This window comes from Mesoplodon bidens (genome assembly GCF_964165515.1).
Source record: "Mesoplodon bidens genome assembly, chromosome: 10".
Taxonomy (NCBI): domain Eukaryota; kingdom Metazoa; phylum Chordata; class Mammalia; order Artiodactyla; family Ziphiidae; genus Mesoplodon; species Mesoplodon bidens.
In genome coordinates, this window is record NC_138172.1 from 44044352 (window position 1) to 44114894 (window position 70543).

The following is a 70543-nucleotide window of genomic DNA, read 5'->3' on the forward strand; positions in this document are numbered from 1 at the left end:
TGTTTGGAACAGCTTGGAATTTGTCCGAAGGATGAAGGGGAAGCGGGGGAACCAATGAGAAACAAGCCCTAGGTGTTTGGATAGGCACATGTCACTCTAATTTCCAATTAGGAAGATGAATTGACCAAAGGCTCAGCTTGCCCTTGGAATCAGATTAAGGCTTGCAGCAATCTTGCTGTTTTGGGACCAGTTCCTACAAAAGCAAGTTAAAAAATGGAGATCAGGGGTACTGCAATTCACAAACCTGCAGGGTTGTAAATGATACCTATCGTCGAAAAATGTCTTGAAGAAAGTCATCGAAAAGGGCTTGAAAACAAGGCAGAATTGAAGGAAAGGGATTTCAAGAGGTTGATTCGAGTCACCATTGAAGCACATGAAAAGCGGCTGAACTTCGCCATTGCTGCAGTTGGCCAAAAAGGGCATGTGCGTCTTTCCTGAATGTAAGAGAATGATCATGTTTTAAATGTTGAGTCTTCCTTTCGCTTTATCTCTATTGCAGAAGGAAGGAGGGAGGAAAAGGAAAAGAATCAAAAGCAAATATGGGGCTTCCCTGGTGGCGCAGTGCTTGAGAGTCCGCCTGCCGATGCAGGGGACACGGGTTCATGCCCCGGTCCGGGAAGATCCCACATGCCGCGGAGCAGCTGGGCCTGTGAGCCATGGCTGCTGAGCCTGCATGTCCGGAGCCTGTGCTCTGCAACAGGAGAGGCCACAACAGTGAGAGGCCCGCGTACCACAAAAAAAAAAGCATGGCAGTATGCTAGCAGTTGCTAATTCTGAGGGGTAGAACTATAGGTATTTAAGTTTTCTTTGCAAATTTTGGCTTTTCTTATCCCATACAACCCCTCTGTATTAGTCAGCCCAGGCAGTTTTCAGCTTTTAAAAAGTGCTAATAGGCTTTACTTCTTTGAGAAGTTTTAAGTTTACAGAAAATTTGAAAATTTGGGTAGAAAAGGCAGAGAGGTCCCATGTAGCCCCTGTATTAGTCTGTTTAAGCTGCCATCACAAAATGTCACAGGCTGTGTGGCTTAAATGACAGGAATTTATTTTCTCACAGTTCTGGAGGCTAGAAGTCCAAGAGCAAGGTGCTGACAAATTGGATTTCTGGTGAGAGCCTCTTGGGCTGCCTTCACACTTTGTCCTCATCTTACAAGGACACCAGTCCGATTGGATTAGGGCCCCATCTGATGATCTCATTTAACCTAAATTACCTCCTTAATGGCCTGTCTCCAAATATAGTGACATTGGGAGTGTCTTGGTCAGTTTGGGCTCCTATAATAGAATACCATAGACTGGGTGGCTGACAAGCAACGAATTTATTTCTCACAGTTCTAGAGTCTGGGAAGTCCAAGATCAAGGTACCAGCACAGTCAGGTTCTGGTGAGAGCCCTCTTCCAGATTGCAAACTGCCAAATTCCCATTGTATCCTCACAAGCCCTAGAGCAGAGAGAGGAAGCAAGCTCTCCTGTGATTCTTATAAGGGCAGTCATCCCATTCATGAGGGCTCCACCCTTATGACCTCACCTAATCCAATCACTTTGCAAAGGCTCCACCTCCTAATACCATCACAATGGGGGTAGGGTTTCAACATACAAATTTTGGAAGGACACAGTTAGACCATAACAGGGCTTTAGAGCTTCAACACATGAACTTGGGAGGGGCGGGAGGCACAATTCAATCCACACTTTTAAATAAAAATATTGTTAAATGAATCTCTCTTAGGTGCCTCTGTGGCCAAGTCTTCCTGCCTTGATGGATTATACACTTGAGCCCAATGTGACAATAACTGACTACTACTATCCTGATATCATCTCAAGCCCCTGTGATGGGGAACTTATCCAAAGAGATAGCAAGTTGCTTCTTGCCATTTTTTACTGCCTCCTGTTTGTATTTGGTCTTCTGGGAAACAGCCTGGTCATCCTGGTCCTTGTCACCTGCAAGAAGCTGACGAGCATCACAGACATATACCTCTTGAACCTGGCCCTGTCTGACTTGCTTGTTGTCTTCTCCTTCCCCTTTCAGACCCACTATCAGCTGGACCAGTGGGTGTTTGGGACTGTAATGTGCAAGGTGGTCTCTGGCTTTTATTACATTGGCTTCTTTAGCAGCATGTTCTTTATCACCCTCATGAGCGTGGACAGGTACCTGGCAGTTGTCCGTGCTGTATACGCCATGAAAGTGAGGACGACCAGAATGGGCACAGCCCTGAGCCTGGTGGTGTGGCTGATTGCCCTCGTGGCCACCAGCCCGTTACTAGTATTTTACCAAGAGACCTCTGAAGATGGTGTTCTACAGTGTTATTTGTATTACAATCAAGAGACGCTGAAGTGGAACATGTTCATCCACTTTGAAATTAATATCTTAGGCCTGTTGATCCCATTCACCATCCTTATGTTCTGCTACATTAGCATCCTGCACCAGCTGAAGAGTTGCCAGAACCACAACAAGACCAAGGCCATCAAGCTCGTGCTCGTTGTGGTGGTTGTCTCTTTACTCTTCTGGGTCCCGTTCAATGTAGTACTCTTCCTTACTTCCCTGCACAACATGCACATCTTGGATGGATGCGTCATGAGCCAGCGGTTGATCTATGCCACCCATGTCACAGAAACCATTTCCTTCACCCACTGCTGTGTGAACCCTGTTATCTATGCGTTCATGGGCGAGAAGTTCAAGAAACACCTCTCAGAAATATTTCAGAAAAGTTGCAGCCACATCTGCCTCTACATAGGAAGACAAATCTCTAGGGAAGCCTGGGAAAGGTCATCCTCCTATCAGCACTCCTCCCATTCCTCCAGTATAGACTACATTTTGTGAGGCAGGTGCCTTAGAGCAGCCCTCTGCTTCCATCACCCATCTTCTTTCAGGAGACAAAAATGATTCACACTGGAGTCTGAGACTACGTGAAGGGAGACTTAGAAATTTGGATACAGACACAAGACTTATTTCATGATATTCAAGGAATTACTACTATTGCAAATTAATCTTCTCAACTTTCAAAAACTTTGTTACTATTTTCTGAAAAGAGTCTATATATTTCACTATGAATTGTAATGTTAGCTCTAGGGATATTTTTTTCCTTAGTTTTTGGAGTATCTTTATCAAATACCAACTTAAATTTTATCAAATGCTTTTTCCTTATCTATTGAAGTGATCATGTAGTTTTTCTCCATTATTCTGTTAATTTGGTGAACTATGTTTATTGATTTTCTTATTTTAAGTCAACATGTATTTTCCCTGGAAAAAATGACCTCATGGTTATGATCATTTTAATAAATAATTGGATTCTCTTGGGATTTTTGTATCTGTGTTCATGAGAGATCTTGTCCTGTAATTTTTCTTTCTTATAATGTCCTGGCCAGATTTGGCCCCCAAAACAAAGGGTGGATTGTATTATACGTCAATTATAACATAATAAAAAAATGCAAGTCCCCCTCCCCCACACACAACAAAACCAACCAACCAACCTGACAACTCTTCAACAGGGCCTGTAATACCCCGCAAAGACTGTCTCCCTTTTCTCTTTACTTGTGCTGGTCCAGCCACTCTGGCCTCCCTTCAATCCTGGGAGATTGATCTCCACGATTTATTCAAATGGTTCTTCAATTTGTGTGTGTGTCTTTTTCTCCCTGAATTCTAGTTAACTGAGTGTTAATACTTATCTATATCTTGTAGCTCTATTTTATATTTTCTGTTTTTTAAAGAGTTCTTTAATTTGCTCTTCCAATTTTCTAATTCATGTTTTAGCTATATTCCATCTATTATGCTCTCATTTCAGCTATTATATATATATGTGTGTAGATATATATATATGTATATAATGTGCTCCTTATTTCAACTATTATATTTTTCATGCTGGCACAGTGATGGCCTTGATACTTGCTGGGTTGAAATGATGAGGTCAGATAGAATCATGCTGTGTGTCGCCTTTTTTTAAAAAAAATTTTATTGGAGTATAGTTGATTTACAATGTTGTGTTAGTTTCAGGTGTACTCCCCTCTGTTTCTTTTTCTTAATTAATTAATTAATTTATTATTTATTTTTGGCTGTTTTGGGTCTTCGTTGCTGCACGCAGGCTTTCTCTAGTTGGCGGCGAGCGGGGGCTACTCTTTCTTGCGGTGCGCAGGCTTCTCATTGCGGTGGCTTCTCTTGTTGCAGAGCACAGGCTCTAGGTGAGCGGGCTCAGTAGTTGTGGCTTGCGGGCTCTAGAGCACAGGCTCAGTAGTTGTAGTGCATGGGCTTTGTTGCTCCGCGGCATGTGGAATCTTCCCGAACCAGGGCTCAAACCCATGTCTCCTGCATTGGCAGGTAGATTCTTAACCTCTGTGCCACCAGGGAAGTGCCCTGTCTGTTTCTTAAAAGGAATTCCTGACACCAAAGTCAGTCTGGTGGCTTTGTGTGTTCCTTGCTAAGGCAAGCCTCTACTCTTTGCCATTAGCTGTATGCAAAAGGATTTATATATTTGAAACAAATAATCAGCTGACTACTGGGCTATGTTGAGTCAGATTTAGATGACTCTGCTCAAGCCACATGCATAATGGCAGCTATCCTGTCCATGTAATAGATACCAAGATCAAGCCACAGCAAGTTCATTTAAGAGCGTGAACCAATTTTTAAGTATTTTGACAGATATACTTGCGGGTGAGATGATATAGGAGAAAATAATTATAATACGTGAAAAACATGTTTTGAATTTTATAAAAGACATTATAATTGGCCCTCGTGTAGCTCTGCTAATGGAGGAAACGTATATAAATAATCTTAAACGGCAAAAGCAAAATGCCATTAAACCCTAGGTCTGAAGTGCGTTGGAATTTACTTTCTCAAAGCAATAGCAAATTACCTTTCTAATAATAGATGGTTTTATTAAATATTAAAAGTGGCTAGTGTTTACTTGAGTTCATCCTGACTTGTCCTGATACATTCTGAGTGGCAGGGGAGTCAACCTGAAATGGAACATTTGCTAGAAATAATCCATCAAACAAAGAATAATCCATATGTGTTTCATCTAGAGATGACTATAAAAGAAAAAAGAAATGATGAGGTCAGGAGGGATATGGGGAAGGGAACAGAGGGACATTCACATTTTTGGGCACCTATACTCTGAGCTGGGCACTTAACTGGCATTTTCTCATTAATCTTCAAAGAGCCCTTCAGAATGATTATTGTTAACCTAAGAGGCTGCCAAATCAGAATCCCAGAGCATGATGTGTCCAAAGCCACGGAGTTCCCCACTACCTCCTGCAAGTGCACTGTCTTCTTACACGTGCCCTGTGCTCCTCAGCTGGGCTGCCCCGCTGCCTGGCCTGGAATAGGCTGAGTTCTTCAGGACACGACTCTGAGTTCAGCCAGCCCCTCGGAGGGGCCTCCACCTAGGGCACCACCAGACTGGACCAGCTCGATGGTCGGGGTGTGAATTGGGGAGGGGTCTACTCTACGTGCTACTGGACTGCTGCCTGCCAGGGTTTTTCTCTCTCCAACCCAGCAAAGACCATTTGGAGCGGCCAACACTTGTGAAGTGGGATGTATCTCTGGATATTGAACCATGCTGGCCTTTCCTGATAGGACATTGCAGGAGATGCCTCAGAATTCCTGTCCTGGACCCTGCTCCTCACTTACAAGCCAGCCTAAAGTAACCTCTCTGCGTGTCAAGGCAGTCATGTATAAGATGAGGTTGAAGATGGTGATGATGATGCTTTCTGTCTTGCCTTCTCCATAGGACTGCCTGATGTCCCACCTGTAACCTGTAAACATCTTTGTACACATAAAAGGTTAATTATTATTACTATAATAAAAATACACAGCACATAGCCTTCTACTAGCTGTGCAACTTTGGACAGCTTACTTTAACTGTTCTGTGCTTCAGTTTCCCTACATGTAAAATGCAGATAGTAATAATGCATACCTCTGATTTCTGTGAAATGGTTGGTTATACAGGGTTATGCGCTGTGTCTAACGCCACCTACCGTTCGTTCACTAGCTGGCAGTAACAAGAGTCTCCTACAGCAAGACTGAAAGAATGGGAGATCATTCCTGTGTGTATCTGGTATATGTGCTTGGTATGTTAAGAATGTATCTGTCAAGGAAAGGCTGAAAAACTGTTCCAGTTTAAAGAAATACATGATCTTAAATTGGATTCTGGATCGAGGGGGAAATGCTCTGAAGGATGGTTTAGGAACAATTGGTGAAATTTTAATTTGGACTATTTATGAGATAGCATAAGTATTAAAAGCAATAAAACAGGGCTTCCCTGGTGGCACAGTGGTTAAGAATCTGCCTGCCAATGCAGGGGACACGGGTTCAAGCCCTGGTCTGGGAAGATCCCACATGCCACAGAGCAACTAAGCCCATGCGCCACAGCTACTGAGCCTTTGTGCCTAGAGCCCGTGCTTCGCGACAAGAGAAGCCACCGCAATGAGAAGCCCACCCACCACAACGAAGAGTAGCCCCCACTCTCCGCAACTGGAGAAAGCCCATACACAGCAACAAAGATCCAACGCAGCCAAAAATAAAATAAATTTTAAAAAATGTTTAAATGTGATAGAACAGAGAAACAGAACAGTGCCTGGGTACAGAAAGCACAACAATTAATGTTACTTGTTATTACCAACTAGGATGTAAGCCCCATGAGGTCATTGACTTTATCTGTTTTATTCACTGCTGCATCTCCAAAGTCTGGAACAGTCCCTGGCCCACAATATGTGCTTAATTAATATTTGTTGGATGAAGAAATGAACTGGTTCCTGAAACAAGACACAGTTAAGAACTGGGGTGAGGTATCAGGGCCATCTGTCCTCACACGCAGAGACTGAGGTTATCCACTCTGGTTCCTGGTCATTGTTTGTGACCCTGGTGACCCTGGCTTGCAAAACATTCTGAGATTGATTCAGTTGTTCCAGGCACATGGTTCACACAAACAAAAATTCATCTGGCAGCTCCCGAAATCAAATGCATTTGTAACTTACTAACCTGTGATTGCCTAATGTCCCTTCTAGTTCTGCTCACCACTGCTTTGCCTGGCAATGGGAGAGGGACTTGGGATGCCCTGGCTGCCATTCTCTCTCTGCCCCTCAGGGGACCAACACAGGCTCTGATTGGCTGAGTCTGAGCCTCAGGCCAGTGCTCATGTACCAGGAGGAAGGCTTGCCTTTGTAAGGAGGTTCAGTTGACACATCTCAGCTGGACATCATGCTGCAGAGAGGTCTCAGGTGGCTGGTGAGGCACTGAAATGCAGCACCCCTTCTCCCAGCCCTGGCTGGCCAGCCCCGGATGCTCAAGTCAGACTGGATGCCAGCCCCACCCATCACCGTGTGTACCCACATCATGTACAGATGCGAGCAGCTGTGAGTGTGGTCAGAGAGTCCCAGATTGAGGGAGGTGGAAGGAACCCTAGACTCCATCGACAGATGAGAAATCTGAGGCCTGGAGATACAAGATGGCCTGCCCAAGGCCACAGCAGAGCCTTAGAGCCAGGACTCCTGATTCTTAGAAGATGCTCATTCCACTTGGCCATTTCGTCCTATATTGAGGGGTGGACCCTCAAACTGGGAACTTAGAGACAACATCTGGAGGCTCTTCCAGTCTTACCGACCCTGCTGAACATTCCCATATGGGAAAGTTGGGTTGGTGATTCCCCAGAGCAAGCAGAATTAGGGAAAGAGAATCTGATTAGTGGCAACTCAAGGGAGAGCAGTGATGACAGTTTAATGTAGCATTTTCCGGACCAAAAAAAAAAAAAAAAAGCATAATTAAAAGTGAATTGTGGCAAGAGGGAGGAGATTTGGGGGTATATGTATATGTATAGCTGATTCACTTTGTTATAAAGCAGAAACTAACACACAATTGTAAAGCATTTATAGTCCAATAAAGATGTAAAAAAATATACAGTTTTAGGGCTTCCCTGGTGGCGCAGTGGTTGAGAGTCCGCCTGCCGATGCAGGGGACACGGGTTCGTGCCCCGGTCCGGGAAGATCCCACATGCCGCGAAGCTGCTGGGCCCGTGAGCCATGGCCGCTGAGCCTGCGCGTCCGGAGCCTGTGCTCCGCAACGGGAAAGGCCACGGCAGTGAGAGGCCCGCGTACCGCAAAAAAAAATAATAATAAAAAAAAAAAAAAAAAAAATACAGTTTTAAAAAGCACAAGCTTTGGAACCAAATAATATTCACTTTTTAAGTCTTCAGTTCAAAAGGAGATCACAGGAAGTTACAAAATACTCAGATCGTGGGTATATCTTAACGGTGCTGAATGGAAAAAGTAATAAATACAATGAAGACCTTAAATTTAAAAAAAGGTGAATTGTGGAGCAGAGTCAAGATGGTGGAGTAAGAGGACATGGAGTTCGTGTCTCCTCACAACTAGGGCACCTACTAGGCGCTGGTAGTGGTCCTCGGACACCTAAGGGGATGGGAGGAATCCCTGCATGACCAGGTAGGATGTGGGAGGGAAGGAAAGAGGAAAGAAAGGTGGAGGTGTGATGGTACCCTGTGGGGGGCTGGGGAAGGGGAGAGGTTCCCACACTCGGAGGGGCCCACTCACGGCAAAGGGATCAGCGGGGATAGAGAGGGACCTTAGGGGGATCAGGGGATTGGAGGGGAATGTGGCCAGCCTCTCCCCCACCCACTCAGGCCCTGGCAAGCCTGCTAGGGTCCCAGGCCTGAATCCCCACCCACTGGGGCCTCCTCCAGCTGGGCAGGTCCTGAGCCTGACCCTCTTGCCCCCCCAGCCCCCCCACCCCTGCCAACACCTCTTCCAGCTGTGCCGGCCCCAGCGGGGGCACCCCTGACAGGGCTTCCTCTGGCCATGCATATACAGGTAGGTCAAGTGCCGCCTCCTCCAAGGCCTTCTCCGGCTGTGCCAGCCCCTGCGGGTGAGCCTGTGGAGGCCTGTGCCCCAACTGACCTGCATGGGCATGTGTGCTCTGGGCCAGCTCCAGGAACAGACGCTGGTGAGAGGAACACATGCAGAGCTGGGGCTGGCACAGTGGGTCCAGATATCTACCTAGAGGTCTTGGCAGCCTATTGGGGAGGCGGGGGAGGCTGTAGCTCACTGTGGGGGCAAGTACACTGATAGAGAAGGCACCAGGGAATTTTCTAATTAAAAATTTTTTTCATTTTCTTTATTTTCTTTTTTCTTTTTTTCTTTTTTCTTTCTGCTGTTCTGGTTCTGTTTTGTTGTTTCATTTTTATTTTTTTTCTAATATATTTTTTATTTTTCTAATTTTATTTAATTTTTTATTCTTTGTTACTGTTCTGCTCTTTTCTGTTTGTTTTATGTTTTTTGTTTTTGTTTTTTTTGGCCGTGCCACATGGCTTGTGGGGTCTTGGATCCCAGGCCAGGGCTTGGGCCTGAGCTCCTGTGGTGGGAGTGCTGAGTCCAAGCTGCTGGACTAACAGAGAACTTCAGGTCCCAGGGAATATTAATCAGTGTGAGGTCTCCCAGAGATCCTCATCTTGGCACCAAGACTCAGCTCCACCCAGCTGCCTGCAAACTCCAGTGCTGGACGCTTCAGGCCAAACAATCAGCAAGACAGGAACACAGCCCAACCCATCAAAAAAAGTGAGATGACAAAAACAATATGTTACAGATGAAGGAGCAAGGTAAACACCTACAAGACCAAATAAATGAAGAGGAAATAGGCAACCTACCTGAAAAAGAATTCAGAGTAATGATAGTAAAGATGATCCAGAATATCAGAAATAGAATGGAGACATGGATCGAGAAAATAAAAGAAATGTTTAACAAAGACGTAGAAGAACTAAAGAACAAACAAACAGAGATGAACAACACAACAACTGAAATGAAAAATACTCTAGAAGGAATCAATAGCACAATAACTGAGGCAGAGAAATGAATAAGTGAGCTGGAAGATAGAATGGTGGAAATAACTGCTGAGGAGCAGAAAAAAGAAAAAAGAATGAAAAGAATTGAGGACAGTTTCAGAGACCTCTGGGACAACATTAAATGCACCAACATTTGAATTATAGGGAGATAAGAAGAAGAGAAAGAGAGAGGGTCTGAGAAAATATTTGAAGAGATTATAGTTGAAAACTTCCCTAACATGGGAAAGGAAATAGCCACCCACGTCCAGGAAGCGCAGAGACTCCCACACAGGATAAAAGCAAGGAGCAACACTCTGAGACACATATTAATCAAACTAACAAAAATTAAATTCAAAGAAAAAATATTAAAAGGAGCAAGGGAAAAGCAAAAAATAACATACAAAGGAATCCCCATAAGGTTATCAGCTGATTTTTCAGCAGAAACTCTGCAGGCCAGAAGGGAGTGGCAGGATATATTTAAAGTGATGAAAGGGAAAAACCTACAACCAAGATTACTCTACCCAGCAAGGATCTCATTCAGATTCAACAGAGAAATCAAAAGCTTTATAGCAAGCAAAAGCTAAGAGGATTCAGCACCACCAAACCAGCTTTACAACAAATGTTAAAGGAACTTCTCTAGGCAGGAAACACAGAGAGGAAGAAGAAAAAGACCTACAAAAACAAACCCAAAACAATAAAGAAAATGGGAATAGGAACATACATATCAATAATTACCTTAAATGTAAGTGTATTAAATGCTTCAACCAAAAGACACAGACTGGCTGAATGCATACAAAAACAGACCCATATATATACTGTCTACAAGAGACCCACTTCAGACCTAGGGACACATACAGACTGAAAGTGAGGGGATGGAAAAAGATATTCCATACAAATGGAAATCAAAAGAAAGCTGTAGTAGCAATACTCATGTCAGATAAAATAGACTTTAAAATAAAGACTGTTACAAGAGACAAGGAAGGACACTACATAATAATCAAGGGATCAATCCAAGAAGATATAACAATTATAAATATTTATGCACCCAACATAGGAGCACCTCAATACATAAGGCAAGTGCTAACAGCTATAAAAGGGGAAATCGACAGTAACACAAAAATGGTGGGGGCTTTAACACCCCACTTACACCAATGGACAGATCATCAGGACAGAAAATTAATAAGGAAACAGAAGCTTTAAATGACACAATAGACCAGATAGATTTAATTGATATTTATAGGGCATACCATCTGAAAGCAGCAGAATGCACTTTCTTCTCAAGTGCACACAGAACATTCTCCAGGATAGATCGCATCTTGGGTCAAAAATCAAGCCTTCTTAAATTTAAGAAAATTGAAATTGTATCAAGCCTCTTTTCTGACCACAATGCTATGAGTTTAGAAGTCAATTACAGGGGAAAAAAACTGTAAAAAACACAAACACATGGAGGCTAAACAATACACTACTAAATAACCAAAAGATCATTGAAAAAATAAAAGAGGAAATCAAAAAATACATAGAAACAAATGACACTGAAAACACGAAGACCCAAAACCTATGGGATGAAGCAAAAGCAGTCCTATGGGGGAAGTTTTTAGCAATTCAATCCTACCTCAAGAAACAAGAAAAATCTCAAAAAAACAACCTAACCTTACACCTAAAGCAACTAGAGAAAAAAGAACAAACAAAACCCAAAGTTAGTAGAAGGAAAGAAATCATAAAGATCAGAGCAAAAATAAATGAAACAGAAAAGAAGAAAACAACAGCAAAAAAATCATTGAAACTAAAAGCTGGTTCTTCGAGAAGATAAACAAAATTGGTAAACCTTTAGCCAGGCTCATCAAGAAAAAAAGGGAGAGGATTCAAAACAATAAAATTAGAAATGAAAAAGGAGAAATTACAACTGACACCGCAGAAACACCAAGGATCCTAAGAGACTACTACAAGCAACTCTATGCCAATAAAATGGACAACCTGGAAGAAATGGACAAATTTTTAGAAATGTACAACCTTCCAAGACTGAACCAGGAAGAAATAGAAAATATAAACAGACCAAGCATAAGTAATGAAATTGAAACTGCAATTAAAAATCTTCCAACAAACAAAAGTCCAGGACCAGATGGCTTCAGAGGTGCATTCTATCAAATATTTAGAGAAGAGCTAACACCCATCCTTCTCAAACTTCCAAAAAATTGCATAGGAAGGAACACTCCCAAGCTCATTCTACAAGGCCACCATTACCCTGATACCTAAACCAGACAAAGATGTCACAAAGAAAGAAAACTACAGACCAATATCACTGATGAACATAGATGCAAAAATCTTCAACAAAATACAAGCAAACAGGGCCTCCCTGGTGGCGCAGTGGTTGAGAGTCCGCCTGCCGATGCAGGGGATACGGGTTCGTGCCCCGGTCCGGGAGGATCCCATATGCCGCGGAGCGGCTGGGCCCGTGAGCCATGGCCGCTGAGCCTGCGCATCCGGAACCTGTGCTCCGCAACGGGAGAGGCCACAACAGTGAGAGGCCCGCATACCGCAAAAAAAAAAAAAAAAAAAAAAAAAAAAAAAAATACAAGCAAACAGAATTCAACAACACATTAAAAGGATCATACATCATTATCAATTGGGATTTATCCCAGGGATGCAAGGATTCTTCAGTATACGCAAATCAATCAGTGTGATACACCATATTAACAAATTGAAAAATAAAAACCATATGATCATCTCAATAGATGCAGAAAAAGCTTTTGACAAAATTCAACACCCAATTATGATAAAAAAAAAAACTCTTCAGAAATTGGGCATAGAGTGAACCTACCTTGACATAATAAAGGCCATATATGACAAACCCACAGCAAACATCATTCTCAATGGTGAAAAACTGAAAGCATTTCCTCTAAAATCAGGAACAGGACAAGGATGTCCACTCTTGCCACTCTCATTCAACAGAGTTTTGGAAGTCCTAGCCACGGCAGTCAGAGAAGAAAAAGAAATAAAATGAACCCAAATTGGAAAAGAAGAAGTAAAATTGTCACTGTTTGTAGATGACATGATACTACATGTGGAAAATTCTAAAGTAGCCACCAGAAAACTACTAGAGCTAATCAATGAATTTGGTAAGGTTGCAGGATACAAAATTAATGCACAGAAATCTCTTGCATTCCTATACACTAACAATGAAAGATCAGAAAGGGAAATTAAGGAAACAACCCCATTTACCATTACAATATAAAGAATAAAATACCTAGGAATAAACCTACCTAAGGAGGCAAAAGACCTGTACTCAGAAAACTATAAGACACTGATGAAAGAAATCAAAGATGACAGAAAGAGATGGAGAGATATGCCATGTTCTTGGATTGGAAGAATCAATATTGTGAAAATGACTATACTACCCAAAGCAATCTACAGATACAATGTAATCCCTATCAAATTTTCAGCGGCATTTTTCACAGAATTAGAACAAAAAATTTTACAATTTGTATGGAAACACAAAAGACCCTGAACAGCTAAAGCAACCTTGAGAAAGAAAAACGGAGCTGTAGGAATCAGACTCCCTGACTTGAGACTATACTACAAAGCTACAGTAATCAAGACAGTATGGTACTGGCACAAAAATAGAAATATAGATCAATGGAACAGAACAGAAAGCCCAGAGATGAACCCACACACCTAAGGTCATCTAATCTATGACAAAGGAGCCAAGAATATACAATGGAGAAAAGACAGTCTCTTCAGTAAGTGGTGCTGGGAAAACTGGAGAGCTACATGTAAAAGAATGAAATTAGAACACTCCTTAACACCATACACAAAAATAAACTCAAAATGGATTAAAGACCTAAATGTAAGACTGGACACTACAAAACTCTTAGAGGAAAAAATAGGAAAAACACTCTTTGCCATAAATCACCATAAGGTCTTTTTTGACCCACCTCCTAGCATAATGAAAATAAAAACAAAAATAAACAAATGGGACCCAATGAAACTTAAAAGCTTTTGCACAGCAAAGAAAACCATAAACGAGATGAAAAGACAACCCTCAGAATGGGAGAAAATATTTGCAAACAAAGCAACTGACTAGGGATTAATCTCCAAAATATACAAACAGCTCATGCAGCTCAATATCAAAAAAACAAACAACCCAATCAAACAATAGGCAGAAGACCTAAATAGACATTTCTCCAAAGAAGACATACAGATGGCCAAGAGGCACATGAAAAGATGCTCAACATCACTAATTATTAGAGAAATGCAGATCAAAACTGCAATGAGGTATCACCTCACACTGGTCAGAATGGCCATCATCAGAAAACTACAAACAATAAATGCTGGAGAGGGTGTGGAGAAAATGAAACCCTCTTGTACTGTTGGTGGGAATGTAAACTTTTTTTAATTTATTTTTTTTCAAGCCACTGAATAAACTTTTTATTTTATATTGGAGTATAGCCAATTAACAATGTTGTGATAGTTTCAGGTGCACAGCAAAGTGACTCAGCCATACATATACATGTATCCATTCTCCCCCAAACTCCCCTCCCATCCAGGCTGCCCATAACATTGTGCAGAGTTCCCTGTGCTATACAGTAGATCCTTGTTGGTTATCCATTTTAAATATGGTAGCGTGTACATGTCGACACCAAACTCCATAACTATCCCTTCCTCTCACTCTTCCCCCCTGGTAGCCATAAGTTTGTTCTCTAAGAATGTAAATTGATACAGCCACTATGGAGAACAGTATGGAGGTTCCTTAAAAAACTAAAAATAGAGCTACCATATGATCCAGCAATCCCATTCCTGGGCATACACCCTAAGTAAACCATAATTCAAAAAGACACATGCACCTCAATATTCACTGTAGCACTATTTACGATAGCCAGGACATGGAAGCAACCTAAATGTCCATTGATAGATGAATGGATAAAGAAGATGTGGTACTTATACACAATGGAATATTACTCAGCCCAAAGAAAGGAACGAAATTGGGTCATTTGTAGAGACATAGATGGACCTAGAGTCTGTCATACAGAGTGAAGTAAGTCAGACAGAGAAACAGAAATATCGTATATTAACGCATATATGTGGAATCTAGAAAAATGGTACAGATGAACCTATTTGCAGGGCAAGAATAGAGACGCAGACATAGAGAACGGATGTGTGGACATGGGGCAGGGAAGGGGGGATGAATTGGGAGATTGGGACTGATGTATGTGCATTGCCATGTGTAAAACAGATAGCTAGTGGGAACTTTGTATAGCACAGGGAGCTCAGCTTGGTCTCTGTGGTGACCTAGATGGGTGGGATGAAGTGGTGGGTAGGAGGGAGTTCCAAGAGGGAGGGGATATATATATAAATATAGTTGATTCACTTCGTTGTACAGCAGAAAGTAACACAACATTGTAAAGCAGCTATACCCCAATAAAAAAAGTGAATTGTGTGCAAATTAAGTGCTCAAAAATAGCATCAATTGGATGTCACTCCTTTCATCATTTCATAAGATGAGTAAACTCATTCCAAAATATTTTGAGTTCAGGTTTGGTTTCATATGATCAGTACTAGGAAAGAATTCTTTGGAATCAAACAAGAGAAGGAGAGGCTTTTCCTGTTGGATTCAGATGAAACTAACATCTTGCTCTGGGCCAGGTACTGAGCCAGGTACATTCCAATATCATGATCGCGTTCAGTCCTCACAGCAACCTACAGGGCAGGTGGTGTTATTCTCATTTTACAGATTTAACAACTGATGCTCAAAGCAGTTAAAGGACAAGTACCATTCAGTGCAGTGTATTAACGGGAAGAAGTTAGGGAGACAGAATTCAAATGCCACTCTACCCTCTACTAGCTGGCAAAAAGCTCCCTGCAAGAGGGCAGTAAGGATCGGGGACCATTCCTAGGTGTTAGGCTTTTCCCCCCCTTAAAAGCCTGTCTGTCTATAAATAATATAAGAATCTGTATTTTCTCAATCTGTGTAGGTAAGGAAGAGAGTATACAGGGAACTGTGAGTAAGCCAGTAACTAAGCCAGAAAAAAAGTAGAAACTGTACAAGAGCAAGAAGGACTGATTGGCACTGATGATATGAACAGTAGCCAGGTGGAAGGTACAAGAAAATGTTGCCATATGATGGATTTTCCAAAACCCGGGGAGGAGGGCTGGCCACCTAAACCTGGTCCTCCTCTCCTCTGTCTGCCGGAAAAGGGAGTCTCTGGTCGAGCCCCCAGCTGTAATGGGACAGTAAAGAGGCCTAATAAACCAGAGAGTCAACCAAAGTGAACTGTGTTGGGAGAAGAGCCTGGAGGACGTGGGGGAGCAGGAGAGGGAAACGGCCGGGAAAAGACCGTGTCTTTAAATTGTTTATCAACCAGGCTCCCAATGTCATTGAGGCTTGACCAGACTACAGGTTCCCATGTGCAAGTAGGAATCCTTCTAACAAGGAAATCTGACCATTTCATTCTCCTGCTTATAGCTCTTCTGTATAAAGCCCAGATTCCTTAACATGGCAGCTTGGGCCCTAGTTTTTCTCTCTGACATCCTCCCTTGCCCCCGTTCCCTACCACTAGACCTTTCCACTTGTATAGTTCTGAGAACATGCTCTCTCTCATCTCTGGGCATTTATTTGTATAGGCTCTGCCTGGTGAAAACTGCATCTATTAAATACATGCATAAATGAATGAATCAAGTTGGAATTGGATCAGGCATAGTCAGCTACCTCTTTTGGATTTTCCAGGTCTCAATTAGCCACCTCCATTCCAATACAAAGGATTATTCCCTACCCAACGCCATCTGGAGCCCCATCATGGTGAGGCTGTACAATGAACACATGGAGAAGATGGTGGATGGGACGGGGACAAGACTTCCAGGTTATCTGTGCTCTTTGCAGTTCCTTAAAGAGGCAGACTTAGCTAGGATCACTAAAGCTGTCCCTGGTAAGTTCACATCCCTATATCAGGAGCACTTAACCTCGGCTGGAGCGGGTCTCTGGATAGTGCAGGACTGTTGGCAAATCTTTGCTTATGTGTGTGCATTTTCCTCGAGGAGCTCTGTGCCCCAGCCCAGTTCCCACACCTCCTGTGTGGGCTGCATTAGCCTGAGAGTCAGGTGCAAGGCAGTCTGGGCATGGTGATCCTAGACTCACACAATATTAGGCCAGAAAAGGAACGTGGAGGCCACTTTGTTCAACCTGCTTATTTTACAAGAGAGGAAACTGAAGCCTAGATAGGTGATGAAGTGAGTTTTTGGCAGAGCCTGGACTAGAATCAGGAATTCCTGACTCCTGGGGCAGTGCTCTCTCCACCCGTGTCTGCAGTCACCCCGGCATCTCCTTATACCTGCCAGCCCCACTCTCTCTTGTAGACCAGACAGGTGCAGTCTCAGTGAGGAATTGGGAAGAGGCAGTGCCTGGGATTAAGGATCAGTGTCTGTACCCTGGTACACACAGGGTCGGAAGCTCACTGATGCAGCCAGGGGGCAGTATCTTACTGACCCCTGAGGCCGGAGGCCAGAACCTGTTATGGACAGGACTCATGCTCCCTCTAGTGGTCAGTTTGAGCTGAGCTCTTGAACCAGTGAAGGACATCAGATGGAAAACAAAGACTGGATCCCGCGTTGCAGAGACAGGAGCCAGCCGAAGTCTTCTAATTTTATATACCTAAGCTGTCATTTGAAATTCTGCTTTGAGATTCTTGGTAAAAATGCAGGTGTTTGATAAGTCTTGGATTTTATATATTGGAGGCTTTACCTCTAATTAAGTCCTCTACATTATCCCCAATTCAAGTCACACTGTATAGACAAATTTCTCTGAAATCTCAGACCTGTGGCAGTGAGAGGGGACATATATACTTAATTTACAGAAAGGACTTTTGCCTGCCTATTCCTTGATCTGCCATAATGAATGCATTCAGACTAGTATTTATTATTCAGTTGATAGGAACACCAGTGTCCCAAATTCACAGGCAGTTCACCCCTCACTGTCCCTCACACTGCTGATCTCATCCCTTCCTTAGAAGCTGCTCGTCTCCTTCAGAGGTTTATGGGGCCATCCCGGGGGTGCAGATGGGAAGCTGAGGGCAGTGGGTTTCCTGAGGACCTCCTCCTGTTGGATGCTTTCTGCCCTGGAGACCGCACCGTCCCAAGGGTCAGACTCCAGCCCGACGTCTTTCTCACCGACTCAACTCTACTCTCCAGTCCAAATGGTAGAAGACACCCGCCACTTCTGGATCACAGAGATGAAGAAACTCGGCTTTGAGTGCCTCGGAGAAGAAGTGCATCTCCTTGTTCCAGCCTGAGCCCCTCCTGGAGGGGCTGCCTGGGTGAGGCACAGAGAGCCATCCCAGCCAGTAGCTCAAATGGGCTTTTTCTTGGTCAAAGAGCAGGGAGGGGTGGGGGTGAGAGGACAGTTGGTGGGTTCATGGCTGCCTTCAGCAGGTTCTTGGTTACTGCAGCTTTATTCTACTGACTCCCTGGGTAGGGAGGCTCCGCCAGCCCCTCGGTCACCCACCCGAGGTGTGGCCTCTCCCTATTAGGGACTTCCTGAACCTCCTAAATGGCAGTGGAGTAAGCAGTGGACATTGGAAATAAGAAGGGGGAAAAACTATTCTTGTTCAGTGGCCAGTATATGCCAGACCCTTCACATGGAGATTTGGCTGTCTTAATTTAATGCCCACAAAAATTCTTAGGAGATATTCCTATCTTATGGATGAAGAAACAGATGGCCCAAGTGGTTCTCTGACTGAGGTCACATGGCTAGAAATGTGAGATTTAGAGTTAGGTCTCTTCCTGCAAAGCCCATGCTGTTTTCACTGCACCTTTCTAGTTCCCCCTGAGACCAACCCAAGAGGGAACACAAGATTCATCAGATTTTGTAGTTGGAGCTGGTGGTGGGGTGGGGAGTTTCTTCTGCTTTTAGTTTATTCTCTTCTAAGCAGGTGTAACTTGCTTCAGACAGCCTTGTTTGCTTCCCCTGCATTTCTTTGCTCTCACGTCTCTGCTCTACCCTGAGCGATGCAAGAATCTTGTTCTGGATTGCAGGGAACCCTTCAGCATGGCACCTCACTGGAACCTCGCCGTGCGGAGTGGAGTCCTGGGTGACTCTTTCTTTCCCTTTCTCCCCTCGTCTGCCCCTGCAGGGTTACCCATGGGGGCGCACTGGGGACCATGATAGACACGTTTTTCATGACGTTGTACAACAGTGCCAATGCAGTCTTTACAGGAACCATGACCATCACCTTCAAGAGGTCTGTTTCCTTGCCTGGGTTCAAGTTAGGAGTAAGCTGGCATGGGGTTATTCCATGTGTTGCAATGGAAGATGAGGGCTCATGTAGCAATCCTGAGTGCAAAGAGGAGTTTCTACTTTTGCTTTTCTCATGGACCAATCTAAACTTGTTAGATGTTCCTTTTTCATCCAAGGACAAGGTGATAAGCTTGAAGATGGGTTATGTGTTCCAACATAAAGATATTCTACATAGGATGATGATGAACTACTTTTGGCTGCCTCCGATTTAGAGAAAGCCAGCCCATGTGCCTGTAAATATTTACTTCACTCCACAAATAATTATTGGGCCCCTACTGAAATGATAATTCCTGATATTTGATTAGTCTCTTGCGAAACACGCACACATTATTTTGTTCGATCTTTACTATAATCCTGGGAGGTCGGTACCATTATCTCCAACTTCACAGATGAAGAAGCTGAGGTGAATACACAGCTAGCAGGTGACAAATGCAAGGGCCCCTGATACCTTAGAGTAGAACCCCAGGACCTCCACTCTGGCAGCCTCATCCTCCCACAGGGTCATCCCTCCCTTTCTCAGGAGACCAGCCCACCAGCCGCTCTCCCCCATTGCTCTCTCCTAGACCGAGTGGTGAGGCTGGAGGCAAAGGTCACTGGCATGGAAGGAAGAAAGGTGTTTCTCTCTTGTGAAGCCCAAAGCAGTGACAGGACCGTCCTCTTCGCCAAAGCTTCTGGTAAGGCCATTAGAATTCTTTTTTCCTCCTGTTTGTGCCCATCCTTGTGGATGGGCACAGAGGGTGACTTTCCACACTGCTGAGGGCACTGCCTACCCTGGGAGACTCTTAAGGCTGCGTGTTTTGGGTTGGAGGGGATGCTCTCATGGAGAGGAGAGTCTATAAGTTATAGGATAGAGGGCATCATAACACACCCATTCACCTCTCTGGGAGGCCAGTGTTGTCCAGTAGAAAAGTAGTTCGAGCCACAGGTGCAATTTTTAAAAATTTTATTGAAGTATAGTTGATTTACAATGTGTTAATTTCTGCTGTACAGCAAAGTGACTCAGTTTTACATACATATGTTCTTTTTCATATTCTTTTCCATTATGGTTTATCACAGGATAACAAGTGTAATCTTGTGTTCTAGTAGTCATATGAAAAAAGCAAAGAGATAAAATTAATTTTAATAATTATTTCACCTAATTCAATACACCCAAAATATCATTTCAACATGTAATAATGTAAAGATTATTCATGAGATTATTTTATCTTATTGTCATGTCTTAGAAATCCAGCGTGTGGATAACTTACAGCACATTTCTGGCACGAAATGAAAGCGTTAAAAGGGAAATGTGGATCTGCCAAGACAATAAAGTTGGAAAAATATTCCACACTGCTTCGGGTTTTAATACAAATTAATTATAATTAAATCAAGTTTAAAATTCTGGTCTTCAGTCACACTAGCCACACTTCACGTGCTTGATAGCCACAGATGGCTACTGGCTACCGCATTGGGCAGAGCGAGTCTGGACTGTAACTACCTTCAGACGTGGCGCCCAGAACCATACCTCCCTGCAGACGCACGATGCAGCTCCGGGCGCAGAGAAGCCCCGATCCTGCAGTTCCGGAGGTCTCCACGAGGTAGCACTAAGGAGCACACCCTCGCCAGCGCGCGACCCGCGTCCAACCCCGGAAGCTAAATTCCGCCGTTATATCTAGTTCCTCCGGCTTTCTCCACTCCCGGATGCACTCTGCCTAATACTCTCAAGTCCTGAAGACGGCGACGGGACAGGATGGGAAGGGCAGCAGAGCCTCGCAGTCCGCTGAGCTAGTGAAGAGCGGCGCCTGGAGCCACTCACGTGCGGTGGGCGCGCAGGTCCCGACCCCCGACCAGCGCAGACTGCAGAGAAGCCCCGCGGTAGAACGCGTCGCCCGGCTACCGCCATCGCGTCGTCTTCTCTAGAATCGTCAGGGCCGGGCCTGAGCTCCCACCGACGGCACCCCGGGCCCAGTGCAGTCGCAAGCCTCCCCTCCAATGATTCAGAAGTCACGCCCGGCGCTGCTGCAGCCTCAAGATGTCGGAGACAGGGTGGAAACGCTTATGGTAACCTGCGGGGAAGGGAAGGCAGGGGTTCCGGCATTGCCGGCTCGGGGAGGGAAATTCGGAAGGTTGCCGAGGGTCAGCGGCCCTCGGGGAACCTTTTCTGCCTCCGGGATGCGCGCATAACCGGTTGGGGACGTGGCGGCAGAGATGGAGTTTGACTAAGGGATTAAAAGAGGGGAGGGAGGGAGGAAGGAGAGAAGTTGCAGTCCAGTCCTTGGGACAGGCTAGCAAAGGTCTCGCTCCTGTATTGGTAATCTGGGTAGAGGTAGGCGGAATTGCCGGGGCTTTGGCCGGTGTCGGGGGGGAATGTGCCCGCGTGCTCCAGAGCGAGGTGCGAGCGCTACGGGACGTTGCTTTGAGTTGGATGCCTAGAATGACAGGTGGGAGGACACCTGGGTAGATATTTGGACCATTGCAAAGCCCGGCAATAACGCTAAGCCTGAGAAGCGGCCGTTGCTCGAACGAGGTGGGTTATGGCTGCACAGCGCCCGCGGGCTGGGCCAGGTGGACTCTCCCGGGAACCGGTGCGGTTTGCCAGCGCCACGAGGCCACGCCCCTCCCGCGCCTGGATTGGCTGCCGTGTTCGTGCCGCGGGGCTGCCATTGGTGGAGGCGGAGGCTGGGCTGGGCCGGCGAGGATGGTGTGGCTGAGTTGCTGCTAGCGGTGGGTGGAGGCGGGGATGCGGCTTCGCTTTAGGCCGGGAATGCGGCAGCGGCTACTTTTCTCCCTGAGGTCGAGGTCACGGGCCACCTGCGCTGGGGGCAGGGCAGGGGTGTGGGGTTTTTTGTTTTGTTTTGTTTTTTATCTTTAACAAAGGTGGAGGCGGGGACCGCTCTATGTTTACATCTTATAACATGTGCTTAAGTATTTCTTTTTGGGTCCTCCAGCTCTGGCCTGGAGATCTGAATTGGATTTAGGATATAGTTTTTTTGAAGGGGAGTAGGAGTTGCTTGTGGAATCTGTTTGCTAACTATTCAAGTGCTGCTTATTGCCTTTATGTATCTATGTATCATTGTTTGGTTGTTTTTGCCCTACCCCCCCCTCAAAAAACAAAAAAAACAAATAAAAAAGCCCGCTGTATTACTCGTTTTATTTACCTTGAATAAATTTGGGCTGTTTAGGGAAAAAAAAATCAAGCATGCCTTAAAGGGTATGCCATCCACCACTGACAATATCTTAAAAATGAAAAGTGTAAATTCTATCTTTTTAATACAATTATGTTACCTGTATTTTGTGTGTGTGTGTGTGTTACGCAGGCCTCACTGTTGTGGCCTCTCCCGTTGCGGAGCACAGGCTCCGGACGCGCAGGCTTAATGGCCATGGCTCACGGGCCTAGCCGCTCCACGGCATGTGGGATCTTCCCGGACCCGGGCATGAACCCGTGTCCCCTGCATCGGCAGGCGGACTCTCAAGCACTGCGCCACCAGGGAAGCCCATGTTACCTGTTTTGTTTTGTTTTGTTTTTTAACTATCAGAGGTTAATCTATACTGCTGGTGTATCTTTTGCATCTGTTCTATGCTAATGGACCTGGAAGATTACAAAGTTAAAAAAGTTATGGGCTCTATGCATGCATGTATCCACAAATATTTATTTAGCCAATAAAATGTTCAAACAATGTGCTGTAAAAATAAAAACATTAAGAAAATAGTTCTGCAATGGAGGACAGTGTGTTGGGCGTTGGGGAGCAGTATACAGTAGTTCCGTACACAACCTGTGAGAGCATTAGAGAGGCAGCTCCAAAGAGAACTGCTTAGAAGCTGTAACTGCAGGCCATTCCTACAGCCTTACTGGAGCAAAGGGCTGGAGGGAGCCAGGGGAGAGTCCCCTGTCCAGGGATGTGGCCTGCAGGGCCCTTTAAGCTTTATCCTGTGGAATTGTGCTCAAGGGAGAGCCATGTGCAGATTTCCTGTTAGATGAAGTGATTCGTTCGTTCATTTTTTTTTTAATTTATTTTTGGCTGCATTGGGTCTTCGTTGCCGTGCGAGGGCTTTCTCTAGTTGCGGTGAGCGGGGGCTACTCTTTGTTGTAATGAGCGGGCTTCTGACTGTGGTGGCTTCTCTTGTTGCAGAGCAGGGGCTCTACGCGTGCGGGCTTCAGTAGTTGTGGCTCGCGGGCTCTAGAGCACAGGCTCAGTAGTTGTGGCGCAAGGGCTTAGCTGCTCCATGGCATGTGGGATCTTCCCGGACCAGGGCTCGAACCCGTGTCCCCTGCATTGGCAGGCGGATTCTTAACCACTGCGCCACCAGGGAAGTCCCTGATTCATTCATTCTTGATTGTTGAGCACCTGCTGTGGACCAGGCTCCGTGGTCAGTGCTGGAGGAACCACCATGAACAGGACAGTCCAGGCCTCCTCTGTCCTTGACCCTCAGTCATAAGGCAGGTGGGCTCCAGCGCCGTGGAAGCACTGAAGAGGAGCACTGAACGCGAGTGTGGGGTTAGGGTAGATCAATGGCAGGGTGTTCACTGGGATGGAGCGCCCTGGACAAGAGGCACATGGTGGGTGAGGAAGAAAGATGAGTTCAGGTTTGGAAATGTCAACACGCGGTGCCTGTGGGACATCGGATTAAGTAGATATGGGAGTCTGCAGAAGACAGGTTGCAAGTGTGGACCGAAGGGTGGAAAAGAAGAGGCCCTGCATGTGAAAGCGGAGAGGCCTGGGAAGTGGGAGGAAGATCAGGACAGTGTTAATCCCAGAAGCCGGAGGCAGAGCACATTTCCAGAAGGAGCTGGTGGTGGTCAACAAGCAACAGCAGAATGCTGCTGAGCTGCCTGGGAAGTGCCCTGGACTGTCACTTAGACTGGGAGGGATGGTGAAAAAAGCATGAACTTTGAGTCCTAGCCAATGGCTTCAAACCCTGTGACTTAGGATACGTTGTCATCCTTGTGAGCTCCAGTTTCATCTGGAAAATGGGTTTGAACATCTAGCTCTTATGAGCATTGTGAGATTTCGAGGTGCTGTATATGGATGCCTCACCCCAGGCTGCTCTGGTAGCGGGGGTTGGCACTGCTGAGGCTGGAGACCCCCAAGGAGATCACTAGGATGGATCAGTGCGGGGCAGGCTCTAGGAGGAATGAGGGGTCATAAGTAGGAGTTGGTCATGAAACAGTAGGTAGACCAAGGAGTCTTATTTGTCTCCCAAATGTCCTGCTGGGACATGAAGGAGAGGCAAGCGTGTGGAGAACCGTGGACAGAGTTTCCATTAGGGGATGTTGAGTTTGAGATGCCTATAGGCCATTCGAGGGGAGGTGGGGGAAGCATGGGGACAGTGGACTCGGGAGAGAGGCTGAAGTGGGCTGGAGGTGTGGGCGTTGCCAGCATGTGTGCGTCGAGCATGGTGTGGTGTGGAGGTGAGGGTGCCCTGAGAGGCCGCAGCTACGGGGAGATAAGAGGAACAGCAACATCTGTGTCTGGGGAAAGGAGGCTTAGAAGGGCAGCCAGAAACCAAAAAGAGAGGAGCGGCGATCAGCTGTTTCAAATGCACCAGAGAGGCCAAGTAAGAGAAGGCCACAGATGGGAAAGGGGTTCTGGGATATGGCAGGTCCTTGGTGAGGCAGCTTTAGTGGAGGGGCTTTATCTGGATGGCAGACTGGGGAACCTGAAGGGTGACTAGTGAAGAGGGAGTGGAGATGATGTGGCATCAGGCTGGAAAGATGGGGGGCTTTCAAGCTTGTTCCAGACACAGGAGAAGATGTCAGTGGAAGTAAGAGGCTGAGTATGCAGGGAAGAGAGGCTCACTGATGCCATAAAGGTTCGGATGAGGCTGAGAAACAAAATTCGTGGGAATATGGGTTAGCAAAAGGAGCAGGACACACATTTGATGAAGTTGTTCCCATCTGGCTTGGTTGTACTTGTGGTCTTACCTTTGATGCTTGGAAGGCTATTTGAACGTGGTTATAAGCTCCAGTATTTATTATCTGAACTTATTAAGTCCTTTTAAGGAATTCCAGTTATAAATTGAGACTTGCTTTTTTGGTGAAACGTGAAATAATCTTTCTTCTCTGTGAAACAAATACCACAGATTACAAACATTTTGGTTCCGGGTAGGTAGTTTTTTTTGACGTGTGTAACAGGCAACTTCATCTTAATAGCATTTTAGGACTATAGTATGCCATTTATTAAAAAGTAATAGTGCAAATGACATTTAATGAGAAGACAGAAGATCTTTGGATGGAGTTTGCCAAGTGTCTCCTTTGGAAAAGAGGACATTTGTTTCCTGCTTGGATTTTTAAAAGTGTGTTTTCACAACCATTTGATTGCGTCTGGATTCCGGGGCGTGCCGTGGGGCCTCTGGAGTGTGCTTGGGGGGAACACAGTCAGTCTGCGAGGCAGTCCTGCCCTTCTGGGTGCCGCCTCTCGATTAGACAGTGTGTGTGACTCTCCCGGCTTAGAGGACAGCCAGCAAACCCAGGAGTGGTTGCTGGCCTGTGGCGCCCCTGTGATCTGTTTAGGTCCCAGTGAGACGAATGGGTATATGACAGGGGGAATGTTTTACATTAAGGAAATGCATGGGTTTTACAGGAAGTGGACCAGACGTTTCACATTCTACCTGCTCACTTATGGTTTCACTTCCTTTGTCTTACTCCTGTAAATAGCCTGCAGGCCCTACAACCAAAGGAACCTGAAACCAGCAGTTCAGAGTTAAAACACTGTTCAGTTGATTTTTGCTTTTGTGACAAGAAGGAGTTGGCCTTTAACTTACCGTCAAGACAAGTAGGGAGGTGTGGTCAGTGGCATAATTCACAGACGGAAATTACCGTGTTGCTCAGTAGGAGCAAAGTTATCCATAAGTTTTTAATTATCAGTAATTACTAAAGTTGTTATCGGTAAGACCAGAAAGCTACCTCTTGGAGTATACTGTGTTCTCAGCAACATTCCAACACTGTTCATTCCTGGCTATGCTTTTCCCTTCTGTGAAGTCTGACGCTAATACAGGGCGCCACCAGGTGAGTTTCTAAGAGATCCTTACAGAGAACTGACTGGTCCAGGTGTGGTGAAGGCTGAGACAAAGCTGCTGACACAGTGTTCTCTTGCCCTGCAGTTGCAGCCCGTGATCAAAGCTTTCCTGTGTGGCTCCATCAGTGGGACCTGCTCTACCCTCCTTTTCCAACCCCTGGATCTCCTCAAAACGCGCCTGCAGACCCTCCAGCCCTCAGCCCGTGGGTAAGGCCTGCTGCCCCCTCCCCCCCTTTTCACCAAGGACCTGGTTTCAACGACTTCTCTCAGACACTGGCGCATCTTTACTGTGTTCAGTCAACTTCCATTCTGTTGGATGAGCAAAGAGAAACACAGGCCAGGCCGAGCTTTCATGTGTTCTATATATACTCTGTTATATGTGACATTTCTCTTAATTAAGTGGGGTCCTTCCCTGAGTAGCTTCCTGGGATCTGCCTTGGTGACGTTTGCATTTTACTGTGCCAGCCTGTAATGTCATAACTGTGCTGCCTGGCACAAGTAGTGGGTGGTTTTCTGGAAATAAGGTAGGTATTGAGTGTATCTTGTGTGCCCCCTGTTGGGCTCAGCCCTGTGGGAAGTACACAGAGTGTATGTAAAATGAGAGGTTATCCCATTGCTTGCAGTGTGAATGGACAAAGAATCATGCGCCTGCCACATCATGAACGCATAGGAACTCAGAGTAACTCCAAGGCGCCTTTTAGAGATTCTTAAGTGTTCTAGAAAAGAGTCCATACAGAGAAGTCTGTGAGTGGGGAGTTCTTTCACAAGGATGTGGTCTAAGTGATTTCTCCTTCCTTGCCTCCATTTTGTCTGCCTTCAGATCCAGACGTGTTGGGATGTTGGCTCTGCTCTTGAATGTGGTTCGCACGGAGAGTCTTTTGGGCCTCTGGAAAGGGATGTCCCCTGTAAGCTGCCTTTTGGGTCTTGTCTTGCACCCCCTCCTTTAATAACTAGCCATCTCTCATCCACCTCACACCTCCTCTCTTTTAAGGGTACATGAGGTTGGAGGTGGTGGGAGGGCCTTTCTGGTCTTCCTGCCCGTCCCTCTCACTGTCGCTGGCTTCCATTTGAGGGCCCTGGGAATAGCACACCTGTGCGCCCTGGGCACGACTTCTTAGTGCAGCATGAAGTCCTAGAGCAGAGGCAGCTGGCGCCCCACCTGTCAACAGGCCTTGCCCTCACCCCTCCAGTGCCTCCACACCTGCATTTCTTCGCCTAGACAGCTTTTTCTGTCCTTAGGAACTCACTTTGCTGGAAATGGCAGGGAATTCACACTCACCCCAACCCCGCAGCAGCCCTTAACCAATGAAAGACGAGAGCTGATGTTTAAAACTTCCCTTCCCTCCTCGGGTGGCAGGGTAACCGAGGCGTGGACACTGATTCCCAGAGTTCCCCAGAGGGATTCCGTTGCCCATGGCAATAGCTGATGAGATGACACAGTCTTTGTTGGCTGCCTTCTCTCCCATCTCATTTCCCTACTCTCCCATTGGTGTTCCCTCCACACCTTAAATCGACTCCTTGCATGCGAATCCTGGGTCTTCTTTGGGGAAATCCAGCTCAGACAGGATCTTACGTGTTGGTGTTTGATTCCGTTCCTCCCTCCGACTTGTTCTGCAGTCCATCGTGAGGTGCGTCCCTGGCATTGGAATCTACTTTGGCACTCTCTACTCTTTAAAGCAGTACTTCCTGCGAGGCCATCCCCCCACCGCCCTGGAGTCAGTCATACTGGGGGTGGGCTCCCGCTCTGTTGCGGGGGTCTGCATGTCACCCATCACTGTGATCAAGACACGGTACGAGGTGAGTGGGCAAACAGAGACACTGGGCTCTTGAGTCTAGTGGCGACTGATGCCGCCTCCTAATTTATAACCTAACACAGGGTTGATGTGGTCGGAGAACTCATCTGTGTAGTCAGGCCAAGCACATGCAAACTAGAGCCGCCAGGGCTCCGGTAATGCACCCTGAGGATGTCTTCGTTCAGTACGCAAACCCAGGGCCACTGTGCCAGCCGTTGGTTCTGTGCTTCCTTTGCAGAGCGGGCGGTACGGCTATGAGAGCATCTACGCGGCCCTGAGGAGCATCTATCACAGCGAGGGGTACCGGGGTCTCTTCAGTGGCCTGACAGCAACACTCCTTCGTGATGCCCCCTTTTCTGGAATCTACTTGATGTTTTACAACCAGACCAAAAACATTGTGCTTCGTGGTACGGGTAAAGGAAGGTGTGGTGGGAAGAGATATCCCTCGAGAGATCACATCCTCACCACTTTCTCTGAGATAGGAGACTATTCGTTGTTCTTAGCAGCTCCAGATTCTTCTCCTAGTTTTAGAAACCGAGCCATATCTGCATTGTGTCAGGCATGGGACCCGGTGCTGGGATGCAAGGGCGGCCATGAAGACATGGTCCCTGCCCTTCTGAGTTTATAGCTTCCTAAGGCAGACTACTGTTAGTATGTAATTCTTGAGTCGGGGAGGGGGTAGGATAAAGCTCATTTTGCATACGTTTTGCAGCAATGCTTCCCACATTTGCCTGATCTTAAGAATTCTGGGTCCTACCCAAGGCATCCTAAATCAGAAGCTTTGGGGTAAGACCTGAGAGACTGTATTTTTCAAGAAGTACTTGTTGTGATTCTTATCAGACAAGTTTGGGAAATCCAATGGGTCAGGAGCTAGAAGAAAAATATTTTCATGTCCCTTGCTGTGCTCCTGGTTAACGTTGTTTTGAGCCCTCCTTTTGGATGGAGAGAAAGATGCCAAACCCCTAGCATTCTGGCAGGCCCACCCTCCCAGTAAGCTCGTGTTGTCAAGACATGGGCAAAATCGACAGGCAGTAAACATCCACCCAGGCAGAGCCAGGCATTGATAGAAACACATCCTATAAAGTGAACCTGCATTCAGTAAGGTGTCTATGGATAACATGAGCAAGGAATTGCAACCAAAGTCGTTTAATTGGGAAAGCCAGAATGCCACCCCCATGACAGTGGTGTCAGTTGGGGTGCTTTGGGAGATTTGCTGCTTCTCCCCAGGCGCCAGGAGGTGTGACACTACAGGTCACAGCCTTACCTTACAGGAGAAAGTTAAGGCAATAAGGGAGCTTGGATATACATTTTTAACTTCTTCATCCATCCTAAAATTTTTTTTAATTTGGGATTTAGAAATCATTTTATGCTTACCAAAAAAGCCACAAGAATAGTACCTATAACTCCATAGCTCTTCATTATTCTCTTTCTATGTGTATAATTGTTTTCCTCAAACCATTTAAGAATAAGTTGCGGACATGATGCCTCTTCACCCTCAAATACATCAGTGTGTACTTCCTAAGAACAAATGCATTCTTGTATAACCATCGATAGTTCTTTCATCTATAGTCTTGATTTCTCCAATTTTCCCAATAATGTATTTTGTAGCAATTTTTATTTTTTATTTTCAAGAGTATAAGCCAGTTATATAACCTCAGCATGGGTTTCCCTGATGTTTCCTTTCAACTAGATTCATTTATACCTTTTTAGCAAGAGGAGCACCTAACTGAGGTTGTGTCTTCAGTGCCTTATATCAGGAAGCTCATGACATCCGTTTGACGCACTGTGGGTGATGTTAACTTTTTATCACTATAAAAATAGTGTCTCCACTGAAAACTCAATTGTTTGTTCTTTTGTAATTTCTAAGTATCTCTGTGGGGAGATACTTTGAATCTATATAAATCTATATAACACCTCCTGTCCTTTCATCCATATATTTTAGCATCAGTGAATGACTTGCCTGAATCAATTATGCTGATGGTTGTAAAAAGGTGAACTTTTAGTTCCATTATCCTACTTACACTGATTAGTTTAGATTTTGAATTCTTAGCCTTGTTTGAACCCAGACCCTTCTGGCTTTCAGGAAGAATTAGTGGGCAACTTGGCATGGATGTTTATCTGATGAATGTGGGATTTATTTATAACCGAATGTTGCCTTTGTCCTGTTTCAGACCAGTTGGATGCAGTCCTTGTTCCCGTTGTAAATTTCAGTTGTGGGATATTTGCTGGGATTCTGGCCTCACTGGTAACTCAACCTGCAGATGTTATCAAAACTCACATGCAGCTCTCCCCAATGAAATTTCGGTGGATTGGCCAGGCAGTGACACTCATTTTCAAAGTAAGGCTTTAGAATAAATATTGGTTCATATTGTGGTTAAGGCTTTCTCTCTAAGGCAGTAGCTCTTATCCTTCACATGGTAGAATCACCTGGGAAGCTTTTAAAACAATCCCGATTCCCAGCTCATAACCTGGGCTTATCATATTAGAATCTCTGGGGGAGATGAAACCCTGGCATCAGTATTTTAAGTTCCCTGGTGATTCCAATGTGTTGCCAAGGTTGAGAATCACTGCTAAAAATCTATGGTTGTGGGGGTTTTTGTTGTTTTGGTTTTGTTTGTTTAGGGAGGGAGCCTGACAGTAGGACAACATGTGATATTTGTTAAACATGCATATTGTTGGGCTCTATCCCAGACCTACCTAGTCAGGAGATCTGGGAGGACTCCTTAATCTAATCAAGGATCTAGGAGAAAATGTAGTCAGAAGAAAATCACAGGCACATTGTTTTGTTTCCAGGAGTTTGCGCTAATGCAAATGGACAGATGGTATTGAAGATAAAAAGTACAGTAATTATAAAGTACGCTAAAATGCTATTTAAAAGACACTGAGTAAGCCCTTTGGAAACATGTACTGTTATCAGATATTCTTTTTGAGAGTAAATTTGTCACTTAGATCTTTAGATGTTTCTGTACTTCTCAATTTTTGTATGTAGCACAGGAAACATGTAAGCATCTGCAGCAAATATCTGCCTTATCCTAGATATAAGCAAGTATTTGTGACTCTGATCATATTCATCACACTGCTTAGGTTGCCTGCTTTCTTATTCTTTATACCTAAAATCATGAAGTTTGAAAATAGAGTCTTCAGTAAATGTGAAAATGGTAAGATTTTCAGCGAAGAAATAAATTCCCCTGGATGGAGCAAGCCTAAAAAAGATAAAACTTAGCAACTACTCCCAAAAAAAATTTTTTTAGTTAATTGCCTCCTTGGACCCAGTATTCGTAGTTTTAACATTATTTATAAAAGTCTAAAAAGTAAGACTTAACAATGGGGTAATGCAGAGAGAGATCCTCACTCTCGTGCCAGGTATATAAGTGTATTGCTGCTTTAGTCCCAGAGTTTTGGCCTCCATTTTCCTCCTAGGACTATGGGCTGCGTGGCTTCTTCCAAGGCGGTGTCCCCCGGGCCCTCCGCAGAACTCTGATGGCAGCCATGGCGTGGACAGTCTACGAAGAGATGATGGCCAGGATGGGCCTGCAGTCCTGACCGAGCCAGGACCAGGCAGAGATGGGATCTGTTGCCCTGCCTGGTTTCTGCCAAGGACCTCTTCAGCTCACTACCCTGGACCCGGACGAAGTCCTATCTGGAGAGGCAGGCAAACACGTCATCTTCAATTACCCAGCTCAAGAAGAGAATAGGTGGGCCCGACTCAAGCCTTCCAGACCTCCCAGAAGAGGAGTCACTGACATGGACATCATATTGGGGAGTTAGGAGAAGGGTCTGCATACCCTGCAAGGCTACTTGAAAAGGCATTTCCAGAGGGTGCTCTGTCCGGTGGCTCTGCTCAGCCACCCACTATGCCACAGTGCCTCTTTGGATCTGCTCTTGGGCAATGCAGCGCCAGGGATGCTGTGGGCCGCCTGCAGTGGCGGAGGAGTTCCAGCAGCCAGGCTGGATCTGCTGAGAGAGGAGTCACTGTCACCAGGCTGAAGTCTGCCTCTGAGGTGATGTTAGGATGAGGAAGAACAGATGTCATGACTTCATTGGTTCCTCATCGACTTCTCAGAGGCTCCGGAGAAGGGGGGCAGTGGCTTCCTAGCCCCTAAGTGTCCAAATAATATTGTTTGATCTTGGCTCCTGCACTGTTTCAACTCCAAGTCGCTCTGGCATTTTTCTGCAGCTAAAGCTGGATAAATAAAGTGAAGCACTTTATCATCGAAAAACCTCAAGTGCCACGACTCCGCTCTAAAATAACAAAATAGTCTAACGTGGCTGACTCTTGAACTGTATAGGTCCTCAAACCTAAAATTTTTTAAAATAGCTTTATTTTATATATCATACAATTCATCCATTCCAAATAGACAATTCTGTGATTTTTTTTAGTAACTTTACTGACTGGTGCAGCCATCACCATAAATCAGTTTCAGAACACAGTCACTCCCCCGCCCCCAATAAGATCTCTTATTTACAATTAACCCTCGATCCCAGCCCCAGCACAGCCTAGGCAGCCACTGAACTGCTTTCTGTCTATAAATTTGCCTTTTCTGTGCAAATAGTGTCATACACTACGTAGTCTGTTGTATCTGGCTTCTTTCACTTAGCATAACGTTTTGGAGGTTCATCCATGATGTGGCATGTTCAACACTTTATCCTTTTTTTATGGCCAAATAATATTCTATTGTGTGCCTATTTATCCATTCATCAGTTGATGAATGTGTGAATTGTTAGCACTTTTTGGCACTTAACGAATATTGTCACTATGAACATTCACGTATGAATCATTTGTGTGGACATATATTTTCATTTCCCTTGTGTACATGCCTAGGAGTGGAATTACTGGATCATGTGGTAACTATGTTTAATCATTTGAGAAACTACCAGACTGTTTCCAAAGTGGCAGCACCATTTAACATCACCACCAGAAGTTTATGAGGGTTCTGGTTTCTGCACACCCTCCTCAACACTTGTTATTGTCTGTTTTATTTATTGTACCCATTCTAGTGGGTTCTGTCAACTTTCAAGCTTAGGAAGCGGCTGTTGTTTTATCCAAAGAGCAGAAGGGGGAAGTTTGATCTCCTGGTTAAGAACATGGGCTGTGATCCAGGCGGCCCAGGTTAAAAGGCTGGCTCTCCACCTACTTAGACACATTTGAAATTGTCCCGAGGGGATGGGGATAGTAATATTTCCTACCTCCCGGGGTGGTGGCAAGGGTTAAATGAGCATATGTTTCTGGTGCATTACATTAGTTTCCTAGGGCTGTCACAGCAAACCACCACAAATTGGGTGGCTTCTAACAAATTTATTATCTCAGTTTGGAGCCTACAAGTCTGAAATCAAGATGTTTGCAGGACCATACTCTCCGAAGGCTCTAGGGGAAGATGGTTCCTTGTCTCTTCCAGTTAATCCCATGGTGGCTGGCAATTCTTGGCGTTCATCAATCCAATCTGTCTCTGTCTTCACAATGCTTTCTCCCCCGTGTGTCTCTCTGTCCAAATTTGCATCTATTTTTAAGGACACCAGTCATTGGATTAGGGCCCACCCTACTCCAGAATGACATCTTGATTACATTGCAAAGACCGTATTTCCAAATATGGTCATGTTCATAGGAACTGGGGGTTAGGACTCCAACATCTTTTTGGGGGACACAAGTCAACTCATACATATTAAGTTTAATGATTTATAAGTTTAAGTTTTAGGTTAGAATGCCGTACTCAAAATTATAATATGGAGAGGAGTATGGGAGAAGACAAACCAGGATCCTAATCTCCTAGTGGTACCCAAGCCACCAGTGCTTGGTGACCTATGTGTGTGAGGCTGTGTGCTGGGGAAAGCAGGGGAGCACCTAGGGCTGGAAATGGTGTGCTTGGGGCAGGAATGCAGGGCAGGCAGCTTAACACGGATGATGGATGGAGTGCCTGCCGCCTAAGGACATAGCCTCTGAGGCAGGATGTTCAGGTTTCTTGGCCTCTTCAGTCTCCCTGAACCTCATCTTGGGCTCTGGGAGCCTAATGCCAGTGGGGCCCAGCCAGGGGCTCCTGGGAGTGGAGGGGCAGAGATAAGCCCCAGAGGTGCAGGCTTCATCCCAGTGCAGATTTGCTCTCCTTATACACAGCTGGTGAATTTCAGCCACCAGAGTCCCCTCCCTGCTCTTCATTTGTTCTTTTGGGGGCAAATCATCTTAAAATTTGGAGAAATCGTCTCATTTTCTCTAAATATGGAGTAAAACTGAAATTTGCCATTATGAACTCTGATTCCAGAGGCAAGCGGCCCTGGGGTCTACATATCCCAGGCCCCCAGAATTTGTTTTTTCCTCTCCTGCAGTCTCCCACAAGTATTAAAGTTCAGAAAGGAAGTGGCTAGTGAGCTTCAGAGGGCTTTGGAAACACTGCCCAGTGGCCCCCGCCTTTTTTAAATTGATTCGTTCTTGGCTGCCTTAGACCTAAAGCAAATTATTTAGGGGCGGAGCTTTGTGGGAGTAAACAGTCATCTGGCGCTAGAGATAAGGCCTAGTAAGGCAGGAGGCAAAAAGGGCAGAAGCAAAGCTTTCAAGCTGCTATACTCAATTTCCAAGAATATGTTATGAAATATCTCAATCACAAGAGTAGAATAGATGGTACATTGCCCCTTCACTCACATCACTCAAATGGAACAATTATCAGGATTTAGCCACTTGTCTTTCCCCTCTCCCCCACCTCCTTTTTTCTTTCCTTAACTGAAGCTTTTAAAAGCAGATCCCAGACATCATACCATTTCACCCTTCCACATTTCAATATGCATCTCTAAAAATTATGGACATTTTTCTTAGGTAACTACGTTATTATGCTACTTGAAAAAAGTTAACATTTTTTTTTTTGTTTATCATCCAATACCCAGCCCATATTCATGTTTCCCTGATTCTCTCAAAAATTATTTACAGTTGGTTTATTTGAATCAGGATTCAAACAAGTCCTAAGATTCTTTCACCAGCTGTTAGAAAGTTGAAGTAATTTTGAGGCAAACCACGGTTAAAAAAATGAGTCATCACTTCCTGAGGGCCCAATCAAGTCAGGGAGCCTAGCAATAGGACTCCGGGGGGGGGGGGGTTGCAAAGCTGAGATCTGCTCTCCAAGGCAGTGCTCCTACGCCTCCAGGCTGAGCAGTGTGCACTGCCAACTTCTTGCTGCCTTCAAATTCTCAAATATCAGCTTTTGTCACCACGTCCTCTCTAAAAAAAAAACTGGCTCAATGCCATAATCTGTAAGTGTTCTTTCACCTTCCAAGTTCTTCCCTGCTCCTTGGAAACTACTGGCTTAGGTAGCTGCTAAGCGCTATAATGTCAGTGGTTCTCAAACTTGGCTGCACACTGGAATCATCAGGGAGCTTTAAAAACCACTGATGCCTTGGTCGGCCACCCAGACGTTCTAATGTAATCAGCTCAGGTTGTGGCCTGGGCATGAGTAGTTTCAAAAGTCCTCCTGGTGATCCTAACGCGTGCCAAGGCAGAGCACCTCGGAGTAGCCCTGCAGGGCGGGCACCACTCGGCTTTGCTAACCCAGGCTCCAAGGGTTAAAGAAGGAGCTCTTGTGGGCGGAGCGGGGCCTCCAGGGTGCGGGGCGTGGCTCTGGGGCGGGGGCGGAGCTCGGGCCCGAGAGGACGGAAGGCGGGAGCTTGCAGGCAGCCGGCGTCCAAATCTCCGGGCTTCAGAGGACGAGCGGAAACGCCTCCAGTTTTCAAAACAAAGAGGAGAAGCGGGAGGCGTGTGAGGCGCGCAGGGCTCAGATTGGTCCCTCCCGCCCGGTCGCTTCAGCATCATTGGGTGACAATGGAGGGGAGCCCGGGAATCGGCTGGCGCTCGGGGTCCGACGGTTCGCGGGCGCCTCCGAAGATCCCGCCGGCCATGGAGGAGCTGCAGAGCCGCTTGCAGGAGACCCTGGACCTTCTGTCCTCGCAGGAGCTGCGCAGCTTCCGAGACCACCTCAAGAAGGTGGAGCCGCGCGTGAGCCAGGTGAAGCTGGAGCTGGAGGGCCGCAGCCCGTCGGAGCTGGCCAGGCTCCTCGCCAAGCAGTACTACCCGCCGGCCGCCGCCAAGCGCGTCCTCGTCCAGGTGCTGGAGCAGCTGCCCCGCGCCGACCTGCTGCCGCGCTGGCAGAGCGCCGCCGCCGACGGCCCGGGTGAGCGCGCGGAGATTCCTGGGGTTGGGGGGACCGGAGGGGTTGCTTGGTGACCGCGGGGTTTGGCCCTACCGCCCGGGGATTCCCGGATTGGCGGAGGGAGGACGGACCGGGATTCCCGGGCAGGGGGAGGGGGGACTGACTGGAGGGAAGGGGGACTGGCGGGGAGGGGGGTGTCCTAGGTGAGCGCCGGGTTAGGCCTGGGGCACAGGTGAGCGGCGGTGGACCGAGCTTCAGTAGGGTTGGGTGGGGGAAGTGGAGCAAGGAGGATGTGGGCGTTAAGGGACCAGTGAACGCGCGGCGGAAGTGGGAACCGGGGGATAAGCGGGCAGGAGAGAGACAGTTCCCAGGCACAGAATCCAAGTGACCAGTCCAAGAGTAGCCATCAGGGTCTACCAGTTCATTCTGGGGTTGAGAAATCAGATTGACTCAGCAGGCCTGAGATGCATTTTTAACAATTACCTCCAAGTGATTGTGATGGGGGAGGTTTTTAGATGATGCAGTGAGAAACCCCGTGTTGGAATCCACCATTAGAACATTTGCCATAAATCTGGGAAGATGTGGCTTAAGATCAAGAAATGTAACAAGCTGGGGGCGGTTAGGGTTTCCCCTTGTAAGTTTAATAAATGTATGTGTGTATAATATGTGAGTGAGTTTGTGTACATAGAGAAAGAGAGAACGAGAAAGAAAGAGAACACTTCTACTGGGCACACTGAGGTAGACACTAAAACATACTGTTGCTGGTCTCTGCCATCTCATGCTTATGATATGGTTGAGTTTTTTTTTCCTTTTTAATTATTTTATTAAATCAAAAGTACAACCGCTACTTAACTCTACACACACATTTAACATTTTAAGGAATAACGTTATGTGTCATTACACCAAATTCCTGGCTAATAGCTCTCGAAAATTTTGAGAAAAATCACGCGGAGGGGAAGGGTAAGCTGGGACGAAGTGAGAGAGAGTAGCATTGACACGTATACACTACCAAATGTAAAATAGATAGCTAGTGGGAAGCAGCTGCATCGCACAGGGAGATCAGCTTGGTGCTTTGTGGCCACCTAGAGGGGTGGGATAGGGAGGGTGGGAGGGAGACACAAGAGGGAGGGGATATATGTATGCATATAGCTGATTCACTTTGTTATACAGCAGAAACTAACACAACATTATAAAGCAATTATATGCCAATAAAGATCTGGTTGAGTTTTGAGGCATGTTGCTTTGCTGACTTTTAGATTCCTAATGGGTGACGACTGTAAACGACCTCAAAACATGGCCTGTAGGCAGAATACTGGCCCCACGAAGCCTTTGATTCTCCCTTGACTGCATCTGCACAGCACTTATCATAATGTCTCTCCAGGCTTAGTGGTTAATGTATCACACTTTTGTTATCACCCCTTTAAACTGTGAGTCTCTTGCAGTTGGTAAACTGGGTTTTTTTGTTTTTCAGAATCAACCAAACTACCCGGTATCATGACTACACACTGTAGGCACTCCAAAAATATTTGAATTGAATGCTAAGAGTTTGTTTAATTAAAAAATTAAATAGGGTCTAGTTCCTTTAACTTCATTTTTCTCTTCATTGATGTCTTGGTCTCCTTTTCTGGAGGTGCATGTTCACTAATGTTCATTGGTGCTTCTCCTTTTCATCTCTGGCCTGGCTCTCCCTGCCCCTGATTCTGACTGGGGCCTAAGGGAGTTCTGTTAAGTTTTCATCCTTATGAGTTTGGGAGAGGGTTTTCAGAATCCTAGAAACCTGTTTTAAAACATAAGAGGCAACTGATTTCCTTGGGAGGTTCTTCCTGTTAACAGGAATGACAGCAGATCATGATTAAGAAGAGAAAAAAGAAAAAAAATATGTTCTTTTCTGTTTTGTCTTTTCATGAAAATTCATTCAGTGATTCCACGAAAGATTCCAAAGAGAAGCTATGACTGTGTGGAAGGTGAATTGGTAAATATCTGGACTCTTAAAGATAGTATTTAGTCACCATTTGAACATTTTTTTGTGCTGCTTCTGTTGGATTGGAGGTGGGTATCTGTGTCATTGTCTCAAGTGGTCAGATCTCCCTGCTTTCCGTTATAAATAGGAAAAACAAAACATTAGCCAGATAAAACCACTTTGCACGCATTAACCAAATGAGGTAAGCACTGTTAGTATCTGCATTTTACAGACGAAGGCATTGCAGGCTGTGTGGCCTCTCGAAACTACATAAATTGCTGGCTTCCAGCCTTTTTTTGCTTGTTTTATTATGGACATTTAAAACATAAGCTAAAGTAGAGAGAAGAGAAAAATGAATCTCCAGACTCCAGCCCAACCTACTCTTTGCCCTGCTTCAACAATTAGCAACGTGGCCAATCTTGTTTCATCTGCTCCTCTCCCCGCCCCCCCCATTATTTTGAAGCAAATTCCCCAGCTACCATATCACTTTCATACATACAATACTTGAGTATGTATTTCTGAGAAAGACTTTTTCCAAACATAGCCATGATACCATTATCATACCTAGAAACAAATTCCTTATTGGCAGTCAGCCTTCAGATGTCCCTGACTGGCTCTTATGCCTTTTACAGTTGGATTGAGTCAGGGTCCGACTCACACAAGGTCTACACAGTTACACTTGATGGTTTGTCTCTTAAGACGCTTAATTTATGATACCTCTCCCTTTGACCTCTTTTCATGTTTGTTGACGAAACCAGGTTATTTGTCCTGTAGAATGTCCCACATTCTGGATTTTGATAACTGCAGCCCTGTGTTGTCATTTACCATTTTCCTTAAATGGGCAGTTATGGCTATGTATAGGAATTTAAAAATAAGATTAGCCTATTCGTCCTAGTTTGAGAAAGGTATTTGAAAAAATTATAAATGAAGTCATGATGAGAGGGGAAATCAGTGTTGTGCCCCTGCTCTGAGCTGGGAAACGTTATCATTAACTCCAGAAGAAACTCATTTCACATATAAGGCGTATTTGGATTTGGTTTGGTTTAAATATTGTTTCTTGGCTTTCCTTGAAAACAGGACCGTTATGACCTGAGTGGCAGGCGGAAGGCCTTCCTCATGTGTGTGACGAGGAACAGGCCGGGCGCTCACCAGGATGTCCTACTGATGGAAGACTGGCTTGGCCAGTGCCAGTTCGAAAATACGTTGTGCATCGATCCCGACAAAATGGTACCAAGTTAAAAACAAAAATGAAAATTTGTGGCTCGGGACTTCCCTGGCGGTCCAGTGATTAAGACTCCGTGCCTCCACTGAAGGGGCGCAGGTTTGATCTCTGGTTGGGAAACAGAGATCCCACATGACTTGTGGCACAGCCAAAAAAAAAAGAAGAAGAAAAATTGTAGCTTGGATATTATAATTTTCCTTCCTTTTTAAAAAAATTGGGTTTTATTACCTGGTTAGAACCAGGGCCTGCTGAGCAATGGATGTGTATGTCCTGATGAAATTCTTACCCAGCTTACCTGTTGGATGCGGATGCTTTTGTCATGTTAAGTGTGTGATGATACTCCAGCTTCCCTTCTAGTCAAGCAGGGACCTCTTGGGTCCCTGCATTTGAAGAGGGAAGGGAATCCAAGAAGGTGTAAAAGTGAGTTGGGCAAGGAGGCCCAAGGACAAGCTGTGAGTCCAGAGTAGGCAAGGTCCAGAGCATTTGGGAACAGGAAGACCAAGGGGACAGCTTTGAGAGGTCATCAAGCAGCCAGGCCAGAGGAATCCCAGCAGCATTGGAGCCCAGGGGCTTTGAAAGATCCTGGTGGGACTTGCTTAGAACCATGGGAGGGGTGGGGAGAGGAGTTGCTGAGAGCCCTGGGCAGAATTGCCTTGTGATTTAACTAGAGGACACAAGAAAATGAGGTGGAAGAGCGGTGGTGGTGGGTGGGAACTGCATTTTGACCTCTCTTACCCCAGCTGAGTCCTGGCCTAGCCCTGCCCATGTTTTGGGATAATAATAACTGAGGAAAGTCCTTCATAGACCCCAGGAGGCACCGCTAGTGAATATCAAGGAACAGCATAGCAGAAGGGCTAGGAAAGCAGCACACACTGACTGGTGGAATCTTGTCTCTTACTAGTTGTTACCTTAAATCTTGTTCTCAACTGAGGGTGATTTTTGTCCCCCCAGAGGACATTTGACAATGTCTGGAAACATTTTTGGTTGTCACATCTGGAGGGTGCTATTGGCATCTTGTGTAGTTGCCGAGGTAGAGCCAGGGTGCTACTGAACACCCTATGGTGCACAGGATGGCCCCCAAGGCAAAGATTACCTGCCACAAAATAATAGTGCAAGAGTTCTAGAAATTCTGTCTTAAATTAATTGACTACTTTCTTATCTCTAAAATGGGGGGGGGTGATAGTAATTTATCTTGTAGGGCTATGGTGAGGATGAAATGAACTGTGTTATGTAAAAGTTCTCAGAATAGTAGCTGGCTTATAGTAAGTGCTCAATAAATTTTGATTTTATTATTTCAAAGCTAAAAACAGACTCCTTCATGTTTCCCAAGGATTGTACCAGAATCTCTTCCAATATTACGTGATTTTTTTAATCCTGTCCTTTCCATTCAGATTACAGGTAATTGCCAATGTTCTTCTGGTTTATTCTCCCAAAGGTCCAGAAGTGGCCTCTTTCTCTACATCCTGTCAACATTTATTTGCAAATATTTAGCAACTTTACTGGTAAAATTATTTCACTGTTTCATTTTCCTGATTATTAGTTTGGTTGAACATCTTCTGGCCATTTTTTTCCTTCTGTGAATTATTTGAATTACCTGTTTGCCCTTTCTCTTACTGGATTTTCTTTTTCCTTTTTGTTTTCACTGCGCCATGTGGCTTGATCTTAGTTCCCCGATCAACTGTCGAACCTGGGCCCTGCATTGAGGGCACGTAGTCCTAACCACTGGACCACCCTGGATTTTATTTTTCTTACTCTGTAGTTCTTTTTCCTGAATTTTAGACAAAATAGAATGCAAATATTTTTCTCCTGCCTTGTTACTTGCCTTTTGACTTTTTGTTATCTTAAGTCAAATGGAAGTCTTCTTTCTTTCTTTCTTTCTTTCTTTCTTTATTTAATTTTTATATTTTTAGCTGTGTTGGGTCCTCGTTGCTGCGCACGGGCTTTCTCTAGTTGTGGCGAGTTGGGGCTACTCTTCGTTGCAGTGCGCGTGCTTCTTATCGCGGTGGCTTCTCTTGTTGCAAAGCACAGGCCCTAGAGCACGTAGGCTTCAGTAGTTGTGGCACGTGGGCTCAGTAGTTGTGGCACGGGCTTAGTTGCTCCGTGGCATTGGAAGTCTTATTTATTTATTTATTAAATTATTTATTTTGGCCGCACCATGCGGCTTGTGGGATCTCAGTTCCCTGACCAGGGATGGAACCCAGGCCACAGCAATGAAAGCGCCAAATCCTAACCACTAGACCACCAGGGAACTCCCCTGGAAGTCTTAGTTTTTGTGAGTAAACTTGTCAGTCTTTCTGTTTGTTGGCTTCTTGGTTTTTACGTCTTGATTAAACCCCATGATTTCCCAACTTAAAATTTTTTTTAATTATTTTTCTGTAACATTTTTATAGTTTAAGGTTAGCCTTCTACTCACTGGAATTATATTCTTTGGAACAGTGAGGTGGGAGGTCTAACTTTATTTCCAAGCCAGTCATCTCATTTTGTTGATCATACATTCTTTCCCCACATATTTGAATTCCATTCTTATCATAAACTAAATCCCTATATATATATTTGGATCAATTTCTGTATTCTAAAATATTCTATTCATACATTTGTTTATTCTTAAGCTGGTATATCAGTGTTTTGTTCACCATGATTTTATAGTACCTTTGGATGTCTGATAGGACCTATCCCCCATTCATTGTTTTTTATGTTTTTTTTTAAACTTCTGAATGTTCTTTGCTATTCTTGAGCACTTTGCTGTTCCTGAGCATCTGTTCTCTGTGACCTTGAGAACCATCTGGTTAAGTTTCACAGAAATCCTTTGAGATTTTAATTGACATGACGTTGAGTTGAGATTAATTTAGAGTTAATTGGCAAATTAATAGTATTGAGTCATCTCAGAAACATCGGTATGTCATAGTTTATGTTGCCTCTTCACTAAAGTTTTTTTTTAATAATTTTCTTCACTTAGGTAACGTGCGTTTCTTGTTAGGTTTATTCCTAAATATTGTTCTACTTTTGTTATGACCATGAATGGATCCCTTTTCCATTATGTGGTTTAAGTTATTATTCCTGGGTAATTGGGGAGCTATAGATCTTGGTAAATTAACTTTGTATCTGGTCAACTTGCTGATCTCTAGTTCTAGTAGTTTTTAGTTGATTATATTTCCAGATAGTCATATTATCTGTAAGTTGATTATATTTCTAGATAGTCATGTTATCTGTAAGTAATGAGTTTGTTTCCAATATTTAAACTTCATCTAATTTTTTACTTTACTTTATTGAAATGGCTAGGATCTTTGTTATAACACGTATGAGGCTAGTGAGAACAGCCATTCCTGTCTTCTCTTTTTAGTGGGATTGATTCTGATGATGTCTCCTGACAGATTCTGGCAAGTAGATATGATTGGGTAGACTCCTCCATTCCCTTCCATTTCTAGCTTATTGAGGGTATTAATTTTATAAGATAATTTTATATATTAAAGTAAGTTAATAATATAGCATTGAAATACATTAACCCTTTGGGGAGCTATAATTCTGTTGTATTTTGTGGTAGAGAATCAGAAATACCCTAATTTTGTCAAACAAGAACCACCAGTGGTACAAGAAGAAATCATATGAATTCCGAAAGCAACCAAAAGGGAGGTGACAAGTTATACTGACTCTATTAGAGATGCAGGTATTTTCATATTTGTCGTCTCATTGGATCACCTTGTAAAGGAGCCATCTCTTGGATTTCTGGGTTTTCCTACTTGCAGTTCTTTTTAATATGTTTTCCTGTTTTACAGGAGTTACTTGGAAAAATAACATCATTTCGAGATGGACTAAATGAAATTAACGATGACATTGGCTGTTGCCTTGTTGCTCTTATGTCCCACGGAGAAGAAGGCTTTATCAAAATGAAAGATGGTGAAAAAGTCAGCCTGGAAGGCATTTTTGAAATGTTTAACAATAAAAATTGTCCAGCACTTCGAGAGAAACCAAAAATCTTTATAATCCAGGCCTGCAGAGGAGGTAAGTGGAGACCTCTTTGCAATAGTTCTGTTTCTAGGAAATTCTCATATTGATGATTGAGGAAAGAAAACTGAGTTTTAAAAAATTATTTTACATTAGCGGACGCTTAGCTGATGTAACTTTAGTTACGTAGTATAGTAGCGACTTTGAGCTGGGAGGAAAGGATGAAGGGAAAGCTTTCCTGGGATAGGATAGTTAATTTAGGCTGAGGAAGTGTCTAAGTCTTCAAATTCATGAGGTGGGTTGGGGAACCTCAAATTCTGGGAGAGAGGTGGGCAATTTCCAGGGGATGTCCCACCGTTCATGTGATTCCAGGTGGCTTGTGGGACTAATATCTGATTCATGTTAACTTTGGTGGATATTTCTCTCTCTTATGGAGATACAAGCTTGTTGTGACTTTTATTAAAGGTTATTGGTGTCAGTGGTGTATTATCGTAGTTTGCATTTTCATTCCTCAAAAAATAGAGAGAAGAGACAGTGGTGTTGAAACGGATGATGAACCCATGGACTCGGATGAAGGATCAGAGAAGAGGAGGCTGCCTACATTCAGTGATTATTTCATCATCTATCCCACCCAGGCAGGTAAGACAGTGAGGCTTGATGACAGTGAGATACACATTCGTCCAGAGGGTTTAGCTTCTTCCTAATGATTTTGAAAATCTTTTAATTTTTTTTTAGCTGTGCCACGTGGCTCATGGGATCTTAGTTCCCTGACCAGGGATTGAACCCAGGTCCTCGGCAGTGAGAGTGCTGAGTCCTAACCACTGGACTGCCAGGGAATTACTGAAAATCTTTTTAAAAAATATTATCTGTGCTTTACAGATTGATGTACATAAGGAGAAATTTTCATTAACCTATCCATTTTCAACTGTTCCACTTTCAGAGATGGCAGGTTTGCATCTGACTGTTCATGTCTTCCAGGAAGACGCCATCCTTTTAGCAAACTATCACATAGTAAATAAGATCATCGGCTCTCATATGAAAAAGATCTTCGTCCAAAGCCAGCTCTGCCACTTGCTGTCTTTGTTTTTTTTTTTTTTTTTTTTTAAATTAATTTATTTATTTTTGGCTGTGTTGGGTCTTCGTTTCTGTGCAAGGGCTTTCTCTAATTGTGGCAAGCGGGGGCCACTCTTCATTGCAGTGCGCGGGCCTCTCACTATCGCAGCCTCTGTTGTTGCGGAGCACAGGCTCCAGACGCGCAGGCTCAGTAGTTGTGGCTCACGGGCCTAGTTGCTCCGCGGCATGTGGGATCTTCCCAGACCAGGGCTCGAACCCGTGTCCCCTGCATTAGCAGGCATATTCTCAACCACTGCGCCACCAGGGAAGCCCCACTTACTGTCTTTGAGACCTTCAATATTTCTTAGCCTCTAGATATGTCAGTTTCTTTATGCAAAAGAAGAATGATAAAATATACTTGTGTCATTGGGATGTTATATAAATTAAATTATGTAGTGCAGGTATTGTGCTTATCATAATAACTGGCATAATAAGGTGAAAAAGAAATCAATATTATTACTAATATATTATGCTGATTACGTTATTATCCTTATTATTACTATACTATTAATACTAATAAGTTAAAATCCAAAAGAATCTTGTGTGCTGAAGGGGTGAACTTGATTCATTTGTGAAAGGGAAACAGGAAAATGTAGAGAAGATAGAAATAAATGGTCAAGGGCATTTATTTAGCTGTTTTTATCTTGACTTTCTTCAAAAAGGATTAAAATAGCTTATGTGTGTACACACACACACACACACACACATATGCAATTCAAGATAAAATGTTAGTGAAGAAATGGAAGCAAAGGAAAATAAGGACAATAATATAAAATGAAAATGCCCCATTGAAGTTAGATGTAACTTTATTCATCCAAGAGAGATGAAAGCATATGTCCTGGGACTTCCCTGGTGGTCCAGCAGTTAAGACTCCATGCTCCCAATGCAGGGGGCCCGAGTTTGATCCCTAGTCGGGGAACAAATCCTGTGTGCATGCTGCAGCTAAGAAGCCTGCATGCTGCAACAAAGATCCTGAGTGCCAAAACTGAGACCTGACACAGCCAAAAATAAATAAATAGATAATAAATAAATAAGTATTAAAAAAAAAAAAAAGAAAGAAAGCATATGTCCTGATAGACACTTGTATGTAGCAAGTGCAAGCAGGTTTATTTGAAATAGTCAAAGACTGGAAACAACCCAAATGATCAACAGGTGAAAGAATAAACAAATCGTGGTATATCATACATGGAATACTACTCAGCAATAGAAGAAATGAGCTCCTGATGCATGCTACAGCATAGATGAAGCTCAGAATAATCCTGCTGACTGAAAGAAGTCAGACAGAATAAAGCAGATACTGTGTGGTTCCATGCATACAAAATTCTAGAAAATGCAAACCAGTCTATAAGAGAGCAAATCAGTTGTGTTTGGAGGTAGGAGTGGAGAGGGAAGGAAGGATTACAGAAGGGCATGAGGACATTGGAGGGGGCTGATTAGATTCATTATCTTGTTTGTGATGGTTTCACGGAAGTATATATATGTCAAAACTTATTAAATTGTTTGCTTAAAATATGTGCAGGACTTCCTTGGTGGTCCAGTGGTTAAGAATCCATGCTTCCAATGCAGGGGTCATGGGTTCAATCCCTGGTCAGGGAACTGAGATCCCACATGTCACGTGGTGCCACCAAAAATATATATATATGCAGATGCTTGCCAATGATCAATCATACTTTAATAAAGCTGTAAATTTTTTAGAAAGTTAGATGTAAGACAAGCATGCCCACTCTCACTCCTACTGTTTGACATGGCATGGGTAGTCCTAGCTAATTCATTAAGATAAGAAAAGATGTAAGGATCAATATTGTAGAAATCAATAGTTTTGAATATCTAGCAGTAATCACTTAGAACATATAATAGAAAAGAAAAAAGATACCATGCTATTTTTTTTTTTTTTTTTTGCGGTACGCGGGCCTCTCACCGTTGTGGCCTCTCCCGTTGCGGAGCACAGGCTCCGGACGCGCAGGCTCAGCGGCCATGTCTCACGGGCCCAGCCGCTCCGCAGCATGTGGGATCTTCCCGGACCGGGGCACGAACCCGCGTTCCCCGCATCGGCAGGCGGACTCTCAACCACTGCGCCACCAAGGAAGCCCAACCATGCTATTTTTTCTTGCTTTAGTGAATGATGTCTAGGAATGACCAACAAAAGATGAGCAAGAACTTTATTAGAGAAAATGAGAGAACATTCCAGAAAGGCATAAAGAAAGACCTGAATCAATGGTGGGAAATACCATGCTCATGGTTGAGATTTTCAATACCATGGAAATGACCTTTTTTTCCCCAAATGAGTTTGTCAATTGAATTCTACGTGTTTTTTCATGGAATTTGACAAACTAATCACAAAATTATTATGGAACGCTTAAGGGTCAAGACGAGGAATCTTGAGCTCCAATTTTGTTGAATGAATGAATTTCATGACTATGTGCTGGCTATTTATGTTGAGGACTAGAAATTCAGTATTGAACAAAAGAACTAAAAAATCTCTGCCTCCATGGAGCTTATGTTCTAGGGGAGGAGACAACAGTAAGCACATACAGAAAATAGATCCTGGGTTGCTTTATGATTCCATGTCTATGAAGTTCAAAAACAGGCAAAACTAATCTATGGTGGATGGTAGAAGTCCGGGTGATCCTTGTCCTCAGGTGCACAGTGTTTGGAGTGGTTATGACCAGAGCAGCAAGAGGGGACTTCTGGAGTACTGGTATCATCGTGTTTCTTAATGAGGGTGCCAGTTATGGGGGTGTGTTCATTTTATGAAAATTTATTGAGCTATTATATACCCATATGCTTTGCATACTTTTCTGTATGATGGTTACCCTTCAGTGAAAAGTTTACCAAATAAAATGTTAGATGGTGATAAGTGCTATGGAGAAAAGTAATGCAGGAACCGGGGGGAGGGAGTATTGAGGGGAAGAAGTGGAGATTATAAATTTTTGGTTTTTTTTTTTTTGGCTGCATTGGATCTTCGTTGCTAAGCACAGGCTTTCTCTAGTTGTGGCAAGCAGGGGCTACTCTGTTGCGGTGCGTGGGCTTCTTATTGCTGTGGCTTCACTTGTGGAGCACTGGCTCTAGGGTGTGCAGGCTCCAGTAGTTGTGGCTCACGGGCTGTGGAGCTCAGGCTCAGTAGTTGTGGTGCACGCGCACGGGCTTAGTTGCTCCGCGGCAGGTAGGATCTTCCTGGACCAGGGAAGATCGAACCCATGTCTCCTGCATTGGCAGGTGGATTCTTAACCACTGCGCCACCAGGGATGTCCCGAGACTATGGTTTTAAAAAGAGATGTGTAGAGATGTTTCCACTAAGAAGATGATTATTGTGTAGAATTGAAGGCCATGAGAGCATAAGCTATGCAGATATTTGAGAAAATGTGTCTTCTAAGATATGAATACTTACTAGAAAGCAATAACAAAAACTCTATCAGCCGGTACATAGACAAACAGATCATTGGGATAGAATAAAGAATGTAGAGGTAGAACCAAATATATAGGGAAAAGAGACACATGACAAAGAAGCCATTGCTCATCAATGGTGAAAGGATGGACCGTTTAATAAGTGATGGGAAAACTGGCTTCACGACGGGAGAAAAGCAAATTTATTTTCTTCTTTTTTTTAAAATTTTATTTATTTATTTTTGGCTGTGTTGGGTCTTAGTTTCTGTGGGAGGGCTTTCTCTAGTTGCGGCGAGCGGGGGCCTGGTGCGTGGGCCTCTCACTGTCGCGGCCTCTCTTGTTGCAGAGCACAAGCTCCAGACGCGCAGGCTCGGTAGTGTGGCTCACGGGCCTAGTTGCTCCGTGGCATGTGGGATCCTCCCAGACCAGGGCTTGAACCCGTGTCCTCTGCATTGGCAGGCAGATTCTCAACCACTGCGCCACCAGGGAAGCCCAACTTTATTTTCTTATTTCTTGGTGTAGGGTTCCTTGTATCTTTAATCACGTGGACTCTCTATCTGTAGTTATGTTCCCTTCTTTACCTCTAATATTTCTGGCTTTCTTCTTTTTTTTCTTGATCAGTCTTGCCAGTGGTTTATTTATTTAGTTAAGAACCCATTTTTAGTGGTTTATTTATTTAGTTAAGAACCCATTTTTAGTTTTGTTAATCCTCTCTATTATTATGTTTGTTTTTGATTTCATTCATTTGCCTCACATTTCCATTTTTCTCCATTTTTTAAGGGTGTATTCTACTCTTAATTTCCCAACTTTTTCAGTTAGGTACTTGGATCATTATTTTCTAGCTTTTAAAAAAAATAAACATTTTCAAACCTATAATTCCCCTCTAATTACTGCTTTCACTGTATCTTTTATATTTTAATATGTAACATTTTTATCCTTCAGTTCCAAGAATTCTTAAATTTCCATTATTCTTTTACCCATTAGTTATTTAGAAATATGCCTCTAAATTTTTCTGGTATTGAAATTTTAAAATTTATCCTTTTATTATTATTATTATTATTATTATTTATCCTTTTATTATTGATGTCTAGTTTATTCTTGAGAAAGAATATCACCTATACCAACCTGAAATCGGTTGAGACTTGCTGTAGTAAATTTTTTAATGGCTATTGATCTATCATGAATATCCTATACGTGCTTAAGAATGTGTGTTCACTTCTTGAATACAAGGTTCTATATATTTCTATTAATTGAGCTCAGTTATGTTGTTCCAAGTCTCTACTAAAGGTCAAGCAGACATATTTAGTAATTTGTCTGCTTGACCTGCCAATAACTGAGATAATGTGTTACTATGTCATGTTATCATAGTGGATATGTCAGTTTCTTCTGTAGTTCTATTATCTATTTTTCTTTTCTTTATATATTTTGAGGCAACTTTAGTAGAGGCATATGATTTTAGAATTGTTACACTTTGTGGTGAAATAAATATTTTAATCATTGTTTAGTGAACCTACTATCACAAATAGTGCTTTTTTTGGTATTAGTTTTTCTCTGATATTAATATAGATACCCCAGTATTCTTTTGGCCCATATTTGCCTGGTATATCTCCTTCAGACCTTTTTCTATTAACCTTTCTGGGCCTTATGTTTTAGGTAGTCCTTTAAACAGAATATAACTGGATTTTGTTTTTTAATCCAGTCTAATATCAATCTTCTTACTGGTGAGTTAAGACGATTTATCTTTATTGTGACTATTGATATATTTACATTTTTACCATTTTACTTTGTGCTATTTACTTTTATTTGCTTTTCTCCCCTCCTTTATTGCTCTTTTTTTAAAAAAAATTGAAGTATAGTTGGTGTGTACAATATTATGGTAGTTTTATTGCTCTTGTTTTTGATTGATTGTGAGTTTAGTTTGTTATTCTTACATTTTATCCCTCTACTGACTTGGAAGGTATGCGTTTCGCATCTCTTCTTCTCCTGGTTCCCTGTGAAATGTTATAAGTAAGTAAGCTTATTCTTACTCCCTGATGATACACAGAACCTTAGAACACTAATTCTCATCACCTTCCACACTTAAGCGCTATTGTTCAACATTTACTTCTAACTTTTATTTTTTGTATCTCTATTTATATGTAATTATTTTTGTATTCTTACACTCCTTCTCCTTCCACCCTAATTTTCTTCTAAATTAGAACATTAACCCAACACATTTTCATCAGATAGGTTGGCATGTTGTAGGGTGACAAGCACTATGCTAGGTAATGCCTATTCCTTTTTTAAAACCCCACAAATTTGAACACTTTTGTAATATTTTATACAGTGTATGTTTCTTTATATTTATGCATGTGTTTACCATTTTCTTCTCTATCTGTCCTGAATCTCAGACCATTTTCTTTCTTCATGAAGTATATCCTTTAGAAATTCATTTAAGGAAGATTTATAGGTGGTAAGTTCACTTTACACCCAAATCCGGCCAATGATGTAACAGTGTCTTTGCTTGTTCTTCCTTGTGATTCCATCATTTATTTCTTTAAACATTTCATGCACAGTTATTTTATATTTTTTACCTTATACTTTCAATATCTAAAGTCTTTGGGGATCACTCTTGTGGTCATTCTGTTGCCTGTCACTCATGGGGTTTTGTTTCTTTGTGTGTCTGAACTCTTAGCTCATTTATTGAATCTTAATCTGTGATACTCCTGGGGGCATAATTCAGTTATGCTTCACTTTAGAGAGGATTATCACCCTCGTGGACCTCTGTAGCTCTGCTCAGGGTCACATGGTTAATGCAGGATCTTAAATTCATCTCCCTATCTCCCAGGTACACCTTCCAGACTTGACATTTCCCCTTAGACACAAGCACAACTCTGATTTTCCCCTTTGCTTTCTGCTTCTAGCTCAAGTTTCAGCTTCTTTGTTTGGAGGAATGGCATGCCTTGGGGATTTCCATTCATTCCTATCAGCCGAGAATAGCATTAAACTTTTACTTTAATCAAGAATTAAGTTTTGGGGCTTCCCTGGTGGCGCAGTGGTTGAGAATCTGCCTGCTAATGCAGGGGACACGGGTTCGAGCCCTGGTCTGGGAGGATCCCACATGCCATGGAGCAACTAGGCCCGTGAGCCACAACTACTGAGCTTGCGTGTCTGGAGCCTGTGCTCCGCAACAAGAGAGGCAGCGATAGTGACACGCCCGCGCACTGCGATGAAGAGTGGCCCCCGCTTGCCACAACTAGAGAAAGCCCTTGCACAGAAACGAAGACCCAACACAGCAAAAATAAATAAATAAATTACTAAACTCCTACCCCCAACATCTTCTTTAAAAAAAAGAATTAAGTTTTATACCTGGAGGGATATTTAAAGTACCCAAAGTGCCCAAAGTGGAAAACTTGGAATATGTGATAAAATGAATCTTTTGGATCATCCTTTTTTTTTTTTTTTGGCATGATTCCGGTTCTTTTTATTTTTATTTTTATTTTTATTTATTTTTGACAGGAAAGTAGGATTTATTGATGGGCACAAGTAAGGAGGGGACAGCACCACGGCTCTCGCGAGTGCAGGACCCACCGTTTGTCCAGGGCCGCAGTTAGGGATGTATATGACCCCACAGCCATCCGGGATGAGTCGCTTTTCTGCCATCATGTTTTCAAATTCGTCAGCATTAAACTTAGTAAATCCCTGCTTCTTGGAGATGTGGATCTTCTGGCAGCCAGGGAACTTGACCTTGGCCCTTCGGAGGGCCTCAATCACATGCTCCTTGTTCTGCAGCTTAGTGCGGATGGACATTATGACTTGGCCAATGTGGACCCTGGCCACTGCACCCTGGGGCTTTCCAAAGGCACTGTGCATACCCCTCTGGAGCCTGGATTGGGGACAGCATGCCAGTCATTAATGTCGACTGAAAAGGGCTGTCTCCAAGGTTCCTTAGGGCAATCCATACAGGCAACAGGCTGCATACACTACTGAGGAGGCTGCTATTTGCAGCCATTGCGCACTGGGCCCCCATGGGGGAAAGAGCACAGTCGGCTTAATTGGCTGCAAATACATTATTTCAGGCTCCGGACGCGCAGGCTCAGCGGCCATGGCTCACGGGCCCAGCCGCTCCGTGGCATGTGGGATCTTCCCAGACCGGGGCACGAACCCGTGTCCCCTGCATCAGCAGGCGGACTCTCAACCACTGTGCCACCAGGGAAGCCCCAAATATTTTTTTAAATTTTTAATTAATTTATTTTTTATTTTGGCCGTGCCATGCGGCATGTGGGATCTTAGTTCCCCGACCAGGGATCAATCTTGTGCCCCCTGAAGTGGAAGCTCGGAGTCCTAACCACTGAACCACCAGGGAATTTCCTTGGGTTGCCCATATTTACCTGATTGGATGAGGCAGTACCAAATATATGTGGGGATGGGGGGCAACGGGTACTTCCATATACCATTGATGAGAGCAAGTTATAATGCCTCTTTGGAGAGCAATTTGTGATACCTAGAAAGTTTGTTTATTCCACGACCCAGCAATTTCACTTCTAGGTATACACCCTACTGCTGCAGTCTCCAGATCAGGGGGCCACAGTGAAGTCACACAGCTATACTTAAATCTGTGAACCACCAGCTCAGGTGAGGTATGGTTCCAAAAATTAGATCGTGCTGTGTTCTTTTTGATATCATATTTTGGTGGTATCTAGGTTTTGGAGGTTCGCTGAGCTAAAAAGCAAGTACCATGGTGGTATCCTAGGTTGAGAAGTCATGCAGTGCCCAAAAGGGGCACACATCCCATTAGTAATTGTGGTTATTTAAGAATGAGGGAATTCCCTGGCGGTCCAGTGGTTAGGACTCTGTGCTCTCACTGCCGAGGGCCTGGGTTCAATCCCTGGTCAGGGAACTAAGAGCCCATGAACCGCTCACACAGCACAGCCAAAAAAAAAAAAAGAATGAAAAAAATATTTTTTTATCAATTTGTATGACCATCACCTTTCAATTTTTTTGACCATCTATTCATGTGCTTATTGGCCATTGTGTATCTTCTTTTGCCCAATGTTGTATTGGGTTGTTTGTTTTCTTATTAAACTGTATATATTCTGAATACAAGTCCTTTCTCTGGTATGAGTTACAAATATTTTCTCCCAATCCGTGACTGGCTTTTCATTTTCTTAATGATGTCTTTCAAAAAGCAAAAGTTTTATAAGCATTGGTGGTTCAGTGGTAGAATTCTCGCCTGCCAAAAAACAAAAGTTTTAGATTTTAAGTCCAATTCATCATCTTTTTTTCTTCTATGGCTTATGATTTTTGTGTTGTAAGAAACTTTTGTCTACCCTGAGGTTGAAAGATGTCCCATGGTTTTTTTGTTCCAACCCAGGTTTACTATGAGAGCGTGCAATTTTAACATTCCCATTGAATTTCCACACTATATAGACATATTTCATGTTTTTCAGTCTAATAATAAAGATAATTTCAGTAAACTCTTGAATACCCCCAAATAAATTCCACATGGTTGTATTTAGGGCGATTTAGCTTAAAATTCTAGAGCAAAAGTCAGCAATAAAAAAAACAGAAAAGGAATAAATAAAGCAAATACGACAAAATGATAACTCTTGGATCTGAGGGATGATTATATGGGGGGTTGTTAAACTTTGCTTTCTACTTTTTTGTATATTTGAAAAGTTGTATTTTAAAAATGCGTATAAAAAGAATGTCCTCTTGAGAGGTTATGTACTATTGGTCACATGAGTTCTCTGTGATTGTATCTTAATGCAAGTGTTTCTATATTCTTGATTCAAAGCCATTTTCCAGGTTTTAACTATGGGTCAAAGAACAAGTTTGCTGTAAGTTAGAGGAGGAAAATGGATGAAATGACTTTTTTCCTTTGTAGATCATGTGGCTTTACGGGACCCCCGCACCGGCTCTGTGATGATCAAAGCAATGACCGAAGTCTTTAAACAGTATGGAAAAAGGTGGCACATTGCTGACTTCTTCACCAAAGTAAGTAAATTCCAAGTGAACATGTGCTCCATTCTGTCTAAAGCTAATGCACTTAATGAGAACATTTTCACGAGAAGATTGACTTAAGCCCGAGAAAGCGTGAGAGATGGTGAGAAGTTGTTTGGAAACAGCAGGCTGATGGTGCATTAAGAGGACTGTCGCAGAAGTCACGGCCGATCCAGGTGCGAAGGGAAACTGATAGTGACACTTTATTCATTGGTACATGAGTGAGTTGGATTTTAAGTGAGCTTTGAAGTTCTGCTTGCTCTGTGGTCCTGCTGGCCTGACTTAGCCTCCCCCCAGGGAGAGGGGAGAACCCAAAGGCTTCTTCAAGAAAGAAGCTCACATTTGTCTGAATGTTCACTGAATGAATGAGTGGCCAAGAATTGCAGCAGATTTATACACGAACCGTAGTTTGGAGGAGGGCCTGATGATAGTGGTTCATCATATCAGGATTGAAGAGTAATTTTCTGTGTAATCTGGGGGTTTTATTCCTAAAGAGAGCTAATTAGAAGAGGTTGTAAATGAGCACAGTAACAGCAACAGTAACACCCATGCAGGTCTCACTCTGTGCCAGTTGCTGTTCCCTGCACTTCACAGATATTAATACATTAAGTCTTTCAACAGCTCTCAGGCAGGTACTGGGATTCCCATCTCCTATTACAGATGGAAAGCAGCCTTGGCTTTCCAACCCAGGCAGAGCACTTCTAGAGCTCATGCCTTAACCACAGTTATATAGGATTACTTACTTCTTATCTCCCCAAGTTATGGTAGCTAATTTTTTTTTTAAATTGTTTAATGCTTTACATATGATGCTTAACAGCTTTCAAAACTCCTTTTCACCTCATTTTTATTTTTTAACATATTTATTTGAGTATAATTGCTTTATAATGTTGTGTTAGTTTCTGCTATATAACAAAGTGATTGAGCTATATGTATACATATATCCCCATATCCCCTCCCTCTTGCATCTCCCTCCCACCCCTCGAGGTGGTCACAAAGCACGGAGCTGATCTCCCTGTGCGATGCAGCTGCTTCCCACTAGCTATCTGTTTTATATTTAGTAGTGTATATATGTCCATGCCACTCTCTCACTTCGTCCCAGCTTACCCTTACCCCTCCCCGTGTCCCCAAGTCCATTCTCTTTGTCTGCGTCTTTATTCCTGTCCTGCCCCTAGGTTCATCAGAACTTTTTTTTTTTTTCGATTCCATATACATGTGTTAGCATACAGTATTTGTTTTTCTCTTTCTGACTTACTTTACTCTGTATGACAGACTCTAGGTCCATCCACCTACTACAGATAACTCAATTTCGTTTCTTTTTATGGCTGAGTAATACTCCATTGTATATATGTGCCACATCTTCTTTATCCATTCATCGGATGACGGACACTTAGGTTGCTTCCATGTCCTGGCTATTGTAAATAGTGCTTCAGTGAACATTGTGGTACATGTCTCTTTTTGAATTATGGTTTTCTCAGGGTATATGCCCAGTAGTGAGATGGCTGGGTCATATGGTAGTTCTATTTTTAGTTTTTTAAGGAACCTCCATGCTGTTCTCCGTAGTGGCTGTATCAATTTACATTCCCACCAACAGTGCAAGAGGGTTCCCTTTTCTCCACACCCTCTCCAGCATTTATTGTTTGTAGATTTTTTGATGATGGCCATTCTGACCGCTGTGAGGTGATACCTCATTGTAGTTTTGATTTGCATTTCTCTAATGATCAGTGATGTTGAGCATCCTTTCATGTGTTTGTTGGCAATCTGTATGTTTTCTTTGGAGAAATGTCTATTTAGGTGTTCTTCCCATTTTTGGATTGGGTTGTTTATTTTTTTGATATTAAGCTGCATGAGCTGCTTGTATATTTTGGAGATTAATTCTTTGTCAGTTGTTTCATTTACAAATCTTTTCTCCCATTCTGAGGGTTGTCTTTTCATCTTGTTTATGGTTTCCTTTGCTGTCCCAAAGATTTTAAGTTTCATTAGGTCTCATTTGTTTATTTTTGTTTTTATTTCCATTTCTCTTGGAGGTGGGTCAAAAATGATCTTGCTGTGAATTTATGTCATAGAGTGTTCTGCCTATGTTTTCCTCTAAGAGTTTTATAGTATCTGGTCTTACCTTTAGGTCTTTAAACCATTTTGAGTTTATTTTTGTATATGGTGTTAGGAAGTGTTCTAATTTCATTCTTTTACATGTAGCTGTCCAGTTTTCCCAGCACCACTTATTGAAGAGGCTGTCTTTTCTCCATTGTATATTCTTGCCTCCTTTATCAAAGATAAGGTGACCATATGGGCGTGGGTTTATCTCTGGGCTTCCTATCCTGTTCGATTGATCTATATTTCTGTTTTTGTGCCAGTACCATACTGTCTTGATTACTGTAGCTTTGTAGTATCGTCTGAAGTCAGGGAGCCTGATTCCTCCAACTCCATTTTTTTTTGTGTGTGTGTGGTACGCAGGCCTCTCACTGTTGTGGCCTCTCCCATTGCACAGCACAGGCTCCGGATGCGCAAGCTCAGCGGCCATGGCCCACGGGCCCAGCCGCTCCGCGGCATGTGGGATCTTCCCAGACCGGGGCACAAACCCGTGTCCCCTGCATCGGCAGGCAGACTCTCAACCACCGCGCCACCAGGGAAGCCCCCAACTCCATTTTTCTTTCTCAAATTGCTTTGGCTATTTAGGGTCTTTTGTGTTTCCATACAAATTATGAAATTTTTTGTTCTAGTTCTGTGAAAAATGCCATTAGTAGTTTGATAGGGATTGCATTGAATCTGTAGATGTTTTGGGTAGTATTGTCATTTTCACAATGTTGATTCTTCCAATCTACGAACATGGTATATCTCTCCATCTGTTTGTATTGTCTTTAATTTCTTTCATCAGTGTCTTATAGTTTTCTGCATACAGGTCTTTTGTCTCTTTAGGTAGGTTTATTCCTAGCTATTTTATTCTTTTTGTTGCAGTGGTAAATGGGAGTGTTTCCTTAATTTCTCTTTCAGATTTTTCATCATTCATGTAGAGGAATTCAAGAGGTTTCTGTGCATTAATTTTGTATCCTGCTCCTTTACCAAATTCACTGATTAGCTCTAGTAGTTTTCTGGTAGCATATTTAGGATTCTCTACGTATAGTATCATGTCATCTGCAAGCAGTGACAGTTTTACTTCTTTTCCAGTTTGGATTACTTTTATTTCTTTTTCTTCTCTGATTGCTGTGGCTAAAACTTTCAAAACTATGTTGAATAATAGCGGTGAGAGTGGGCAACCTTGTCTTTTTCCTGATCTTAGAAGAAATGGTTTCAGTTTTTCAACATTGAGAATGATGTTGGCTGTGGGTTTGTCATATACAGCCTTTATTATGTTGAGGTATTCATCTCATTTTAAGGTAAGCTCTTGGGGGGAAAACTGTTGAACGGAAGGAGTATAGACAATTTTGACAGTCATTCTAACCATATTTCCAAATCTCTTATATTGCTCAATTTCTCTAAGAAAATAGTTTCTCATCAGCGTCTCAATAAAATGTAATAATAAAGACAGATTTAACCTACCGTAAGTAGAAATCCATTTTAGTTAATGCTAAGTGAAAGTTGTTTTGCCAACTGGTGTTCATTAAGTCTTTATTGAACAGCATTCATTTTTTTAAAATTGAAAGTGATATTTTTTAACTGAATGAAAGATTCTTTAAATTCTATAGTGCTTTACAATTTTCAAAAGTTTCATACATGTTTTCATATAATCCCATAATAACCCTTCTCCCCCCACGCCTACATTATCCCTGCACCCTTCCCTCTCCCCACCGTAACCACTAGTTTCTTCCCTATATCTGTGAGTCTGCTTCCTTATTTTTTAATTCACTTGTTTGTTGTATATTTTAGATTCCAAATATAAGCGATATCATACAGTATTTGTCTTTCTATGACTTATTTCACTCAGCACAATACCCTCCAGGTCTATCCATGTTGCTGCAAATGGCAGAACTTCATTCTTTTTTATGGCTGAGTAGTATTCCATTTATGTGTGTGTGTGTGTGTGTGTGTGTGTGTGTGTGTGTGTGTGTGTATCACATCTTCTTTACCATTCATCTGTTGATGGACACTTAGGTTGTTTCCATACCGTGGCAATTGTAAATAATGCTGCTACGAACATTGGGGTGCATGTATCTTTTCAAGTTAGTGTTTTTGTGTTTTTCGGATATGTACTCAGGAGTGGAATTGCTGGGTCATATGATATGAACAGCATTCTTTTTTTTTTTTGAAATGTGGGATCTTAGTTCCCCGACCAGGGATGGAACCCGCACCCCTGCAGTGGAAGCGTGGAGTCTTAACCCCTGGACTGCCAGGGAAGTCCCAACACTGTTCATTTTTAAAGCACTTGCTGAGTAGACACTGGCAAGAAAGTCCAAAAATGAGCATGATGCGACCTTTGCATTAAAGGCACTTAGAGCTTAGTGAGGCAGCAGATGGTAGGGTTACAAGCACCACTGGAATTAATAGAGCTATTGGATACTTTGGACAAAACATAATCAAATGCTTTCATATGCCATGAGTTACCAAGGCTCAGAGGAGGTTACTGTCTTACCTGCTGTTACCCAGGGGCAAGTTGACTTGAACCCGGGTCTGTGCACGCAGCCACTCGATGCCTTCAAGCACTTGGTGGGTGGTGTCTGCATTGTTTTCCTGGTGCAGTCAGAGAATTCTGCCGTCTCCTTCTGTGGGCTTTACTAAGAAGCTTTTGCTGAGGGCTTTACATTCTTTTGGACAGTTTGTGCTTTTATCTTACAGGTGAATAACAGAGTGGTGCACCGTGAATTTAATCTTCGTAATGAACCAATAAAAGTATCACTTGTAATGGAGTCAACTTTAACTAAATTTGTATACTTTTGACATCAGGAAGATTAAGAAACAAGGACTGTTTTACAGTAGAGTTTGAAAAGAGCTGTGAGCATTTGTAGCATTGTACTAATGGTTACCATTTTGCATTATTTTTGTCATTCGTTGTATTTGTCCAATTTGTTTTGTATATATATATATATATATATATAATTTTTCTAAGATTTAACTATGCTTACTTGATACTTGTAAATAATTTGACTTTTTTTTTTTTTTTAAAGATCACTGTTTTCTGAAAAAAACGTTTTCCTGAACCGTTACCAAAACATGGACGTCCAGCTCCATTTGTGTACTGTTTTTATCCTGTGTTTCTCTTGGTGATTACACCCTACCTTCTCCACTCTCAGCTTGATGCTGCTGTTAAGCCTCAATTTCTTGGCTTAGTCAAGAATTGCCTGTGTGTGGTCTTATCCTCTGTTTTACCTTATTTACCCAGATTGTTTTCTGCAGTCAGTCTGATCTCCTCTTTGACTCCGTAAGCCATTCTCAGGTCTTACCTGGATGTCTCTGTGCACTTGATGCCTTCATGTGTTCCACCTTCCATCCATTTCCCCGCTTCCTCCTTGCTGCCTCATACCTTTGCACTGCTGTTTTCTCCACCTGGAACCCTCTGTTCCACCCCACATAGGTAAGTCCTCTCCATCCTTCAGAGTTTGGTTCAAGCATCACTTGCACAGGGAAGCTTTCCACAGGCCCTCATGCTAGGTCAGCTTCTTCTAAGTGCTCAGATACCCTCAGCTTCTCTTCTGTAGCATCGAAATGACTGTCTAGTGGCTGTTTAATCTCTCTCTCCAGTTCAGTAGTAAGATCCTAGAGGCAGAAGCTGTGTGTCTCATTCATGGCTGCATCCTAGCTTCCATCTGTGCCTTAGGACACAGAGAAGCCATGCAATGAGCATTGAGTGAGCGACTGATCCCTGTCTTTTAATTATTTTATCCATCCCTCAGACCTCTGTGCATATCTAGCCACTTGCTACTTATCCCCACACACGTGGATGTCTCATGGCTACTTTAACTCAACAAGTTGGACGTTAACCTGAGTTTCCCCTAAATCTCATTATAAAACCCATCCCATTGTTAATAATCCTTTGACTCCCCACTGCCTGCTAGATATACCCCAAAATCCCGTAGGAGAGTATTGCAAGTCTTTCTCCATCAGGCTTAATCTACACTACTCTTTTACTGCCTGTTTGTCCTCGTAATTCGCCCTCCCCTTAATAATCCTGTCTCACAGAATCGGGCTTGTGGATCAATGACTGTGGATAAACACTCTTGGATATGTTATCATATCATAGTTCAATCTCTCCTTTCTGTCTGAAATGCCCTTCATTCTCACTGTGTGCTTCCTCTATACTGTGTATTCTTTAGGGTGCAACTTGGGTCCCCTCCCACTATAAAGCAAAGCTGTATGTAGACTAGTGTTTTTAGAGTAACAAATTGTGGACTGAGCATGACTGATGGGCCTGTATGAGGATGCAGGTGTTTGGTGAGAATGCTCTGAAGACTGAAGCAATCCAGAATCTCCAGGCCTGTCTCCATTTCAGGGATAATTGTGTCCTTTTTAGTTAATGTGATTTCTTAAGTATAAATACATGTGATTTAATTTTTAAGCCTTTGTGTTCTGATATTTGATATATAGCTTTGTTTTTGTATAGAGCATTAAAATGTCTCTGGTTCATAAAATATGAACATCAGATGAGCCTTCTCTTTCACTTGGATTCTGGAGGATTTCTAGGCACAGAGGCTCGTTTCGGGGGGACAGCAGCAGCTGAAATATCAACAACTCTTATTTCCTGGGAGAGGTTGAGTGACTTGGTCAGAGTCACAGCATGTGGTGAAGCTGGGATTCCAAAGCATGAACTAATTCAAGACATGAAGTGCCAAGTGATAGAGAAAAGTTTTAAGACAGAATGTTTTTGATGGACAGAAGGGACCATCCCATTACCACTTAACTCATGGAATGAGGGCTTTGGGACAAAGGAGGGAAAAGTGATTTTGGAACCCTGCTCAGACCACTACAGGTAAGGGTCGTGGAGAAAACTGTAGGACAACTGGATACCAGACAAACAGGTGAAGAGGAGCAAGGAGGAATTCTGGTTAGAAAGGTAGGTGGCCCAAGATGAACTTGATGCCTGGGGCTAGCTAACTGCCCCAAATTTTCAGCTTCAAATCAGTAGAGACTGTCCTAGCCATCCAATGCCATGTGAAATATAGCCCAAAAAACTAGTCTCTGGCACAATTTTATATTTGAAAAAAAAAATTTAAGCCCAGTTTATTTTTTAAATACAGCCCCCAGGAACCAAAGTTTGCAAAAGGAAGGCTCTGAGATTATTATTAAAAATGTGTATGAATAAAAAATAGTGGAGAAACTTGTGCAGAAGACTAGGAGGTTGAGGTGGGGAGGAGAACATGTGGCTGGGGAGCTACAGCCCTTTGACAAGTGCCTCTTAGGCCAAGGGCGCCTCACCATGGCTTATTATCACTACAGCACGTTTTCACCTTTGGAGTTAACTCACTTCCTTGCCGAATATTTTCATTATGCAGATCACGTCTCAAGGACAAAGTTATTTTGCGGGAAAAAAATATTTTGTGGAGAAACAAAACCTAAATGTAATTACAGTACCATTTCCTAGTTGTCATAATGGAAGTATTCTGGAGATTCTGTGGTGCACAGGGGAGAGAGCTGCTGAGATAGTTTGGGAGTGCCCCAGAATGCCCTCCAGAGAAGTCCTGCAGTGATAGAACACTGTCCCTAAAAGCCAGCCATTCTTTTTAAGTCTTTTTTTGTGTGTGTGAGCCAAAATGTCTACAGATATTTTCAGCAGTTTCTAAGGATGCTTAAAGCCATGACTAAATTTACTCCTTTCCTTGTATGTCAGCTCTTTATTTAAATGCAGTGGGGTTTGTTTTGTTTCAGTTTAAAAACCTGTGTTCCTCATAGAAAATTTCAAGAAACACTAAAAAAGTGAGGCCAAAAACCTATCCAGTTTCTCTACTTGTATATCCGTAGTTCTCACCATGGCTGCACATTAAAATTATCTAGATTCTTTTGGAGTTGGGCATATGTTTAAAAGCTCTCCAAGTGATTCTAAGCGCAGCCAGGCTTGAAACCTACTGTATAACTAATAATCTGGCTATTGGTTATTTGTTTACAATCATTTAATGCCTAGGGCTTCAATTTTTAAAAATAATCGCCCTCATCCTGCAACTCCTTTTTGTATTTTAATTATTTTTTAACGGCTGCATAGTATTGGGCGGAATAAATATTAACTAGTAATGGATAATGCAATTTTTCTCCTACGAGAAAAATTCTCATGCAAACCACCTGTGCAGTCTTCATTTTATTTTTTTTTTCCGGGAAACTTCCCGTAAGATAACTTTTTAAAAATCTGAATTACACACTGCTAACTTGTCCTCCAAAAACGCAAAGTAATTTCTCCAGCTTTTGTTTATCCAATACAGGCTTGTGTTCAACACCCCTTCCCATGTAAGGAAACTGCAGCTTAGGTGAAGGACCCGCTCAAGTTGATAGGTACAAAAGGCTGGGCGAGACCTCGAATCCATACGGGCGGACTGGCTGACTGCCTGGGCTGACTTCCGGCCCGCGTCCCTGGTCGCAAACTGCGTGTTCCAACCGGCCCGCCCCTTTCCGCCATTCGCTAGCGTCCGCGCCAGCGCCGCAGCCCGCCTTCCGGAGGAAGACTCGCCCCAACGACGCCCGCCTTGCTAGCGCTTCCGCTCGCCTTTCGTTGTCATTGGCTGGAGGCGGACTATATAAGGACGTCATTTCCGCCCGCGCGTTCTTTCCGTGCCAGTTAGGGGTCCATACGGCTTTGTTCTGGGTGAGTAGCCTGTGGCGTCCGGGCGTACCTCAGGGCCACCAGGACGAGCTTCCTGCCGGGACGAGTGTTGCGAGCACCTGGGTGGAAGCCCGCAGGTGGGGCGCGTCTGTCTTCGGCTCGGCGCACTCCCCCTCGGATCTGGCGGCCTGCACGTGGCCGGGCTCGGGCCCACGCGTTCCCACAAGGCCCCGGGAGCCGGCGGAGGTCGCGCTCCAGCGGCGGAGGGCCCGAGTTGGAGTGCGGGTGGCTGGGGGTGCAAAGAGACCGGCCTGCGCAGCGCGCTACAGTCTCGGGTCCCGACAGTCGGCGGTAAACCCAGAGACCTGGGCTCCAGTTTTCTCCAGTCGGTTGGATTGGTCTGTTTTCCCCGTTCGTGGTATTCCGTTCAAGAGTTAAGGTTCTTGGCGAGGTTTTTGATGCCGGACAGGCTAAATTAAAGGTCCAGGTTCTTATTCTACTTGTCCAAAAGATTTCGGACAGGGGACGCAAAGAAAGGCATCTACAGGGACTTCCCCGGCGATCCAGTGGTTAAGACTCCGCTGTTACACTGCAGGGGCCCCGGGTTCGATACCAGGTCGGGGAACTTAAGATCCCGCATGCCTCGCGGTGTTAAAAAATTTTTTTTTAATTACCAAAAAAAAAAAAAAAAGAGACTGAGGTGTAGAGAGAAACGAAGCAATTTATGAAGGGGCAGAAGCGAAAGTACGCACTCGGAGAAGAATGCGGGCGTCCTCACGAGGGAGGAGCGCACCGAGGGGTTTTTCTGATACCCCCCCCCCCGCCTTTTATTTCACTTTAATTCCTTGAATGGGCGCATATTTCTTTGTTTAGGGTCGGAATACTCATTGTTGGGAGAATCGGAGTGGGATTTTGATTTCACCTGTTATATAAGTTTTTGCTCTTCCCCGTCCGCCTCCAGAAGCCACCCCACCTGCGCTCTAAGAGCCATTTTCCCTTGCTAGTCGAGCGCCAGGCGTGTGAGGTTGTACAGCAGTCACCTGCAGCCTGTGTGCTCGGCCAAGCTCTCTGGGTTTTATGGTCAGGGTTCCCTCTCAAGGTGTCACAGAGTTTAATCAAAGTCTAATTTACGTTCTTGTTGCTGACGCCATTCCTTCATGCTTCATGGTCTCATTAAGTGCAAAACAGGAGGTGGCTTTGCTTTTTGCCTGATGTCTGTTTGAGGAGGCTGTTCTTGGGTCCAACCCTGTCTTTCCTGCCTGATTTTGAGGAAAACTAGTTGTAATCGCAGGGAGAAGTAATGCCAAATCTCCCAGCTTCAGTCGGCTTGAAAATAAACTTCACCACCTTTGCTCAGCTTTAGAATAGTCTAGAACATGGCTGCTGTTCCACGTCTAAGTCCTGCGTACCTTGAGAAGTATTAAGTCTCAGTTCACTATTTTCGTTTAGTTTCATTATCTGGGTGTTTTGTCCCTCTCCATAATACTCTTTAGCAGGATTTCCAGCAATTTTACAAGGTGTTCATGTGTCTCATCCCACTAGACTAAGCCCAATGCCTGACACTAGGAGGTGTGGTCTGTGGTTAGATTGTATATTTAAAGTTTATCAATATTTTTTTTTCTTTTCTTGTGGTAAGTGGGCCTCTCACTGTGTGGCCTCTCCCGTTGCGGAGCACAGGCTCCGGACGCGCAGGCTCAGCGGCCATGGCTCACGGGCCCAGCCGCTCCGCGGCATGTGGGATCTTCCCGGACCGGGGCACGAACCTGTGTCCCCTGCATCGGCAGGTGGACTCCCAACCACTGCGCCACCAGGGAAGCCTTATCAATATTTTTTATTGAAGTATAGTTGATTTACAGTGTGTTAATTTCTGCTATACAGCAAAGTGATTAGGTTATACATATGTATACATTCGTCTTTAACATTCTTTTCCATTATGGTTTATCATAGGGTGTTGAATATAGGTCTCTGTGCTATAGAAGAGGACCATGTTTATTCATTCTGTATATAAAAGTTTACATCTGCTAATCCCAACTTCCCACTCCACCCCTCCCCTGTGACAACCACCAAGTCTGTTCTGTCCTGTTTTCTGTTTCATAGATAAGTTCATTTGTGTCATATTTTAGATCATGTAAGTGATAACATGGTATTTGTCTTTCTCTTTCTGATTTACTTACTATGATAATCTCTAGTTGGATCCATGTTGCTACACATGGCATTCTTTATTTTTAACGGCTGAATAGTATTCCATTGTATATATGTACCACATCTTTATCCGTTCATCTGTCAAGATGGTTAGATTTAAACATTGAGTCATTTGACTCTCAAGAGGAGATGCACCCGTTACCTCATCCCACTTGTCACTGGAGTGTAAAGGACTTTTGTTAACTATTGTTTTTCAGGTTCCCGTCGTAACTTAAAGGGAAACGTTAACAATGTCCGGAGCCCTTGATGTCCTGCAAATGAAGGAGGAGGATGTCCTCAAATTCCTTGCAGCAGGAACCCACTTAGGTGGCACCAACCTTGACTTCCAAATGGAACAGTACATCTACAAAAGGAAAAGTGATGGTCAGTCATTGCTTTAGGGTTCTTTTTCTTGGTCATCCCAGCTATAAGGACAAATTTTGATGCTTCTGTTCTGACGGATAGTGCTGATGAAGTGACTTCTAAAATATCAGCCTTGGAGGGCTCTCACTAAGTAACAGATGAAACTAGATCTTTAGATGGGTAAGAAGCTTTAAAACTGAGTAAAAGTGCTGTGGTTGTTTTTGGAAGGAAAGGTTTCTGGACTCCAGTGGAAGAGTGGCTATTGCTAGCTTATGTGACCTGGTTTGGGCCATAAAGCAGCATGATGTAAACATAAAGAGGAATTTCATCAGCTTAGTTTCTAATAATTTATCTCCCATGGTGCCTTATATTTTGTGGCTACTGATACAGGTTTGTAAAGCTGAATTCTGAGAGGAAAAGCCACAGATGGGAATTTGGCTTGTTTGAATGTATCAGAAAAGGGAATGTAGGTTGTGATGAGAATATGGAAGGCATTAAGTTCTTCAGCTTAGAACCACTGAAGGAATTGTGTGTGTGAGTGGCAGGGTTTAAAGGAGTTGGGGATGAATCTGACATCAAGGCAGAAGATAAGAGGAAAAGAGTGGTAAGAGGCCAGAAGTAGGTAAGACCTTGTTGGATTCTGCATGGGGGGCCTGAGGGCAGGTTAGTACAGGGGAAGAGTAGGGAGAAGGTGCACTTTGCCTACTGAATCAAGGCTGCACACTATTAAAGCTCAGGGCGGAGGCCAGTGTTGGCCAATGAACTTCTGAGTGTCGGAAGTGTGCTATATTAATGGCAGGATTTTCGCTAACACCAGTAGAGCTTGCCTCTATGACTGGAGTTTGATAGTACTCGCTGCCACATGCATTCAGCTTTTTAGAAGAATGTTAACTTTTAAAGCTTGGCTAGTTGTTAACAAAACCTTGTGTCTAGGCATCTACATCATAAATCTGAAGAGAACCTGGGAGAAGCTTCTGTTGGCAGCTCGTGCCATTGTTGCCATTGAAAACCCAGCTGATGTCAGTGTCATATCCTCCAGGAATACTGGCCAGGTTTGTGGAACAATATGCTTGGTTTTTGTTATAGAACCTAAAGATGTTTTGGGATGTATAGAAAAGCATAAGAAAAAAATAACCCGTAATTTCACTGTTCAGAAATCATTTGAAATTGCCCTGAGTCAGAGGAGTTGCCAAAATTCAACCATTTCAGTGTATTTATCACTTTGCACCTGACAGTATGTCAAGGTTCATGTTTTCATGTCATTGTGTGTTTTCTTGTGCCACTAAATATAGAAAAATAACCCTATTAAAGTGGCTCACCACATTTTTCTGCAGTGAGCTTTTTATATTTAAAATGATGCAATACTGGGTTAAAAAAATTAAATGTCAACTTGAGAATATTTCAGGAAGGTCTTCTGAGGGTAGGGTGCCCCCAGTCTTTGCCTCATAAGCAAGAGTAATCTTTGCCAGCTTAAATGAATAAAAAATAGCTTAATATTTTTTAATGGCAAGTAAGGTAAAACTTCAGTCTTTTTTGTCCCATTTCTATCTTGATAATTATTTCTTTTTTCTGCTGAGAAAACTAATGGATTTTTTAAAAACGTGCTTTATAAAAGCATTAAAGCTCTTAAAAGGATTTCATTCACCCTGTTTCTAATTTTAAAAAATTTGACTTGGATTTTGACAGTTTTTAAATTATGTATTGATAGTAAGATGCTCTTTTTGAATTTCATTTAAAAAATTTTTTATTGTATAGTATTTGATTTACAGTGTTGTGTTAATTTATGCTATACAGCAAAGTGACTCCATTACATATACATATATTCTTTTTTCATATTTTTTTCCATTATGGTTTATCACAGGATATTGAATATAGTTCCCTGTGCTATACAGTAAGGCCTTGTTTATCCATCCTATATAGCATAGTTTGCATCTGCTAATCCCAGACTCCCAATCCTTCCCTCCCCCATCCCTTATCCCCCTTGGCAACTACAAGTCTGTTCTATTTTTCTCTTTCATGGATATGTTCATTTGTATTGTATTTTAAATTCCACATTTAAGTGAAGTCATACGATGTTTGTCTTTCTATCTTACTTAGTGTGATAATCTCTAGGTCCATCCATGTTGCTACAGATGGCATTATTTCATTCTTTTTAATGGCTGAGTAGTATTCCCGCTGTTCATACCCGCCACATCGTCTTTATCCATTCATCTGTCTATGGACATTTCAGTTGTTCCCATGTCTTGGCTATTGTAAATAGCGCTCCTGTGAACATTCAGGTGCCTGAATCTTCGAATTACGGTTTTGTCCGGGTCTCTGCACAGGAGTGGAACTGCTGGGTCATATGGCAGCTCTAGTTTTTTGAGGAACCTCCATACTGTTTTCCATACTGGCTGCACCAGTTTATGTTCCCACTAACAGGATTAGAGGGTATTCTTTTCTCCTTATTCTCTCCAGCATTTATTACTGGTAGACTTTCTGATGATGGCCATTCTGACCAGTGTGAGGTGGTACCTCATTGTAGTAGTGATTTGAATTTCTCTAATAATTAGCAATGTTGAGCATCTTTTCATGTGCTTATTGGCCATCTGTAGTTCTTTGGACAAATGTCTATTTATGTCTTTTGCCCAGTTCAGTTGTTTGTTTTTTTGTTATTGAAATGTATGAGCTGTTGGTATATTTTGGAAATTAAGCCCTTGTTGGACACATCATGTGCAAATATTTTCTCCCAGTTCTTTGTATATTTGGTAGAATTCGCCTATGAAGCCATCTGGTCCTGGACTTTTGTTTGAAGGGAGCTTTTTAATTACACATTTTGTTTCATTTCTAGTAATTAGGCTGTTCAAGTTGTCTGTTTCTTGATTTGGTTCCGGTGGGCTTTATGTTTCTAGAAAGATGTCCGTTTCTTCTAGTTTGTCGAGTTTGTTGGCATATAATTGTTCATAATGTGTTTTTTTTGGGCATATACTTGTTTGTAATGGTATCAGTTGTGGTTTCTCCTCTTTCATTTCTTATTTTATTTGGGTCTTCTCTCTTGTTGGTGATCCTGGCCAGAGGTTTGTCAATTTTGTTTACCCTTAACAGATCTTGGTTTTATTTTAATATCTGTTTCTTCTCTGATCTTTTTTTTTTTTATATTTATTTATTTGGTCGTGCTGGGTCTTAGTTGTGGCTCACCAGCTCCTTACTTGTGGCACATGAGCTTAATTGCGGCTCATGGGCTCCTTAGTTGTGACACACATGTGGGATCTAGTTCCCTGACCAGGGATCAAACTGACCCCCTGCACTGGGAGTGCAAGTCTTAACCACTGTACCACCAGAGAAGTCCCTCCTCTCTGATCTGTCTCCTTCCTTCTGCTGACTTGAGATTTTTCTGGTTTCTTAAAGGCCTGTATCGCTGTGAACTTCCCTCTAAGAACTGCTTTTGCTGTATCACATAGATTTTGTGTTTTCATTGTCATTTACCTCAAGTTATTTTTTAATTTCTTGGATTCCATTGTTGACCCACTGGTTTCTTCTTAGCAGCGTGTTGTTTAGTCTCCCATGCAGTTGTTTTTTTCTTGTTTCTTTTTTGGTGGTTGATTCTAGTTTCATGCAGTTGTGGTCAGAAAAGATGCTTGGAATAATGTCTGTGCTCTTAAATTTGTTGAGGCTTATTTTATGCCCTAGTATGTGGTCAATCTCAGAGAATGTTACATGTGCAGTTGAATGTATATTCTGCTTTTTTGGCTCTAATGTCCTGAAAATGTCTTAAGTCTATTGTATCATTTAGGATCTCTGTTGCCTTATTGATTTTCTCTCTCCCAGATATGTCCATTGATATGAGTGGGGTGTTAAAGTCTCCTATTATTAGTGTATTCCTGTCAGTTTCTCCCTTTATGTCTGTATTTGTTTTATGTATTTGGGCACATGTTGATGAAGAGTATAGTGTCCTCTCCTTTTATTGATCCTTTTACCATATGTGTGCTTTATCTTTCTTTGTAGCCTTTTTTTTTTAGTCTGTTTTGTCTGATGAGTATTGCGACCCGCACTTTGTTGTCATTTCCGTTTGCATGCAATATCTCTTTCCATCTCCTCACTTGCAGTCTGCGTGTGTCATTTGCCCTAAAGTGTGTCTCTTGTAGGCAGCATATTGTAGGCTCTTTTTTTTTAATCTAATCTGCTGTTCTGTCTTTTGATGGAACGTTTAGTCCATTGACATTTAAGGTAATTTTATTGCTATTTTAAACATTGTTTTCCTGTTGACTTTATATTTCTTCTTTGTCTCTTTCTTTTTGTTTTTCCTTTTGTGGTTTGATGATTTTCTTTTGTATTGTGCTTTTGTTTTCTTGGTTTTTGTGAATCTATTGTGTTTTTGATTTGTGGTTTTTCAAATATGTTAACCCCTTCCTATATCAACTTGACTTAGACTGGTAGTCATACAGGCTCACTTTCTAGAAGAAAAAAAAATCCACATTTTCTTTCATCCCCCACATTTTGTGATTTTGATGTCCTCTTTTACGTCTTCATGTTTATCCTTTTGCTTTAAGTGGTTATCATCGCTTTAAGAGAAATTTTTTGATTTCTTTTTAAAATCTGTTTACTGGCTTATTTAAGTGATTTACTTTCCAACTGATTTTTTTTTCCCTTTCCTATGGATTCTTCTTTTCTATTTAGAGAAGACCTCTCAGTATTTACTTTAGGGTAGGTTTAGTATTGCTGTATTCTTTTTTTTTTGCTTGTCTGAGGAAATTCTCCTGTTCCAAATGATAATCTTGCTGGGTAGAGTTGCAGGTTTTTCCCTTTCAGGACTTCGAATATATGTTGCCACTCCCTTATGGCCTACAATCAGCTGAAAGCCTTATGGGGGTTCCCTTGTAATTAACTCTTTGTTTTTCTCTTGCTGTCTTTAGAATCCTTTTGGGGTTTTTTTTTTTTTTTTTTTTTTTTTGCGGTACGCGGGCCTCTCACTGCTGTGGCCTCTCCCATTGCGGAGCACAGGCTCTGGGCGCGCAGGCTCAGCGGCTATGGCTCACGGGCCCAGCCGCTCCGCAGCATGTGGGATCCTCCCGGACTGGGGCACAAACCCGTGTCCCCTGCATCAGCAGGCGGACTCTAAAGCACTGCGCCACCAGGGAAGCCCTGGGGGGGTGCATTTTAATTATGTCTTGGTGTAGGTCTGTTTTGGTTTATCTTGTTTGGGGTGCTCTGTGCTTCCTGTACCTGGATATCAGTTTCTTTCTTTAGGTTTGGGAAGTGTTCAGCCATAATTTCTTCAAATACATTTTCAATCCCCTTTCTCTTCTCCTTCTGGGATCCCTATTATGTGTAGATTGGAATGCTTTATATTATCCCATAGGTCCCTTATATTGCTTTCATTTTTCATTTGGCTTTCTGTCTGCTGTTCTCATTGGGTGATTTCCATTCTATCTTGCAAATCACTTTCTTCTGAAGATAGATCACTGTCTTCCAGATAACGTTCTTCTGCATTATTCATTCTGCTATTCATTGCCTTTAGTTCAGCTTTTGTCCCTGCAAATGAATTTTCTGATTTTTTGTGGTTCTTAATAATTTGTAGTTCCTTTTCACAGTAATCTGCATTTCTGTTGATAGTCTTTCTCAATTTGTTCAGTATTTCATTATTTCCTTTTTTAACTCGATGTCTGTTAGACTCAGGTCATTTTCATTGTTTGTTCTTTCAGGGGAATTCTCTTGATCTTTTAATTGGGAGTGGT

The 70543-nt window shown here is 43.2% G+C and overlaps 4 protein-coding genes across 9 annotated transcripts in view; all 4 read left to right on the top strand.

Moving 5' to 3' along the window:
- The first annotated feature begins 1717 nt into the window (after positions 1 to 1717).
- CCR8 (C-C motif chemokine receptor 8) lies at positions 1718 to 2921 on the top strand. The gene has a single exon (XM_081246192.1). The coding sequence runs from the start codon at positions 1750 to 1752 to the stop codon at positions 2809 to 2811; it is 1062 nt and encodes a 353-aa protein (XP_081102318.1). The 5' UTR covers positions 1718 to 1749; the 3' UTR covers positions 2812 to 2921.
- Positions 2922 to 20759: 17838 nt separating this feature from the next.
- SLC25A38 (solute carrier family 25 member 38) lies at positions 20760 to 32102 on the top strand. 3 transcript variants are annotated; one of them, XM_081246724.1, is made up of 7 exons: positions 20760 to 21134; positions 26175 to 26296; positions 26910 to 26994; positions 27707 to 27886; positions 28121 to 28295; positions 30054 to 30220; positions 31303 to 31574. In XM_081246724.1, the coding sequence occupies exons 1-7, from the start codon at positions 21066 to 21068 to the stop codon at positions 31423 to 31425; spliced, it is 921 nt and encodes a 306-aa protein (XP_081102850.1). In that variant the 5' UTR covers positions 20760 to 21065; the 3' UTR covers positions 31426 to 31574. The 3 variants fall into 3 exon arrangements, with proteins under 3 accessions (XP_081102850.1, XP_081102851.1, XP_081102852.1); XM_081246725.1 differs by having other exon boundaries at positions 28121 to 28289; XM_081246726.1 differs by lacking the exon at positions 30054 to 30220 and having other exon boundaries at positions 28121 to 28289; positions 31303 to 32102.
- A 3310-nt stretch (positions 32103 to 35412) lies between these two features.
- Positions 35413 to 58776, top strand: CASP14 (caspase 14). The gene is made up of 7 exons (XM_081246390.1): positions 35413 to 36029; positions 37928 to 37980; positions 39046 to 39195; positions 42964 to 43189; positions 43655 to 43771; positions 53496 to 53605; positions 58379 to 58776. The coding sequence occupies exons 1-7, from the start codon at positions 35681 to 35683 to the stop codon at positions 58478 to 58480; spliced, it is 1107 nt and encodes a 368-aa protein (XP_081102516.1). The 5' UTR covers positions 35413 to 35680; the 3' UTR covers positions 58481 to 58776.
- A 3534-nt stretch (positions 58777 to 62310) lies between these two features.
- The window catches only part of RPSA (ribosomal protein SA), a 13938-nt gene continuing 5705 nt past the window's right edge, over positions 62311 to 70543 (top strand). For 2 of the 4 annotated variants that reach the window (XM_081246720.1, XM_081246722.1), the window contains exons 1-3: positions 62350 to 62636; positions 64685 to 64850; positions 65763 to 65881. In XM_081246720.1, coding sequence (XP_081102846.1) covers positions 64718 to 64850; positions 65763 to 65881 — 252 coding nt within the window. In that variant the 5' untranslated portion in view covers positions 62350 to 62636; positions 64685 to 64717. Of the gene's footprint in view, positions 62328 to 62349; positions 62637 to 64684; positions 64851 to 65762; positions 65882 to 70543 lie in introns of those variants that run through there. The other 2 variants (XM_081246721.1, XM_081246723.1) reach the window with 2 other exon arrangements.

What these genes read in the sequence shown, in the direction of transcription:
- SLC25A38 (XM_081246724.1), top strand. Translation starts at nt 21,066, where the DNA reads ATGATTCAGAAGTCACGCCCGGCGCTGCTGCAGCCTCAAGATGTCGGA. An exon ending in CATTGTGCTTCGTGGTACGG is followed by an intron (nt 28,296 to 30,053) that starts GTAAAGGAAGGT and finishes GTCCTGTTTCAG; the next exon opens with ACCAGTTGGATGCAGTCCTT. An exon ending in CAGTGACACTCATTTTCAAA is followed by an intron (nt 30,221 to 31,302) that starts GTAAGGCTTTAG and finishes TTTTCCTCCTAG; the next exon opens with GACTATGGGCTGCGTGGCTT.
- CASP14 (XM_081246390.1), top strand. Translation starts at nt 35,681, where the DNA reads ATGGAGGGGAGCCCGGGAATCGGCTGGCGCTCGGGGTCCGACGGTTCG. An exon ending in CGCCGCCGCCGACGGCCCGG is followed by an intron (nt 36,030 to 37,927) that starts GTGAGCGCGCGG and finishes AAATTCATTCAG; the next exon opens with TGATTCCACGAAAGATTCCA. An exon ending in GCATCGATCCCGACAAAATG is followed by an intron (nt 39,196 to 42,963) that starts GTACCAAGTTAA and finishes CCTGTTTTACAG; the next exon opens with GAGTTACTTGGAAAAATAAC.
- CCR8 (XM_081246192.1), top strand. Translation starts at nt 1,750, where the DNA reads ATGGATTATACACTTGAGCCCAATGTGACAATAACTGACTACTACTAT.